The 72,089-nt window shown below is 42.9% G+C and overlaps 3 protein-coding genes across 3 annotated transcripts in view; 1 reads left to right on the top strand and 2 right to left on the bottom strand.

Moving 5' to 3' along the window:
• The window catches only part of LOC131272126 (large ribosomal subunit protein eL37A-like), a 1,100-nt gene extending 874 nt beyond the window's left edge, over window positions 1-226 (top strand). The window contains exon 3 of the mRNA XM_058273765.1: window positions 1-226. This exon is cut by the window's left edge and continues 90 nt beyond it. Within this exon, the coding sequence (XP_058129748.1) occupies window positions 1-11 (11 nt within the window). The 3' untranslated portion in view covers window positions 12-226.
• Window positions 227-15,231: 15,005 nt separating this feature from the next.
• On the bottom strand, window positions 15,232-17,304 carry LOC131263586 (uncharacterized). Its single transcript, XM_058265813.1, has 3 exons — window positions 17,118-17,304; window positions 15,741-16,391; window positions 15,232-15,599 (listed from the first exon to the last, which is right to left on the bottom strand). Exons 1-3 carry the CDS (start codon window positions 17,302-17,304, stop codon window positions 15,232-15,234), a joined length of 1,206 nt encoding a protein of 401 aa, XP_058121796.1.
• A 5,642-nt stretch (window positions 17,305-22,946) lies between these two features.
• LOC131263576 (uncharacterized) lies at window positions 22,947-61,839 on the bottom strand. The gene is made up of 4 exons (XM_058265802.1): window positions 61,328-61,839; window positions 26,958-28,134; window positions 26,715-26,888; window positions 22,947-23,087 (listed from the first exon to the last, which is right to left on the bottom strand). Exons 1-4 carry the CDS (start codon window positions 61,837-61,839, stop codon window positions 22,947-22,949), a joined length of 2,004 nt encoding a protein of 667 aa, XP_058121785.1.
• Between the last annotated feature and the right edge of the window lie 10,250 nt (window positions 61,840-72,089).

The following is a 72,089-nucleotide window of genomic DNA, read 5'->3' as shown; positions in this document are numbered from 1 at the left end:
GACTTCCTTAAGGTCAGGTAGCGAAGCGCAAGGCTGCAGCAAAACAGTGAACATCGATTGCGCACTCGGATAGAAGAAACGAATCATGTCCCACGATAAATATTTTTATCGCTTATTGTGAGATAATGTATTCTGATGGTGGATCCCCCTTGAAAAGGTGGAAGATCATGTTCGGCAATAAAACGTGAAATGTGGAATCCATATCAGCTCAATAGGGTTTAGTTTCAATCACATGAAATTCAATTCGTTCATATTTTTCGTTGCGGCTTCTTTGCCGTCGACATCGGTTCTTTGCATCATTAATGCGAGTTAACATTAGTCTGTATAACGTAAAGTAGATTTGCCACTTCAGTCCTATCTAGGTTCGATCGTTGGTGTTGCAAAATCTATCATCTTCGGATACCTGACATTCTTCTTGCCGAGTTCGTCCTACACCGATAAGATACATTGAAGAATGTTTACTTTGGGCTGGTTAGATACATTTAGGCTTATGGCATGCAACTCGCTCGACATTTTTGCAATGCGTTTGGTTGGGTAGGTCTGCGAAGGGACTGTTTCGAGGTAATTCCAGCAGCGCCAGCATGCGATCCACTTCGTTCAGCAAAATCGCAATTTTTCCCACCCGTATCGGAACTGTGTTTGACCGAAGCATCTTCGATAAAACCAGAGACTTACAGGGTTTGACAGGCCAACATACAACTGGGGCAACGTTCCTTCTAAATCGCACCTTCTTTCAAAACAATAACAAAATTGAAGTTCTAACGTCAACTGGGTTATCGATCAGCACAAGATTACTAAACACTAGACAGGTTGCGACAAGCAGAACATTTTTACCGCTTGACGATAAAAAAATGAAAGAAAAATTTGACAAACAAGTTGGAATGGTTTGTTGCGCTGCTATTTTCAATCAAAGAAGGCTATAACCAGATTATTGAAGTTAGCGGAGGGACATATTCACAGTTCCACGAGAGCAGGCGTTAACAGAACTCGAAATTTATTGAACACAATCTTTGAGTACCGGTGTGCCTGTAGCCGGGCTAAATCCTCGATAAACTTCGTAAACGATTTTGAAGTTCATTTCATTCTTCAAGATCAACTCATTGTACACATTACATCCTTCCTCCGATTCTACGATTTAGAGCAATGTTGTTTCTCACATCTTACGCATATCACAACCTATACGGCCATGGTCCAAGCAAACCAAAAGAATATTAAAAGAGAAGCATTTTTATGCGAGCCACTAAATAATCTCCATCGATCCTGCAAACCGCAACAACACCACCGTTATTTTGACAGACAAATTGTAAACAAGATATTCAAAATGGTTCCGAGCAAAACTGCTCTGTCGCAACCTGTCTAGTGTTTAGTAACCTTGGATCAGCATCACGCTGTAACTTGACAAGGAGGGCGTAACCGATCAGTGTCAAAAAGGAACTTGTCAATGAAATGAGCGTTCTAGACACGGCAGAAAATCATCACGCTTCTGATGTTTCATATTGTTGTACTTTTTTCATTGGAGTTTACCGCTGTAAATATTTTAAAAATCGCGCGCTTTTTTGTACGTTTGGTTTCACATACCTGGTGAATTACAAAGTGTAGCAAAAGTGTCTTTTGAAGATTCAAGTGAGAAATTACTTTGTGTATTGAACAATGGAGGGTGAGAACGAATTCAACGAGTTCCTTGATATATAAAATTCACCAGGTATGTGAAACCAGACGTACAAAAAAGCCCGCGATTTTTAAAATATTTACAGCGGTAAACTCCAATGAAAAAAGTACAACAATATGAAACATCAGAAGCGTGATGATTTTCTGCCGTGTCTAGAACGCTCATTTCATTGACAAGTTCCTTTTTGACACTGATCGGTTACGCCCTCCGTGTCAAGTTACAGCGTGATGCTGATCGATAACCCAGTTGACGTTAGAACTTCAATTTTGTTATTGTTTTGAAAGAAGGTGCGATTTAGAAGGAACGTTGCCCCAGTTGTATGTTGGCCTGTCAAACCCTGTATTGATTTTTAACCCGATCGTTTTGAAGTGAAATCTTTCAGTTTGTTTACTGGTTTACATACAGTCTGCTGCAAGTAAAATCGGACGCTCGAAAAAAGAGACGATCTGCTGTCTTTCCGCAAGCCTACAGCATTCCCGGAACCGAATATTGACCTTCAACGTATACATTTCTTTTCATCAACTCTTCCTCTATGTAAGAAAGTTGAAAGCGGAATCAAAATCTATTGTTTTACTGAGATACGGCCCAAAATGTACGCGAAGACCCGAAAGGCGGACACGCAAGTAAAATCGGACAGGTAGGTTTCTTTGCCGTTTGATCCACTTTAAGTGGCCGCATGTCGTTCTAGCACCACATTTATGAGTTGGCCACTATTGTTCTTTGTAGTTGCAAGGTAGACAACAAAATTATGAAATAAAAATACTCAAATTTTAATCAGAAGCAACGTACTTAACTTCATTAGTATCAGATGGGCTTATGCCCAGATTATGATCAATAAGATGGCCCAAACATGAAGGTAAACTAGCTGCGATGAACGCAGAATAGAATTGGATAATCTTATGAAATGAATGTTTGTTAATTTCATTACTTCAAGCCCTGGGTTTAACCAAATCAATGAAGCATAACCCAATAACCCACTTGGAAACATGAAAAGAAGAGTTAATAAAAGAAGAAAACAACGATTAAATGAACAAAAATCATCAAACATATTTACACTGTGCCAATCGGTAAGTGGGACGGTCAAAAAAAGAACACTTGTCTGACTTTGCGAACAATTTTAGGGTACTTAGAATTGATAACAATCAATTTCGCTTAACACATCTTCTTTGTCTATCTTTCTACGAAGCATGTGCAAAAAAAGAGAGTAAAAATCGATCACCAAGCGGCGCAATGATCGAAAAAGTGCAAAAAGTCATAATTTTGCCAGCCAAACGTAAAGTTGGACACTTGCTTTTCAGGTTTAATACGTGGTTTGTTGAACTATTTCCAGAAGTTTTTGGTATTTAATGTTATTTCTGTTGTAGTCTATGACTGTTTGTTGATGCTTGACAACAGTTTTTTTCTAACTTTATTGGACATTTCTACTTAAATTTCTTCCTATTGCTGTTTTGTTACCAATTTATACTATACAGTGTTTGTAACATAGTATACTGTACAATTTTGCTCAGATCGGCTATTGGATTTCAAGCTGGAGACTCAGAAAGATTCTTCAGAACTTTGAGACAGATTTAGAGAAGCAACTTTTGTGTTATTCGTAGCTTACAGTGAGTATAGTTTACCTTGCGGAACTCTTAATCTTGGAATAGTCAAACTATATCAACAACATCTGTCATAATTTTCTTCATCATATGAACGTTGTGATGTGTACCTATCGTACTTTAATTAAAAACAAGTTTTTCAGTTCATTCTGATCACATAAACACCTACAACATTAACAAATGACCTCCAAGGAATAGAAGTTAAAACAACAATTTTTTTAAAACTCGTCAGCTCCGTTTTACGTTCGAAAACTGCCTGCATTTCTAACCAAAAGTATATATGTTTGCTTCATATGTAAGTCATACTTACTGTGACGACAATTACCACATTAAATTAATGCATTTGTACGAGATAGGAAGAGTACCTTTCAACATAATCTAAAATCATCGTCTATATAAGGTTTTGAAAAGTAAAGGCGTTGTTTGCGGGTTCTGCAGTTTCTGGGTATGTTCTGGAAATAGTTTGGAACCTTCTAAATGCTTTCATTGTTTTATTAAATTCTTAAACATCTATAATAGAGGAAAAGTCTTCAATTCAGTTGGTTTTTTGATGAATCTCACATCGGTTTTTTGATAAAAGTTTATTGTAAGATGACCCATTTCATGTTATATTTTTGTCAATATGGGCTTTTTTATCGATTGTTAGTGTATCGCAAATCAGGAACTTAGGTAAAATTGATGAAACTCGATAACTTTCGGCATTTTTAATCGATTTATATGATAAAAAAGATAATATTTCATTCCTTTCAGTGGTGTAACATATTTCAACCACAAAGTGTAAATAATTTATCAAAATTCATTTTTTGTGTACATATAACAATGGTTAAGTATATCATAAATCATTAGAAAATGATTTGACGTGCCTAAACTAGCTTGCACAACACTTAAGCCGCAGAAATTCTTGGTAATCCCAAGTGTCCAACTTTACGTTTGGCTGGCAAAATTATGACTTTTTGCACTTTTTCGATCATTGCGCCGCTTGGTGACTGATTTTTACTCTCTCTTTTTGCACATGCTTTGTAGAAAGATAGACAAAGAATATGTGATAAGCGAAATTCATTGTTATCAATTCTAAGTACCCTAAATTTGATCGCAAAGTCAGACAAGTGTGCTTTTTTTGACCGTCCCACTTACCGATTGGCACAGTGTACATAGTCAAAGGTATTAACCATTAGCTTTCATATCAGTTAAAAAAATCTTGAAGTTTGGACATGATTGATCAATCATATGGTATCGTAACTCCGTCGAAGTTCCTGGGAAGCTGCATGTCATACACGGCATCATGAACAAGGTGTATCACATCAATATTTTCAAAATTAAGTCAAAACCTAGCACCTAAAACTAACATTTGAGGTAATTTTTTGTATTCTATCAAGATTATAATTCAAAACACACATTTCTGGATGCTAGATTATGGGTATTATTCAACTGGCCAAACTGCTCAATACCGCTATCAAATAACAATACTCTTGTGGGTAACAAAGCAGTTGTAGGAACTTGTGATGGTGGTTGTATGACTACAAACCAATTTAAAACTTCTTGAGAAATTTTAAAGACGTGAACTGCAGAGTTTATGTAAAAAAAATTACAAAAATTAAGTCGGAAGCGAGCCAAAATGGCTACAAATTTTTATCGCTACAAGTGAAAACTTAAGAAAATACTGGATTTTAATCACCTGTTTTGATTATTTGCATTACATAAAGTAAATTGTGTCAGTAAATTATGATAAAATATCATTGTCAGTTAAGTTTTAACAAAAAACATTGCAAATACTCCACAGTCAAATAGTAACATTTTTTATTTGCATACACACCAACTTATTGTTATTTTTTGTGTGGTTTTTTGATGATAATGTTGGTACCTATAAAATAAATACAAAAAACAATAGTGGCCAACTCATGAATGTGGTGCTAGAACGACATGCGGCCACTTAAAGTGGATCAAACGGCAAAGAAACCTACCTGTCCGATTTTACTTGCGTGTCCGCTTTTCGGGTCTTCGCGTACATTTTGGGCTGTATCTCAGAGAAACAATCGATTTTGATTTCGTTTTCAATTTACTAACATAGTGGAAGAGTTAATGAAAAGAAATGTATACGTTGAAGGTCAACATTCGGTTCCGGGAATGCTGTAGGCTTGCGGAAAGACAGCAGACCGTCTCATTTTTCGAGCGTCCGATTTTACTTGCAGCAGACTGTACGAATCTTTTGTACACCTGACTATGTACTTAACCCTTTCACAGTTTTGCCCGAGTCTTTCTGACTCTTATCCATCCAATTGAACCAAGTTTTTGATTATTTGCAAATTATTCTTTGGTTACTACCGCTGTTCAGTGCCATGTTTGTGTATTGTGTGTTGTGGATTTCATAGATGCAAATTGTGTACACATACATAAATAGGCATTTTATATTTTTCAAAAAAAATATGTGCGGTGCAGAAAATCTATTTTATTGAAACTTTAAGGCAAACACCTATCTGTGTATCTACAGCACCCGGCAATTCTAACCTCAAAGTTGGTTCATTTTGGTCATCAGTACCAACAAGGTAAAGAGGCATGAAAAGCTGTGATGGCCCAACCTCTACCCCGGTGGCAAAATCAGCATGCTTTCTCATTCTGTCCAATTGACATTTAATACCACCAGAACGAGAAAGCATGATGATTTTGCCACCAGGGTAGTTCTAGTAATCTTGATCTTGTGTAATCGTTTGCGAAAAGAGTAGGCGGGCAGCTTGATGCTAGGCGGGCAAATAAACAACCAATTGAGCAACAGCTTGCCACCGCGATTCGTTTGTCAAAATAAGGCACGCTTCGAAATTCCGCCATTTTATTTGCGAAAGTCATACAAGATAGCACACTTTGTCAGAAAAGTAAAATTGTGAACTGCCGTGCCAATGAATTGATTTATGAGAAATAGTGTGCAGTGCCATTGCGTTCAAATCGAAGTTATACTCCAGTTGATCTGATCATAGACTAAAATGGATTGAAGGTAGAACGTTAGATAACCTAAACTTGTCAGTGAATAGGACAGTTAAATGTGTGTATGCTTGCACTACCTACGGTAAGAATTTATTTAGAGGAAAAAGCACATCCGCCATTTGGATTGTTTGTTTCTATGTTTTTTCACGTACCAGAATAATGATAGTTTTTGATAACATATTTGTTCAGCTTCTTGTGACTATATTTTCGGGACAAACACATCCAGATGGAATGACTTGTTTCTGGCTTAAAACCTTACTAGCTTTCCTCTTTCCAAACGGACCAAAGCCAAATGTGTGGTCGCCGAGATCTCTAGTTTGGCCCCGATAAATAGTACGCACCCACATCAACTGATAACGGCTCCCGGTGTTGATTTGGCGATGCGTCTTTTAACCAAATATAGCTTTCGCCGGGGTTTAAACATGATCTACAAGCGACTTTGGTGTCATCAGATAGGTTGCTAGGAAAATGTCAAGGGATTTCGGTGGATGAAACGGTGTTGTATGCCGTTTCTACAACAATATTCATCACTCTATTCTAATATGTATTGTGATCCATCATCAATTACCAATGTTTCAGGGAATCCGAATTTCGCGATAGTAGTGTAGTGCTACGCGTCCTTATTACCTCTGGCCATTTTGTGTGCTCATCTTCGATCACCAACAAACATCACCATCGATTTTACTGGCATAATCGATTTTGACGTTCTCGGCATCGTGCTTGTCTGTAGCTGGCCAATAAATGTAACTCCTAGCCACCGCCTTCAACCATTGGGTACCCGGATGTCCTTCGTTTAATTGCCTTCGTGTAACTACCCTCTCCCCGATCAGAAAACGGCCATGAAACGTGAATTAGCGTTCGCCCTTCTGGAAAAAGCCTGCCAGCTCTTTTTCATATGCATATGCTTACTTTGCGGACGCAGCGCATTCTGCATCTTGTTTCATGTGCTGCCTTGATAGCCGCGTTGGGTTGGCACCATTTATTTCCTTACAATACTAGTTTTTTTTATCACAAAAATGGTGCTAATCCCTATGAAGCTCGTGTAATTGCACCACCAAACGGACTCCTTAGCGGCAGAGTTTGGTCGGGCTTGATAGCCATGGTCCAATGGTAGCGACCCGAGCTGAAACTTTTCGATCAAATCGGTCCTGCATAGCAGCTGCATATCCGGTGATACAACGTGAAAAATCATAACCTTCGTTCTAATGGCTAAATTGCCTAGCCTGTGTCATCTTAAAACCTGTGCCTCGTACGCACGTCAGCGTCGGACTCGTCTTTCAATTTGCATGCAAGCATGAGGCATTTGTTCATTGCGGAGAATTCAAAATTCACGCAGAAGCGGTTCTTTAGACAAACAAGTGAAACAACTTTATTGGGATGCAAATGGTGCTGCACGGGCGGCACGATATTAACCAAAGTACATAGCAGGAGATCGAAGCTCGTTCCCTCCCACAGACAAATTGGATGCACCGTTTTGATTAGTGCTTATCCTTCGTCTTTTTGCCCGTGAATGCGGACTTTTTCTCTCCACTACAAACGTCCTCACCAATACTGGTCCCTGGCTTAAAACCGTACTAGCTTTAGAGTGTTGTTATTTTTATTTTATTTTATTATTTATTTATGCACAATGTTTGCCACTAGGGCTTTACCGCCGAAACACAATCACACAGAACGCATATGTTAGGAAATGGAAGGCTAACAATAAGGAGGAGGGAAAAGAGAAACGGTTACAATGAAGGAGACAATAGATGAGAACGAAAACTGGCAATGGACAAGTTGTGGTCATACAGCCATGGGTCGTTCTGAGCAAACACTGAACGGCGGGTAGGAATGAATAAGGGTCGGCACATAAAGGGGAGCCAATATTGGAGAGAAGGATGTTGGCAAAGAGCGAGCGTTGTTTTGACGATCACCCGGCTTATCTAGCCCAAGAAGTTGGCACCGCACAGGATAGGGGGGAATGGCAGCGCTGGGGTCATTCAAAAGACGCCTCACGGCGAGCCGAGTGAATTTCCTCTCCAGTCTTTGCAGCGCCGTGACGCCAGCGGGCGACCAGATGACGCAACCGTAATCCAGGATGGGACGTACCCAGCAGCAATACAGTGCCCGCAGGCACAAGGGATCTCGAATCTCGCAAGCCATAGGGGTAATCAGGCCTAAGATCCTATTTGCGCGCTCGATTACAGAGTCGAGGTGTGGCGTTAAAGACAGTCGGTCATCAAGCCACACCCCCAGCAACAAACGACACGCGCGGAAGCGGCAAGCCATTCAGGGAATAGTTGTGTATCAGTTTATTCGAAGAACGACTAAACGAGGTAACACAACATTTCGGAACACACAGAACAAGGCCATTGGCGGTGCACTAAGTAGCACCGAGGCAAGGAGCAGCCTATGTGACAAGCAGTCGAAGGGCTGCCTTGAAGTCGATGTAGATAACATCTACCTGCTTCCCGGCAGCAATGTGCGGATACAGGTCGTGCATCAGGGACATATAAGGTTCGAAACAGCGCCTAGGCATGAAACCATGCTGGGAAGATAAGATCAGGGAGTGAACAGAGGACATAAGGGAGGAATGAACAATAGATTCGAGGACTTCAGAAACTGCACAAATGAGGGAGATGCTTCGATAGTTAGAGGGAGTGGAACGGCAACCAACGGTAAACAGCAATCGTTTAGTAATTAAGTAACTGAAAAATAATTAACTCGTTCAGCCCTGCGTAGGTCCCATGGGACCAAGAACGTTGTATCCGTTATACAGGTGTCGCTTCGCTTGGACCGTTAGAGACGCGGTTTCATTGGCAGAATCGAAAGCAGTGTGAAATGAGAGTTGCACTTATTTTATGGTTCTATTTTCACCGCATTATTCTTGCATATTTTTCTTTCTTTCGTACAGACACAAACTATCAAGCGGTTCTATGACTCAACGCCACCAAGATTTTGAATGATGTAAGTATTCATATAATTATAGTACTGCTTATAATGTAATATGTCCTTTTTTATTTTTTTATTTTCATTTTTAAAGATGGGTTACGGAGTTATAAAAGCGGGTTGGTTCGAGTTAATCTACTAATTATTTCGAATAATATTGCTATAGTGGTTTCCGTGATTGAGTTTCCGAAATTGAGCGAATTTATTTGAGGTGAGTAATGGAAACAATGTTGGTTTTTTATTGCGGTTAAGAATTGAAAAACTGAGTGTTTCATGTGTATTTTTTGCATCTAGATGTACTTCATACTTCATTCGGAAGCGGTCGGTAAGTGAAATTAATTAGTTCTTTATTAATTTTATATGGTTTTTTATCAAGCAAATGAACAGCAAATTTATTTAAATTTCGTCGTTGAAATCTTTGAAACTCTTGCTAAAAGAAGTAAGTTGGCACATTCATTAGCGATATCCCGTATGTGTCTTGATCCTGGCATTATTAGTTGCAATTTATTTTCATGCATATTGTTAAAGAATACTTCATTGCATTCTATTTTCTATATTTAATTGAACATCCACTCCATTTAAAAACAAAAAACATTTTTGTGAGTTAAGAACATGGTATCATGTTTTGTATTTCGTAAGCTAGCCATTTTTTAAATAAAAATAAAAACATGTTCATAAGTGCTCGCATTTCAAATAATTTCATCTAGTTTTAATGCGTTTACTTGAATCATACAGGATTTCGAATCATATTCGAATCACAGAATACTTCAATCAGTTGATGGAACGTTTCAAACCAGTACTGAAATAGAACCAGCCCACTTTGGAAATTGGCAATCATATAATAGAATGTTGCATACATTTCTTGAAAGTTCTCTGGAGAAAACCAAACAGATGTGAAGTTTTATGTAATTTGTGATGTGTGCAATTTTTGATACTTTTTAACCGATCGAATTTCTTCTGGATTATGAATGACTAATGTACAGACTAATGACTAATGCACGTCCGACTTATATAATATCCAATAACATAGCGTACTACAATATCTATCATGGATTAGTAATTCTTTCAAGTCCACAATTACCAACGCTTATCCTTGTTTGGAATGCATTCAAATTTGTATTGCATAACCTTGATGTAAAAAATGTTTGTTTTCTTATTGTTTAGCTAAACGCTATTTTCCGTATTAGACTGTTGAACAGTGGTACTTGCTATGAAGTAAATAACTTTCAAATGGGACATTGCATTATTTTAAATTTATCCAGGCTTGTTAAAAATTGTCTATGTCATCACGATTTTGTATTTCTATAGTATTTATTTACTTTTTGTCTTTGATTTAATTGCTTCTTTTGTCTCGCCACGGAAAAAGACGATTCAAAGAAACTAGTTGATAAGTGTAGAGTGCGTACCAAATCAGTGCAGTGTATTCAAACTTTTTTTTTATATTTGTTATATTTTTTCCTTTTGTTGAAGTCTGGATAGTCTGTTTTGTCTCCACGGAGTAAGACGGTTCCAGGAAATCGAATGTGAATTCTAAATTAAGTAGTATCGCCACAATGTGCATTATGTTTTATCTAATTCAACTTTCGTGTTTCTGATCAAAAAGTGAATAATGTGATAGAGTGGTTGGATCGATAGTAGGATTTGGATAAAACTGTTCGTTTGTATGTGCAATGATGGTAATTGATTTGGGTCGGAATTGTTTCCGTATGCATAGGCATCATGCTCGAAATGTGAAACAGTGCTCGTTAGATGTTAACATGTATTTCAAAATCCCCGTCATAGGGACATGTAATTTTTATTGACTTTTAATTACATTTCCTAAATCTACGTTCGCTCGTCCTCCGTTGGAAGCTGGTAAGTTTATTTATTTATTTTTTGATTAACATAGTTCTATAAATTGGTAGACATTTTAAAAGTTTCGTGGATATTGGCATAAATATTCGTACTAACCGTTCATTGGATAAGAGGTATGGAGTTTTCAAAGCGAAAACTTAAACATAAAAATAAAAATAAACTGTAGAATTTGTTGAACGCTAGGTCGTTTCAAATCAGGAAGCGCTGTGCATGATCTAATCTTCCCTTACCTTCTCTTCTGAAATTTGAAATTTCTGAGATCATTTACGTAGACTACAGAAGGTGCGATTTCCAGCTAGGATGCGCCTCCGAATTTCCAAGGATGTGTCAGAGTCGCATGTGATTTGGGATCCAAGGTATACGAAGGAACGCACCTCCTGCAGTGTGTCGTGTCGTCATCCATGGTGATACAGGGAAAGGTATCTGGGGTATATTATTATTATTATTATTATTATTATTATCCAACCCGCTGAGCTTCTGACTTCCTTCAAGCTTCCGCATCACATGCACGACTTCGTGCAGAGATGAAACTGGGAGCTTTATTTATTAGCATCAATGCATGAATGATCGATATTTTTTATTAATACGTTGTTTACTGCCACGCTTATTTTGGTCTTGTTTAGTTGCTTATCTCTATGAAGCAGCATACGTATTACAAGCGTAATGCATTTGTTTCACTCACTCACACTCCCACATGATTACTAAATTTATTATACCACAGATTATGCTTTACACATTTTGTAACTAGTAAAGAACTTAGGAAAAACAAAAATAACATACCCCAACCAGCAATTTATACGATTCTCGTAGGAAACATCGTGAGATACCTCGCCAACGAATTATATCGCGAGACGACCAACGAGAGGACGACAATTCTCGTCAGATAGCTTCGGCTATCGAAAAAATAAAAAGATGCCTCTCGGGTAGTACCGAACCCGCATTGATCCCCAGCTTGATGGATCAATTATCCTATCCTGCCATCAGATAGGGCCATCGGCTATTGATAAGAGCGGGGCGCTAAAACAAAAATATAAATAAGGAGAGTCCTCTGGAACGATGCTGGATGAACATCTCTCTCCAGATGAAGTATCTAAAAATAGATTGCGATGCTTTGATTTCTTTCGTGCAAAGTGAATTCCCCACAAGGAAAAACGGAGCTTGCAATCGGTGCGATGAATATTGGCACACAAACAAACGATTCGCGCTTCGGATGCTGGTGGATCATTCGTCGATACTAGAACGATGGACACGGCCAATACATCTGAACAGATGAAGCGTGGCGCGGTCGGATCGTTTGAGTTTCATATACGCTCAGTTCATTTATCTTACGAAAATTCCTGGTTGGGACGTTAGACGTGCTACGGTCGAAGCGACAATATCTTATCCTTAAAATGTGAAGCTGATTGGCTATAGTCTAAATGTTCAGCAAAATTATTTGATGTCGAGGCCATCACTTGCAAAGAAGAGTTGGATATGCTGTTCTACTATAAGGAACTCGTAGTATGGTCGTGTGGCGCAGTGGACGTAGGGGAGTATTGAAGATGGCAAATCTTCCATCTAGCGAATTGTGTGATGAAGGTTATCTGAAGCTAAACATCGAACACAAAAGTCACTCCCGTGCACTATGGAGCGAAAAGAGCAAATTGCCGGGATAAAATTCGGAATCAAATGTTTTGCAATTTTTTCATTGTAATATCGTGTAGTACTATTAAATTACACGAAATTATGATGTTTCTGACAATCCCGCCAGGTGGCGCTGCAAAAACCTCATCTTTTTGGACTTTTCTATGGGTGCATTAACTTTTCAATCTTTTTTTTTACATTGACTTAAAATTTTTTTTTAGTTTGTTATAAAACAAACTAAATTTACAAAAAAATTTCATTCAAAATATTGTTATCTGGAAAATAATTGATATTTAAAGCATCCAACGCGGACATAACTTCTGAACTATTCTGATGATTGCAATGCTATCCCTTCTGTACATTTTATTTCTACATTCTGCTGCTTCCTCTCCTAAGGATCCCAATGGAGCTGGGGCATTTACAATTATTTCATCTACATGCGCAAGAACTTTATGGACAGTAGAAGGCATTTTGTACCAATTGTAATGATGTATGTAAAACATGTATGTGTCTATGCAATATAGAGTAATAGTTTTTGGATTTAAAGGCTGTGAACAGGTGATGGCTATTAAAATATTTCGAAACCTTTCTATAAGTTCTGTTTCTATTTGCAAAATATCGCTCAATTTTTCAATGTTTGAAAAAGCCCTACGACAAACATTTCCCGTCGTACTATTTCCACCCATTTACCTTGGTTCATCTACTTTAACACCAAATTCCTTGTACATCTTTTCCAATACAATTTTTTTTTCGATCATTGTACATGTTTTTATAATTTTTAGTAACCTTCCGTTTTTTAAATTCAATTCTGTACGAAATGTGAGGCAAGCATTCGAAAAATCTCATCCAATAGTGCAGTGGAGATATTCCATAAGATAAATTCTCATGATTTGGAATAAATCCATTTTCTAAGTGCTCTACACTGTTCATTTCTGTTGGTTTTGCACCACATATACAACATGTTTGCATAGACAGAGTTTCGGTTAAATATGCCAAAATTTTTCCATCAATTAAACTCATGTAAAATGAATAGTTTACCGTCACTTAACTTGTTTCATTAAGCTGAATTGTATAAGGAACTAACCTGGTTATTTGGCTTTTGATTTCGTCTACTGTTTGTATAACTTTTTCTTTTGACTCTTTCGCAAACTCGATCACAATTGGCCTGCAAAACCTAACTCTTTGGGGCATCAAGTTTATCCAGATGATATCGTCACTAACGAACGAAAGACGGATAGGCGTTAATGCCGATACTAGTAAATCACTGTCTGATGCAGTTTTTTCTCCGGAACCATGAAACGGTTGATTGTAAATGCTGTGTCCACTAGATCCGTCAATGCCCCACGAGCACAATAATAAGACGCTTAGTGAATCACACAAAGCAGATGAAAGGTGCCGCAAGATTTCTGCTTTTTGTATTTCAATTATTCTACACGCAGTGTGATTAACCAACTCTTGTAGATTAACTTCAGCTTTTGTTTATGCAAATCATTATACTGTGATTTTGAGAAACTATTGTCTATAAAACATGCCAACGCTTCTTAGGCAGATACTAAAACATCACTTTTGGTTGTCATTGGCATAACACTTGAAGGATTTTTCAAAAACATGTCTATCATACTCATCACTCTTAACTGCTTTTCTTTAAAAGTTAACAACCTCACTGAGTATAATTCCTTTTCGAGATTGCCGTTGATATCTGTCTCTTTGGCCACACTTCGACGTTTATTCCGCACGCAGAGACCATTAAACTCTTTTTTTGGCCGTCCACGACTTTTGTTTTCCGTATAGCCACTAATGTCAAATGGTTTGTTCAACCAGATTTTCGAATCATTTTGTAATATTTTCGAGTTTCTAGAACATTTCTTCAATCTAGCCTTGAAACTTTTTTCCAGTATCATTAACTTATTAGTCACTTTCAATTTATCACACGGTTTGATGCTTACTTTACTTTCAATGAACTGTAACGCATACCCAATGGTTTCCTTGCAAGAAGCATTGTTTTTCAAAACGTTTATGATATCGTTGATTTTAAAGGAAACCAGATTATTAAATCAATCTCAAGCAGATTATTAACTTCAAAACTGTAAAAAGTTGTTTGTTCTCCAAGAAGCTCACTGACAATTGCTGTTTATGCAGTTAAAGGTAAAGCTTGAATGATGTTTTTATAAACAAACGATGGTTATATATGTATCTTTTCAAATGCATACCGCTATGGTATACCGTTCGAAGGTCAAAATTTTAACGTCTACCTTAGCTGTTACCGTATTGTTAGGGTATATTGTTTTCAAAAGCAAATATTATCAAATATTTGTGCCCACCCACAATTGACGGTGTTTAAAATTAGGGTAGAAAAAGAGTGACAGGTATATCTACCCAAAATTCATAGCTTTTACAGGTAAGGGTACAAACAGAACAAAGTGGTAGTGTAGGGTACATTATTCCGAGCAATTTTGGGTATAAAAAGATGGGTTTGTGAGCTGTAGAATAAGAAAAAGCATTCATTCAAAGCAAACCAAACCAAATTTCATTCTTTGCCATTGACTTGGCTTGTCTTTCTCCTTTAACGTGATGTTCAACCCTTTAGGTCGAGATCCAGCAGTTCTGTGCCTTTAGGTCGAGATCCAGCAGCCCGTCATACATAATGTTCCAGAGGCTTGGCCCCAGAATGGAGCCCTGTGGAACACCTGCAGTTATGGCCATGGACTCCTGGTCCCGCTCTGTGTCGTAGACTAGGCGACGCTTTCTGAGGTAACTCGCGAGGATCCTGCACAGGTACTCGGGAACGTTGTGCCTGCGCAGAGCTAAGCCGATCGCCTCCCAGCTGTTGAAAGCATTCTTCACGTCGATCGTGATGATTCCGCAGCAACGATCTCCAGCCCTCTTCCTGTCGTATGCTGCTCTCGCCTTCGCCACTACCGCCAGAATTGCCCGTCCACCGTAGATCTCCCCTTGCGGAAGCCAAACTGCCGATCAGAGAGCCCACCTTCGCACTCCGTGAAAGCGCTAAGGCGGCTCAAAATTATCCTTTCCAGCAGCTTACCGGTAGTGTCCAATAGCCCCAGAGGTCTGAATGAGGAAGGCCCTCTCACATCTTTCCCTGGCTTCGGCAGGAGAACCAGCTTCTGCCTCTTCCATATCGCGGAACTCTCCCGTATCAGCCTTCAGTGCCACATTTGGGATCCCGTCTTCTCCCGGAGCTTTCTCCAGCTTCATCAGCCTAACCGCGTCCAGCACCTCTTCGTTGGTCACAGGCACTACTACTTCCCCTGACAGCTCTCGGACTGATGGTGACGATGGGACCCGGGTCGAGGGGTCGTGCTGCGGGAACAGCTCCTCGATGATGCTACGAAGCCTAGTTGGGCATCTTTCCGGCGAGGATTGCTGCGCCTTCAGCTTGTCCATGACGACTCTGTACGCGTTACCCCACACGTTTCTCTCGGCTTCGCGACAGAGGTCAAGGAAGCAACGCCTCTTGCTGTCCTTAATCTCCCTTTTCAGGGCCGATCTGGCAACTTTATAGGCCAGCTTTAGTTCCTCCCGACGAGCTTCGGAGCGGGCTCTCAGCACCTTCCTGCGGGCCGTGGTGCACGCCGTCCATAGCTGCTTGATGGCTTGGTTCCACCAGTATTTCGGCCGATGCTTTGAGTTTGGTGACTTCCTCCTAGGCATTGTGGCATCACACGCGTCTGATAAGACGCTGACCAGTTTAGCGGCACTGGTTGGTGTGTTGCCAAAGCTACCTAGGCTTAGAGCCGCCAGGAAAGTGTCAGAGTGGAAGCACTGCGTCCTTCATCCTCCAGCGACTCCATATCCGTTTTCTGGTGGACCACGTGCATGCCCCACCGAGAAGCGAATGGCTTGGTGGTCACTGAGGGTATCGTCCTCCAGCACTCTCCAATCTGCTCCTGCTGCGAACCGCTGGCTGCAGAAGGTTACGTCTACCACCGATGATCTGCCATTCCGCCGGAAAGTGCTTGTCACGCCGTCGTTGAGCAGCTGAAGGTCCATCATCGCGAAGCATTCAGCAACACTCGTTCCTCGCTGACTTGTGGACTTGCTGCCCCACTCCACCGACCAAGCGTTGATGTCGCCCCCGACTATCACTGCCCTTCTTTCTGCCAACTCCAGCGACAGTGCGTTGAGGAGGTCCTCGAACCTTTCCAGCGACCAACTGGGGGGAGCGTAAACGCTGCAGCACACCACCGAATATATCATAGCAACGACAAACCCTTCTTGGTCACCTCAAATTACCTCCTGTATAGGGTGCCCATGGCGCAGCGGTAGCGCGAGGAAACACCACGCCACAGGCGTGGGATCGAGACTCGAGTCTGGCACCCTCCGGTATTACGAACGGCTGGCCACCGATCTATAATATACCGTCTTTCGGTCACCGAAAACTCTCCTCGGAGAGAGGTCTTGTCCCACTTGGGGATGTCGTGCCACATAAAAGAAAATAGGGTACCTACCCCCGGCCAGAATCGTTGCTCTTCCGGTCTTGTCCACGACCCAAGCTCCGTCCCCAACAGGCACCTGATACGGCTCAGAAAGTAGCGCCACGTCCACCTTCTCATCTACCATCGTCTGCCATAGTACCTGCTGAGCAACCTCGCAGTGGTTGAGGTTAAGCTGGATCATCTCCATGTGCTTAGCCATTACAGGCGCGCCTTACAGTCCGGTCCTCTCATGCGATGGTTGCGCCTATCTGCCGGGCATAGTACACATTTCGGCTCCTTGCTGCAACCCCCTGCTCGATGTCCAACTTCTCCACACCGCATGCAGGTGTTCGACCGGTCAGCCCCCTTGCAGTTCCACTGTTGATGACCAGTGTCTCAGCATTTAAAACACTCTTTTGGCCTTGCGACCAAGCGTAGTGGGCATACCGTCCAACCTACCCTAATCTTGCCAACGGCCAAGATTTTGACCGCAGTGCTAGATGCCACTTTGATGGTTGCCTTTTGCATTCATCCAAATGCCATCCGCATCTTCACTTGTAGCTGAGCCTCCTCGATGCCTACTTGGGTTTTTAGGGCCTCCACAATATCTTCGGCCGAAGTCACCTCATCAATGTTGCGACACTCGATGGTTTCTGATTGGCTTAGCATCTTTACCTGCCCAGCGTCCCCCACCGACTTTTGCAGCGCTTCCTGGCACTTAAGGTCCGACGCATGCACCCCTCTCTTCAGCTCAATGAGAAGCTCATTTTTATGGGTGCGCCTCACCCGGTACACGTTCTCCCCTAAGCTTTTCAGCTCAGGGTCGCACTTCACTCGACGCAAAATGTCCGCACGTCAGCATCATTGATGTTCCCACATGGAACTAGTATTGCCTTTCAGATGGAGCCTGTGACAACAGTCTAATGAACTTTTCTCTAGTTCTGATTCCTCGTTGCAACCGTTCGTTCTCTGTAGGAACATCAACAACGAAGTTCCGCTGTTGACCCAGGACAACCGCCTTGTTTGCTAGTATACGTTGCTCCAGTTGCTCAACGTTGTTGCGGAACTTGTCAACAGCAGAAATGAAATTATGCAAAATAGTACATGCCTTCAGAACGGGCCCCATCTGATCGCTCGTTAAATGAATGTTTTTTTAATGATATGAAATCTATTACTCATTATGCCGTACAACTGGCCGAGCCCGTGAAAGCCTTTGGTTAACTATTCGCATTTCTGGCGTAGTTTCTTTCTCAAACGGAACAAGAAGAGTATCCGACAGTGGGAACGCATTGTCCCCCACAATGACATATTTGGTAATGCCTTCTGATGTTTGCAAGTTGAAATTTGGTAAATGGTCCAACACGCTAGCTAAGTCACTGGTATCAAAAATCCAACTAACCTCCATCCCCCCTGGAGCCCCAGTGTCTGAGTATAAAACCTCACAGTCTGCATTGGCTAATACCAGCCTAGTAACACTGGAAAATTGTTCGTAGTTTGTAAAATGCTCTTCTTCTTTCGTTGGGGGTCGCACATGGCCATGCATCTCGTCTATAGCTCCAATGCAAAACTGAAAACCCCAGTTTTCTTTAAAGCCGTTTGCCAAACCACTCCTCGTGGCTGCTAGGAATATGAAAAAAGTACGTTTATATTATATCGACGAATATGGCCTAAACTAAACGTTCACACATTTAAAATTTATACTTACTCGCATACATGTTGGACCTAGAGCCTCATCAGTAGCTTTGCAAGTATCGTTGATTATGTGTCTTAGATTTGCTTTTGAACGACAAGCAACTGACAACTCAGCGATCGTCTGACCAGTTATGAGGTAGCGCATTGTGGCTACTAGATGTTCGGCCGTTGTAACCGGCTTCCCGTAGGACATTCTCTTTTTGATGAAAGGGCAGCATACTCGACACATTAGGCTGAATACCGCTGGAGATATTTTGATGAAGTCTCTGAATGCTGGAACATTTTTAGCGACTAACTGCAGGTATCGCATGTGCGAATACTGTTCTCTATGCTCGTATACAGCTTTGTATTCCTAGATGGAAAAACAGATAATATAAAACATATAAGATTTACTTATTTAATCGACTTGAAACTAGGATCAGTTATAAGAATATGTCATTATCATTGAAAATCTTATGGTACGAATCTGTAAAACGGAGAGGCAGTCGTGGACGAACCTCAATAAAGAACAGGCGTGCGTACTAAAGAGATTAATGTATTCTATGAGACATACAAGCGTGAAATCAAAAAAGCAATACATTTTACCGTGGAATCTTTAACGTGGAAAATTACAGCATCCAGCTAATATGCAAACAGCATGTTGCGATAGGGCCTCTCTACACATAGCGCAAAGTTCTAACACTCTGGAGCTTTTCGATGAATTATCTATAAGCATCCAATCAAAGCAATCTATTTTTAGATACTCTAAATCACCATGCACATTTTTAAATGAAACGATAAGAGTTTAAGGGCCATATAAATTATCAGAAATCGCGCCACAGGGTTACTCATTTTGGGCTCAACATACAAATCCTGTAGAACAGAGGTGTCCTGTATGACGATTCCGCATTGAGTAACACTGGGAAATTGTTCGTAGTTTATTAGGTGCTCTTTTTCTACCTTTGGGGGTTGCACACGGACATGCTTCCCGTCTATAGCTCCAATGCAAAACTGAAAACCCTAGTTTTCTTTAAAGCCGTTTGCTGCATCACTCCACTCCTCGTGGCTGCTAGGAATCTGAAAAAAGTACGTTTATATTATATCGACGAATATGGCCGACACTAACGTCCACACATTTAAAATTCATACTTACTCGCATACATGTCGGACCAAGAGCCTCATCAGTAGCTTTGCAAGTATCGTTGATTATGTGTCAGTTATGAGGTAGTACATTGTGGCTACTAGATGTTCGGCCGTTGTAACCGGCTTCCCGTAGGACATTCTTTTTTTTTATGAAAGGGCAGCATACTCGACACATTAGGCTGAATACCGCTGGAGACATTTTGATGAAGTCTCTGAATGCTGGAACATTTTTAGCGACTAACTGCAGGTATCGCATGTGCAAATACTGTTCTCTATGCCCGTATACAGCTTTGTATTCCTAGATGGAAAAACAGATAATATAACACATATAAGATTTACTTATTTAATCGACTTGAAATTAGGATCAGTTATAAGAATATGTCATTATCATTGAAAATCTTATGGTACGAATCTGTAAAACGGAGAGGCAGTCGTGGACGAACCTCAATAAAGAACAGGCGTGCGTACTAAAGAGATTAATGTATTCTATGAGACATACAAGCGTGAAATCAAAAGAGCAATACATTTTACCGTGGAATCTTTAACGTGGAAAATTACAGCATCCAGCTAATATGCAAACAGCATGTTGCGATAGGGCCTCTCTACACATAGCGCAAAGTTCTAACACTCTGGAGCTTTTCGATGAATTATCTATAAGCATCCAATCAAAGCAATCTATTTTTAGATACTCTAAATCACCATGCACATTTTTAAATGAAACGATAAGAGTTTAAGGGCCATATAAATTATCAGAAATCGCGCCACACTCATTTTGGGCTCAACATACAAATCCTGTAGAACAGAGGTGTCCTGTATGACGATTCCGCATTGAGTAACACTGGGAAATTGTTCGTAGTTTATTAGGTGCTCTTTTTCTACCTTTGGGGGTTGCACACGGACATGCTTCCCGTCTATAGCTCCAATGCAAAACTGAAAACCCTAGTTTTCTTTAAAGCCGTTTGCTGCATCACTCCACTCCTCGTGGCTGCTAGGAATCTGAAAAAAGTACGTTTATATTATATCGACGAATATGGCCGACACTAACGTCCACACATTTAAAATTCATACTTACTCGCATACATGTCGGACCAAGAGCCTCATCAGTAGCTTTGCAAGTATCGTTGATTATGTGTCAGTTATGAGGTAGTACATTGTGGCTACTAGATGTTCGGCCGTTGTAACCGGCTTCCCGTAGGACATTCTTTTTTTTTTATGAAAGAGCAGCATACTCGACACATTAGGCTGAATACCGCTGGAGACATTTTGATGAAGTCTCTGAATGCTGGAACATTTTTAGCGGCTAACTGCAGGTATCGCATGTGCAAATACTGTTCTCTATGCCCGTATACAGCTTTGTATTCCTAGATGGAAAAACAGATAATATAACACATATAAGATTTACTTATTTAATCGTTATAAGTTATGTCATTATCATTGAAAATCTTATGGTACGAATCTGTAAAACGGAGAGGCAGTCGTGGACGAACCTCAATAAAGAACAGGCGTGCGTACTAAAGAGATTAATGTATTCTATGAGACATACAAGCGTGAAATCAAAAGAGCAATACATTTTACCGTGGAATCTTTAACGTGGAAAATTACAGCATCCAGCTAATATGCAAACAGCATGTTGCGATAGGGCCTCTCTACACATAGCGCAAAGTTCTAACACTCTGGAGCTTTTCGATGAATTATCTATAAGCATCCAAAGCAATCTATTTTTAGATACTCTAAATCACAATGCACATTTTTAAATGAAACGATAAGAGTTTAAGGGCCATATAAATTATCAGAAATCGCGCCACAGGGTTACTTATTTTGGGCTCAACATACAAATCCTGTAGATCACAGGTCTCCTGTGTGACGATTCCGCATTGAGTAACACTGGGAAATTGTTCGTAGTTTATTGTTATTTTATTTTAAAATTGTTTGCCCTGTAGGCTATACAAAGTCCATAACTTAAACCTAACAGAGAGAACATGAGAGCACAGGTGACGAGGATTAGGAAATGGAGGACAAGAGACGAGAACGAAAACTGACAGAGGATATGTTGTGGTCAAACAAGTGACCAACGGCGTTGAAGTCAGACAGTGCACGCAGCCAAGGGTGAGCGAACAGAGACCGGGTAGTCGGGATGTGGAGTGGAGGGCGGACACGCAGCCTGTATGATGGGACGTAGAAAGGGATGGCTGCAAGAAGGGTAGAAGAGTCAATGTTGCCATTGAGGATGTTGGCGATCAACAAAGAGCGTGCATGACTGTGACGGTCCTTCACGCTAACCAGCCCCAGCAGACGGCACCGGACCGGATAGGGAGGCAGGGTGGCAGAGGGGTCATTCAAGAATCGCCGGACGGCAAGACGCGTGAATTTCCTCTGCACCCCCTTCAGTCTATCCATCGCGGTGACGCCGGCAGGTGACCAGATAACGCTCACATAATCAATGATGGGTCGTACCCAGCAACAGTACAGTGCCTTCAGGCATAGGGGGTCACGAATCTTCGACGCCATGCGGCTGATGAGTCCCAGCAGCTTACTAGCGCGTTCGACGACTGAGTCTAGGTGGGCCCTGAAAGTCAGCCGATCGTCCAACCATACTCCAAGGTCCCTGACAACAGTCACGCGCGGGAGCGGCAGGCCGCTAAGACGGTAGTTGTGTAACAGTTTGTCGGGAGAACGACCAAACGAGATTACACAACATTTATCAACGCAAAGGACAAGACCGTTCGCCACACACCAAGCCGAGAAAGCGTCCGCAAAGTTCTGCAAGACGAGAGGATCATTTGACGAGGACACAGGAAGGTAAAACTTGACATCATCGGCGTACATCAGACAGCCCTCCGGGGGGAGGGTGCAGACGCAGTCAGAGATGAAAAGCGAGAAAAGGAGGGGACTCAGGACGCTCCCCTGAGGTACACCGGATTGGCCGATGAGCGGATCGGAGAGGGACCCCTCTACCCTGACCCTATAAGTCCGATCCGTAAGGAAGGACTGGAGCCAGTGCAGAAGCGCACCCCCGAAACCCATCCGCTCGAGTTTGGCCAAAAGTAACTAGTAAGACAAGCAGTCAAATGCTGCCTTAAAGTCGGTGTAGATAACATCGACCTGCCCACCAGCCACCATGTTCGGGTACAGATCGAGTACTAAAGACATCAGGTTGGTAACGGTGGAGCGTTTGGACTTGAATCCATACTGAGAGGATGGGATAATGGTGTGTACAAGAGGAGATATGGCAGAGTGGATGATAGATTCGAGGACTTTTGAGACTGCACAAAGGAGGGAGATGCCTCGATAGTTGGAAGCGGATGAGCAACTTCCTCTCTTATGTACCGGGACCAGCCAAGCTGACGCCCACAAGGCGGGGAAGCTCCCATCCCTGAGCGATCGAGCGAACAACCGAGCAAGGACAGGGGCGAACGCCTCCTTGGCCTGGATCAGCACAGAGGAAGGAATGCCATCGGGACCAGGGGAATAGGAGCATTTCAGCTGGCTGAGTGCGGCGATTACGGTGGGTACGTCAATGGCTACGGAGTCGATGCTGACTACATCGCGCGGGACATTCGCCATCCCCGACGAGAGAGACGCCGTAGAATGAGCTGGGTCGACAAAAAGACCGGCAAAATACTCAGCAAACAAGTTGCTGATCGCCTGTGGAGAGGATGCCGAGCGATTGCCCAGGGACATGGTGGAAGGGATACGGGATTGGCCTCTGCGCTGATTGACAAACCGCCAGAACGACCGAGGGTTGGTGTAAAGTCTCCCTGGGATGCGCCAGATGTGGGTCCTAAGCCGCACGCGGTTATAACTGCGATAGGCGGACGCGGCGTATTTAAATACGCGCAGATGGTACTGGGATCGGGAGATGCGGTACGCGCGGAGCGTTCGCTTAAAGTCGGACTTGAGCGCGCGAAGATGACCGTCGGACCACAACGGGAGGGGAGGGGGGTAAAGGACGGGACAACAGGAGGAGCTTACTTTCACCAAAGCGTGCATCTCATTGGTGAGCGGAGGAATGATGGCTTCCTTCAACGACTCAACTAGTGCACCAAGCGCAGAATGGAAACCTGCCTGCAATCCGATCTCCTTCAGAGCCTTACTGCGGGGGTTGGAGAGGGCTTTCGTGCATCCCGGGCAGCTCCAGTGCAGGTTTGTGAGTTGCTTGACACTAGCCAGGATGGAATCCGAAATCTTGGTGCAGGCGTCGTGAAACCAAGCGTCACAGATGGCGCACTGCGTCTCTTCGGGGCCCGGCGTAAGGTCGCCAGCGCAAGCAAAACACAGACGCCATAGTTAAGCGGGGCGTATGAAGCGGGTCGGGGAAAACTACAGATCGCGGGATGTGATGGAAAACAGCGGCGATCGAAGCGGTAAGCTCAACCAGACGAAACGGCAAAACAGCACCACGGTTTGTATAAACTTAAATACCAAATTTGAACGAAAAGCGCGAAGTTTAACACGAATAATCTGTCTGTTTTAGAGGAGCTGAACGAAAACACGACTGGAGCCGACAAATGACAGCACAATGATTACTGTCCTCTTATAAGGACAAGGAACACGCGAGAACATTAAGGTCAATCACACGATCGTTGTTTCCAATGATGTGGATGACGCAGTTGGCGAAATGATAAAGTACCGTGAGGCGCGTGCTGGGACTCATTCCGGAGAGTACTGGCCATTGAGACACATTGTGAGTCACATTTCGCAGCAGGTCCCAGGCCGCGGTGACTCTTGGACACAGGGACAGTCTTCCATTCGACTCCAGGTGTGGGGGACACCTTTGGCTCCGGTAGGCAATTAACCAGTAACCGACGTAGCGATGGGGCGTCAGAGAAACGTACGCTAGCTGCTGCAGCACGATCCTGAGGCATGGATAGTTGGACGGAGCATTCACCCAATCCGGGGGGTTTCCAGCGCTCAAGATGTGCCGCTCCCCCAGCCGCGGGCAACTTGCTTCGGTGACGTATCTGTTCGTGATGAAAGTCGGGTATGAGTAGCCCCAGTCCTCCGCGCCGAGGGAAAAAGGGGACCCATCGGATGAGACACCTTCGCTATGTCCAGCGCTCGAGCGCCACGTCCCAGTTGTGTGACATTGCCTCGCGTATGTTGTTGGAGAACATAATACCGAGGAGTCGGAGCCTCTCCTCGTTGCGAAGCCACGGGACTCTGATTAGATTAACTGTAGATCCTATATCCAACGCGATACACTTTGCGACATTTAGCCGCCCTCCGGACACGACACCAAGCGCATTGAAGACTCCTCTCACGCTTTCGATATTTTGGGATGAGCTAGTCGCCACCGAGTGAGACGTAGTCCGCGTATGCTACTACCAGGTCGTCCTGGCCGCAGGAAACCCTTTCCAGTCTGGATATGGGGGGTTGCATGTATATGGTGAAAAGGTGCATCGATAGAGGGTCACCCAGTCGTACCGAGCGTTGGATGGGAAAAGGAGGGGAAATGTTACCGTTTATGAGAGTCTTTGAGGATTGATTTGATCTGTTTCCAATCGTCTGCAGCAGTTCAATCAGCCCCGAATGAAAACCCATCGAAGTCATTGTGCTCATCAAGAAGTCTCTCCTCACCCGATCAAAGGTGTGAGAAAGGTCAAAAGAGACTAGTTTACCACGAATATTCCTCCTCAAATCGAGTATTCTCTCCTTCACAGAGAGTACAGCCTGGAATATGTTCTGAGGTTTGTTTCAGCATTTTTGTGCCTTCGAAATCGTCGGCGTCGTCTCGAGGATACCCTCGCAGCTTCAGAATTCTCGACAGAAGCTTGTAGTCTGTGTTCAGGAGAGATATATGGCGAAAAGAGGACAACGCTGAGCTACCTCCTCGCTTCTCCACCGGGACAATAACCCCGTCCAAGAAGGCCCCCGGTATGTTACCGTTCAAGGCTTCGTTCAAGATGGTTGTGAGTTCCCTCTCAATCACCCCAAATGCCTTTTGGTAAAATTCGATTGGTATTCCATCCGGGCCAGGGGATCTTTGTTTTTTTGATTTATTGACAGCATGCTTTATTTCCGTCGTGGAAATCTCTATCATGCGTCGTTGTTTTTGTCGCAATCCACTGGGATGGAGCGTGTATGAGAATAGTATGTATTCCCTGTCCTCGACTACTCTACCCTCTTCTGTCGTTATACGGTCTATTACGGTTCGTCTCTTTCTTCGTTCGGCAGGCTGGAAGGTTGAGACGTTTTCACCACAAACGCGTGTCTCATTTATGCGCGAGTTAACGTTCCTGGATTTCGGGGGTGAAATCAATCACGACCAGGTTCTTTGAGTTCTGCGTCTTTACGACGTTTATTATTCGACTGATGTACTGAGAGTGCCGTCGCTTACAATTTATGTCCTATTTATAAGTTACATTCTATCGGGAACGGAGTAACGAGGGAAAAGGAAGGGTTCATCTTCAGGTACACTGCTATGTGTCTTGGGTGCCGGATGCATCTCAGGTATTCTTGTAGGCAGGATATTCCAATACCCAAGTGTCTGGAGCCGTGTCGCCTGGACGGTGCAGGATGGCGACGGTGACAGGTAACCATCCCGTGCTGGAATAACCCGAGCGTCCGGAACCATGTCGCCTAGCCGGTGTAGGATGGCGACGGTGACGGGTAGCCGTCCTGTAGCCCGTGCTGGAATAACCCGTGCGTCTGGAGCCGTGTTGGGTAGTCGGTGAAGGATGGCGACGGTGGTAGGTAGCCGTCCTATAACTTGCCCCCCTCTAAAATTTGAGGCTCCGTACGAAAAAGTTCCATCATTGTCAGCGGCTGGTGAGATGAACTCTTGGATTCGCTGGACGCTGGCGATGTTGGCTGTACTTGATGAGTGTTGACGATCAATTCGGTTTTCTTGTTGTTCCGAATCCAAATCAGGTAGCATACTGACATGATGATGATGCACAGAAGTGGCGTACCTATTAGGCTTGGAAGCGACCATGTCGTCCATGTGATGCTGTCTGTCTCCAGCCGTATCTGCTTCATCTCGCTGCGTAGCTCGAGATGTAGGGAGTGAAGATGTTCTAGGCTCAGGTTTAACATCTTCTTCTGTGGCTCGATGTGTACGCCGTAGATTGGCAAGTTCAATGGCGATCCCGGGAACTCCGTACGATTAGTTGAAATTCTCTCTCCATTGTAATAAACGTCGCACGACGTGTAAGAGACGAGAAATGATCCAGTTAGGTTCCTCCTTTCAATTCCACATGTGGAGTCCAGTATGAAATCAACGGCCGAGTTGATTAGGATGTGTGTAGCATCTAAGTTGATTAACTCTTTTTCGGCGGTATCGACGAAGAAATTACATGCTGGATTCCCGCCGTAAATGATTTTTGGCACACATGACAAGTTGTCTTCCTCTAGGTCTTCCGTCTTATAAATCGTTTTTTCCAATGTTGTTACCATGAATGCTTTCTTACCGGAGGATAGGTAGAGGGAGTGTGGAACATGTATTTTCTTATCTCTATTCGTAACCGCATAAACTTGAATTTTTTTGTATGATTCTATGCTTAGCTTCGGACTGCTAATTATGAACAGAATTTCGTTATTATCCGTCGCTATCTTCGTGTTTGTAAATGAAAGCGCCTCGGTTGTAGTATGAATAGTTAGATTCTGTTTTCGTACGTCTCTTACAATCATATCCATTTCTTTTCTATTCAAAATACGAGGGTTTGTTACTCCCAACTTCGCTAAGACAATGCTATCTGTAATTAAACTTAATTTTTCGGACAGGATTTTTAAATTTAACAGAATATTTAGAGAGAAAAATTCTACTGAGGTATCTCTAGTGGATCTCAACGTGACTCGAATACGATCTAAGGTGTCCGTTAGCTGCTGTGAGAGGTCCTTATTAATTTTAACTTGTGCATTGTTATTGTCTATGAGTTCATTGATGGAAGAATTTATTAATCTTAAGTCATTCGCATCCGGTGTACCTGCTATAAATTTCCATACCGTACCTAGTGTTTCCCATCTTTTAGTTCTTCGTATAGGGAACGTGTTTTTTAACATTTCGTACGCGTTCGTAAATTCTTCTTCGATAATCGTTGTGAATTGTGTTTCAATTAGGGAACTAAATTCCATAGCTAGTATTTTTATTTCGCGTTGAATGCCTGACACATTAAAGTGATGAATATAAAAGTTGTTACCCACTTCAATTCTTGCTTCACCTCTATCAAACGCTATCAACGGTACATTGTCTAAACTTGCTATACTTATGTTCTGTCCGTTGCCGCTAGGCAGGATCCTGCGAAAAAAAATAATTAAACCTTTTTAATTTTAATATCATTCTTGTGTACTCTTCTTCCTTGCTTTGTTGTAACCGTGGTTCTATTTATCCTATCAATATCAATTTTCTTATACGGTTTCGCATGTTTTAATCTTCTTTTCGTTTTCACATAAGCCATCGCTTGGTCTGGTATAATAGATTCTTTTTTATCCCTATTGTAATATTCCACATCTTTTTCTTGTTTTATCTTAATGTTCTCTAAAACTTTTTCTAATATTTTAGGAGTATTATTTGTTGGTGTTATAATTTCAAATGGTGTAAACTTCGTGCAAGAATGAATTGAACTGTTATATTTGAATAACGCTAGCTCCATGATTTCGATTGTAGTTATGCTTGGATTCTCGGATTTTGTGATCCGATAAATCTCCAAAAGGGTTGAATGGAATCGCTCAACAATGCCATTCATCTCACTTCTGCCTGTTGCTGTTACATAAGATTCTATATTGTAAATGTTTAACAGGTTTGTCATTTCCCCAGAATTAAATGATTTTTCGCCGTCCATTACCAACATCTTGGGTGGTTTTATTTTCAGTATCATGTCTTTCAAAGCGGGAATGATATCCACTGTGGCTCTTGATTCTATTTTCCTTGCCTGAGCATACTTTGAAAATTTATCTATGCACGTGAGGAAGTAGTGATTCTCTAAGAAAAGAATGTCTATGTGCATTATTTCTAAAGGTTCCTTGGGTAAAGGGGTTTTTTGAATTGGTTGTTTTAAAGGGTTTCTGTCATATTTACATTCATTACATAAGCGACAGTTCTTTATAAATTGTTTCACTTTACTAGTAATTTGGGGAAAGTAAAATTTCCTTAAAATTTTTGCTTTGTTTTCCTCCAATCCGCGATGGGCTTTATTATGTTCATCGTTTATAATATCCATCTGTCCGGTACTAGATTCTACATCCTCTAGTATTCTTTGAGTGAAACGTATTTTCAAAATATTTTGTTGGCTGAAGTTTTTCTTGTATACTTCCTGTATTTTACCCATTAAGGATTCTGAAGTGAACAATCCGTTCAACTTCGATGGATCAAAATGTTCTTTTAATAGTTTAAGTATATTTTCTTCATTTGTGTTTTGTATTTTTACTGATATCCGTTTAAAATTTGGGAATGGGTGAGATATTTCTACCTTATCTTGTCCTTCTTTTAAAATGACTTGGTGTCTAAAGGCATTTAAAGGAGCCTCTGTTGAAGGAATATAAAAGGTATCGCTCTCTTCTGCAGAATGTTGCGTAGCAGTCATTGAATATACTGCTCGACTTAAGGCATCTGCAACAACGTTCGTTTTTCCAGGCTTATATATTAATTCGTAATCGTGCTCTTCTAAGAAAGCTTTCCATCTTTTCAATTTCGAATTGCAGTTTTTCTCTGATAACTTATATACAAGTGGTTGATGATCTGTTAGAATTTTGAATTTTGCTCCATACAGATAGTTTTGCAAAGACTTGATTGCCCAAACTATGGCTAGCATTTCTTTTTCTGGGACTGAGTATGACTCTTCTGTCTTAGTAAGGGTGCGAGATGCAAAGTGGATTGGTTTATCCTTCCCAATCTCACCTTGTGATAAAACTGCACCAAGAGCATAATTTGAAGCATCTGTGGTCAGTATGAATGGTTTGGTATAATCTGGGTGAGTCAAAACATCGGACGACGTGAGAATAGCTTTAATTTTCTTAAAACATTCCAGTTGTTCTGAATTCATTGTTATTTTCTTCTTTTTCGAAGATTTGCTTTCACCTCTTAAAATTTTTGTTAACGGTTTTATCCGTTTAGAAAAATCCTTGATAAACCTTCTATAGTAGTTTGCTAACCCTAAAAACTTTCTTAATTCTTCGAGTGTTGATGGCTGAGGATAATCCTTGATTCTTTCTACCTTCTTTGGATTGGGCTTTACGCCTTCTTTTCCAATAATGTGTCCGAGGTATTCGACTTCTTCGTGCAAGAACTCAGACTTGTCTAACTGAATTTTCAAGTTAGCAGCATTTAATGTAGTGAGAATCTTGTCAAGGTTTTGCATATGTTCCTCAAATGTTTTGCTAAAGACGATCACATCATCCATATAAATGTAGCAAATTTTTCCTATATATTCTCGAAGAACATCATCAATTACTCGCTGAAAGATGGCGGGTGAATTTTTGAATCCAAATGGCATTCTCAAAAACTCATATTTGCCATGATTGACGGAAAACGCAGTTTTTTCAATATCTGCCTCTTTCATTTTTATCTGATGAAATCCTGAGGCAAGATCGAGGGTAGAAAAATATTTTTGCCCATTGAGTTGTTCCAGAACATAATTAATAGGAGGTATTGGGTATTTATCACTAATGGTCTTATCGTTTAATTTTTTATAGTCTACGACCATCCTAAACTTTTGTATTCCTGACGCATCTTCTTTTTTATCGACAATTAAAATGGGAGAGGACCATGCCGATCTCGATGGCCTTATAATTCCGTTATCCAAAAGTGCCTTTACTTGTCTATTTATTTCTTCTGTGTATTCTGCCTTTTGTGGGTAAAATTTTTGGTACACAGGTATATTATCAACAGTGTTGATAGAACATTCAACATTCGTGGCACACGTTAACTTTTCATTTGGCTCATAAAATACGTTTTTATTTTTCAGCAGTACTCCATTCAGTATCTGTTTTTTGTTGATGTTTAAATGATCCAAACGAAATTCTATAGGATTGCTATCTTCGTGGGCAGCATATGATTGAAAAGGTATTATAAATGGTTTGCCCTGATCGGTCATAATTGTTAGAGTATTAGCTGAAAAGCAGATACTAGCGTTCAGAGTTTTTAAAACGTTTGTGCCGATTATACCGCAGAAAAATGGATGAAAGTCTTTCACCAAAAATTGAAATTTCGTCATTGATTTTGGCTCAAAAAATGCATAATCAATGGCTGCTGACACATTGAATTTACCATTGGCACTTTTAATATTATCCATAACAATGTCATATGGTTTTATGTTTTTAGCTCGAAATGCAAATTCTGATGATATTAAATTAATATTAGATCCACTATCTATTAAAAATGGAAATTCTCCCGACGCTGTCCGCAAAATGATGTATGGGAGGAATGGCTTTACCACTTTGCGGAATGGTCTAAAAAAATTCGTTTCAGCATATCCCTGGGTATACGCTTCGTCCCTTGGTGGTTGCATATTGGCCCGTTGCGGCTGATATTGCTGATTATAGTCAGCTTCGGGCCTTGCTGGTGGACCCGTATTTGAACCTAAATCTATCGGATAAGCTGATCTTTGCTGTGAAGAAGCAGGCCTAGCTCTTTTCTGATCCGGTTGATTAGTGAAATTTGTCCTTAAGGATGGATCAACCTCCATTGGTTCTGGGTATTGTAAATTTCGAGAAGGATCGTAATTTCTATGATTGGTGTTATTATAAGGCTGCGTATAATAATTTTGAGCCAAGTTATTTGGAGGAAAAACATATCCTTGACTTGAAAAATTTCCCGCCTGTGGATACATATTATACCCATTGTTTCTGTTTTGGGGAAAACGACCTTGTCTAGATTGCCCTTTGTGAAAATTATTTCGTGTGTACTGCTGGGGTGGTACCATGTTGTTTTGGTTACCGTGGCTGTACGAGGCTTGGTTAGGTAAAATGCAGTGAGCTTCATACACGCAGCACCTTTGGAACGCATCTGCCAAGCTCTTTGGCTTATCGTTATTCAAAAGAAAGTTATTAAAAAATGTTGCATCTAGGCCTTTACATAATGCCATTATAGCTTGATCTTCATATAGTGCTAATAAATGCGGTCCAGAAAGGGCATAAGCTGTATCCGTTTGTAATAATATTCGGATTGCTTCGTAAACCTCGTGAATCCTCACGAAGAAGCTATGCATTGATTCGTTCTTGTTACGATATATGGCCTGCAGATCCCGGCATAAAATTTCTAAACTTCTCCTATCCTTATAATGAAGAAGCAGATTAGATTTGATTGTTTCCCAGTCGCTTAGCACAACGCTGGTACCCAAAAGTTTTGCCGCTTCTCCTACAATTTTCCTTGCTATTGATCTTGTTAAAATATTATACTCGATTGAACTCTTTTCCAATCGCGAAAAAATTTTCATAACCTCTTCAACCTGGCATACCCATATGATAACATTACTGGTTCCATTGAAGGTTGGAATGCTCTGAACGAATTCAGGCACCCTTCCGGCTTCCAAAAACTCGCTTCTAGTCATGGGCTTATCGTTATTTTGATTCATTCTATTGGAATTAAAAAGCTCCTGTCTCAAGTACCGACTTGTTTTCATATGCGAGGGATAACTCGTAATAATCAAAGTACGTTCCTTTTCCTTGTATGCTTAAAATAATTTCGGATTGCTTAAATTAATCGACTCACAGTAACCAGAGGAGATAGACCAGCATTTATAATCTGGCCTCGTGGATTCGGTGTGATACTGCCGACGCGTTGGAGTGGTCCCGTTCGATGATTCTACTAATGGTCCTCGGCGTCCTTCTCGATGTAATCGCTGAAGTGCAGGCGGCGGTGACAAAGCGCAGGATAGATTTAACTAAACTTTCACTGTTTTTTACTTTACTGCCACTTCACTGTCCGAATGTCCAACCTATTCGGGCGCCAGTTAACGTTCCTGGATTTCGGGGGTGAAATCAATCACGACCAGGTTCTTTGAGTTCTGCGTCTTTACGACGTTTATTATTCGACTGATGTACTGAGAGTGCCGTCGCTTACAATTTATGTCCTATTTATAAGTTACATTCTATCGGGAACGGAGTAACGAGGGAAAAGGAAGGGTTCATCTTCAGGTACACTGCTATGTGTCTTGGGTGCCGGATGCATCTCAGGTATTCTTGTAGGCAGGATATTCCAATACCCAAGTGTCTGGAGCCGTGTCGCCTGGACGGTGCAGGATGGCGACGGTGACAGGTAACCATCCCGTGCTGGAATAACCCGAGCGTCCGGAACCATGTCGCCTAGCCGGTGTAGGATGGCGACGGTGACGGGTAGCCGTCCTGTAGCCCGTGCTGGAATAACCCGTGCGTCTGGAGCCGTGTTGGGTAGTCGGTGAAGGATGGCGACGGTGGTAGGTAGCCGTCCTATAACTCGCGCAAAATTCTCTGAGAATTGCCTTTGGAGGCTTAGCATTTTCCCTTTGATGCGATTTATGTTGGCTATCTCATTGGGGTCCGCCAGGTAGCGTCCGTGGGCGTTTTTCAGCAATCTGTACAGAATGTCGTGATCGTGAAGATTTTATTTTAGGCTTCACATATTCAATCCACCATTGAATGCATGTGCCATAGTTTCTTTTTTGACTTTGCCAGTAGTTCCATTCGGTCTCGAACTCTTCAAGGTTTTCGGCTGTCAGTACGTGTGTGTTTTTTTTAAATTTGTTACCCGAAGAGGAAATAGTAACACAGGGTAGTGTGGGGCTTTTACCCACTAAAACCTCTCACAAAACTAAAACAGGCTTTACTTCCAGGGGGGTTGCGCTCCCGCACACGGTTAGCGATTAGTTAGTGGCTCCAACCCGTCGTCAATGTCCAACCTGGTCTCCAGCTTCGTTGCAATCGCTCGCATTCCAGTACCAACTGCCTCCCACTTTTCCTCTGAAGCACACATCATTTGCGTGAGGTTTCTCGCCGTCAGCACCACTCCGCAGCTCTGCATCATCTCGACGCGTTCCTCGCGGAAACGCGGACAAACAAACAGGACATGTTCTGCGTCCTCCACCATCTTGCTGCACCAGGAACACCACGGGACGCTGACACGCTTGGACCGATGCAGGTAGGACTTAAAACACCCATGGCCGGAGAGAAATTGCGTGATACAGTAGTCGATCTCTCCTTGTTTCCTTGTCCACGACGCGAGGTCTGGGATAAGGGTATATGTCCATCGTCCCCTGCCAGAACTGTCCCATCTGCTTTGCCACTTCCGCATCGTCTCCTGCTGGATAGCACTCAGCGTCTTCCTCCACCAACAAGCACGTGGGCACCATCCCTGCAATCACCGCGACTGCATCCAAGGATATCGTCCGGTATGCACAGGTTACCCGTATAGCAAGTAGCCTTTGCACTGCAATGTTTTATCACTCGGATAGGAGAAACTCGGATACTTTTATAATTCGAACTTCGAAGCTTGTACCAGCTTCACCGATAACTTTATTGCCAATAAATTTTACATCGTTCGTAGCGCGCTTTTATATTAATTTGAACAAAGGCATGGTAGCACCGCGTAATTGCGCGCAAGGTGACCGCTTGATAATGCTGCACAATTTGATCCTTTCTTTTACCTTTACATTTTAATAATAACCCTATCCTACGTAAATCATATCTCAAACTAACCTAATTCAAATAACCTATCTGGTGAGAGTATTTCCTATTTAATTAATATAATATTTAAATCGAAATTTATGGATAATTTATTTATTATCTACGGTGAAACAACTATCTGTCTCTTTCTAATATGTTATAGTTCTATCTTATCTAGACTGCCTAGTTCAATTTAACTTCTATCCTTAACTTAACGAAACTATTAATCTTACACCATTAATCTATATACCTTATCCTTTGCCATAATTAATTTCTAGCTATAAATAATTTCGAATAGTTTTGATTGTTTTATATTTTCTATAATTCTAAAATAAATTCTATTACGATTTATTATATAATGTATATTACAGCACCCTTCCAATCCTCTCCTGGTACGTGGTGCTCAGGGCATCGGCCCACACTGGTGTCGCGTACCGTAACGCTGACGTAACCACCGTCGCTAGACGGCAGCGTTTACTGCTTCTGGGTCCTGCAGTGTTCGGCATGATGCGCGAGATAGCTGCTGTAGTCCGCGTTGCCCTCTCACACGCATATTCGACATGCGCTTTGAAGGAAAGCCAGTCGTAAAGAATCACTCCCAGATACTTCAGCTGCCAGTGAGCGCTGATCTGGGAATCACCCATCCAGATGGAGGAAGCCTGTCTCTGCTTGTGGCTGCTCACCAGTAGGTTCTCGGTTTTATGGTGAGCAATCCCGAGCCTGTGCTGCCTCATCCACGACTCAATCCTACTGCAGGCCTCGGCCGCAAGGTACAGTCAAGGCGATGTCATCGGCAAAGCCGATGAGTTCTGCACCTTTGGGTAGGTCGAGTTCCAGCAGCCCGTCGTACATAATGTTCCAGAGTGTAGGCCCTAGAGTGGAGCCCTGTGGAACACCTGCAGTTATGGCCGGGCCTCGCTCTGAGTCGTAGACTAGGCGACGCTGGCTGAGGTAACTCGCGAGGATCCTGCACAGGTACTCGGGTATTCCGCAGCAACGATCCCCAGCCCTCTTCCTCTCGTATGCTGCTTTCGCCTTTCCCAGTACTGCGCGGATTGCGTCCACTGCAGATCTCCCCTTGCGGAAGCCGACCTGCCGATCGAAGAGTCCAGCTTGACCCTCCGTGAAGACGTTGAGGTGGTTCAGTATGACCCTCTCCAGCAGCTTACCGGTTGTGTCCAGCAGCCCCAGAGGTCTGAACGAGGGACGATCCCCCGGACCCTTCCTTGGCTTCGGTAGGACTAACTTCTGCGACTTCCATACTGCCGGGAACTCTCCCGCTTCTAGAAGCCGCTGAAATTTCTCCCTGAACTGTGAGTGTGTGTGTGTCTTAGCCTATCTGTGCTATCCTGCTAGCACCAGCTACGCCAAATGTCAAACCAAAGGACACTAGAGTGTCCGTGCAGCGTATCGGCTTACCGCATATCGGTGCCGGTATCACTACAGCATCATTGATGTTCCCACATGGCAACGAGGAAAAAGAACTAGTATTGCCTTTCAGATGGAGGAAAAAGAACTAGTATTGCCTGTGACAACAGTCTATTGAACTTTTCTCTAGTTGTGATTCCTCGTTGCAACCGTTCGTTCTCTGTAAGAACATCAACAACGAAGTTCCGCTGTTGACCCAGGGCAACCGCCTTGTTTGCTAGTATACGTTGCTCCAGCTGCTCAACGTTGTTGCGGAACTCAACAGCAGAAATGAAATTATGCAAAATAGCACATGCCTTCAGAACGGGCCCCATTTGATCGCTCGTTAAATGAATGTTTTTTTTAATGATATGAAATCTATTACTCATTATGCCGTACAACTGGCCGAGCCCGTGAAAGCCTTTGGTTAACCATTCGCATTTCTGGCGTAGTTTCTTTCTCAAACGGAACAAGAAGAGTATCCGACAGTGGGAACGCATTGTCCCCCACAATGACATATTTGGTAATGCCTTCTGATGTTTGCAAGTTGAAATTTGGTAAATGGTCCAACACGCTAGCTAAGTCACTGGTATCAAAAATCCAACTAACCTCCATCCCCCCTGGAGCCCCAGTGTCTGAGTATAAAACCTCGCAGTCTGCATTGGCTAATACCAGCCTAGTAACACTGGGAAATAGTCCGTAGTTTGTAAAATGCTCTTTTTCTTTCGTTGGGGGTCGCACATGGACATGCATCTCGTCTATAGCTCCAATGCAAAACTGAAAACCCCAGTTTTCTTTAAAGCCGTTTGCCAAACCACTCCACTCCTCGTGGCTGCTAGGAATCTGAAAAAAGTACGTTTATATTATATCGACGAATATGGCCTACACTAACGTTCACACATTTAAAATTTATACTTACTTATTTATGAGGGTAGCGCATTGTGGCTACTAGATGTTCGGCCGTTGTAACCGGCTTCCCGTAGGACATCTCTTTTTGAAAAAAGGGCAGCATTCTCGACACATTAGGCTGAATACCGCTGGAGACATTTTGATGAAGTCTCTGAAACATTTTTAGCGTCTAACTGCAGGTATCGCATGCACGAATACTGTTTTCTATGCTCGTGTATAGCTTTTCAGTGTCAAACTTAATGTTTTTTCTGGCAAAATTTTGACTTTTTGCACTTTTTCGATCATTGTGCCGCTTGCTGACCGATTTCTACTCTCTCGTTTTGCTCATGCTTCGTAGAAAGATAGACAAAGAAGATGTGTAAGCGAAATTCATTGCTATCAATTCTAAGTACCCTAAATTTGATCGCAAGTGTTCTTTATTCGACCGTCCCACTTACCGATTGGCACACTGTACATAGCCCGGTTGACAAAAATTTAAATTTTTTGCAGCTGTCATGTTGTACCAGCAAGTTTTTCCATGGCAGATTGCTGGGACTCTAGCTGGAACTACATAGTACCAGCAACAATGTCAATTTTTGTCAACCGGGAGACGTTCAACCGGACTACCCGGGTAGTCCAAACTTTTTGTATGGGACCGGCCTGCTACACGAGCCGCAAACTCCAACCGCAAACTCAAAAACCTTATAAGTTTACGTCAAAATCTTTGCGGTTCGTGTAGCCGCGTTTTGCGGTACCAATTCTGTCGCCAGTCATTGCAAGCGCAAAGTTCTTGACAGTCTATGCACTCGTCATTCTCTGCTGTTTTTGTTATTCATATTTCAGTTAACTCAAAAATCTTCCTTCAAAGCAAACAAGATCTTAATTCAATTCACACAAAAAGTAAAAGATGGATAATCTGTTGATGAGTGAAGTCTGGCTAACTACCCTATCGCGGGTCATCGAATTGAGTACCCAAAACTTGCAACAACGCAACAGGCAACGCAACAGGCTTATTGTGCGTAGGTAGTGGATGCGTCCAATTTTTGCCGGCGGCAAGAAGATGGCAACCGTTTGCTGGACAAAACTGTAGCAAAGCAAGCAAATGAAACTATAATCAACTTTCTTCGCATGAAGAAGGAAGATTTTGATGTTCTCAAGTTATATGAAAAGTGGTAGGATAAAATATTTCAATCTTTATCATTTAACTTTTTGAAACTTTTGGATAAAATCAGTTGGTGGGCCGGACTTAGCCGACCCCTGATGTAATAAAAAATGAATGAATTTATAATTGATATTCTAGCTATAAAATGACAAAATTTTACTGTAGCTGCAAAATGAACACGTAAATTTATCACCATATGTTCGTTAATTTTGTTTTTGAGATTTGTTAAGTTAACATTTGTTTCTTCTTCATCTTCTTCTTTTGACGCATTTGAGTTTGCGGTTAGCTGCAAAGCTGCCAACTTTGCGGGTGCAGTTTTCAGCTCACGGAGCTGAAAAGTTTCTGACGTAAACTTTTCGGCTGTTCCGTGGCTGTAGCGTGGCTCGGAGATTTCGTTTTCCTGTACTTCAGACTATCTTTTTATTGAGATGTCGGATTGATTTGAAGTTTTCAGTGAAGATACTTGAGGATGTTTTCCAAAATATTGTATAACTAGCTTGACGCCCCGGCGTTGCTCGGTGAAGAAAAGGTTGAGAAAAGATTTATGGTTTTACTCTTTATTTGAAAGTTTGAATTTATTAGTTACAATAACGGCATATTTAAATGTATGAAATTTCATGAATTTCCCCGTGATGTATAAACCTTAGGGTAACTATGTTGGATACGCCTTGACATTTGTTTACATGCTTGTTTTGTTTGTGTTAAGGCTGATTCGCACGTCGGCAAGTGGCAAGCGCAAGTGGCAAGTTGCCGGGTACCTACCCCGTGCGAATCAGGACCTAGCAAGTAGCAAGTGGCAAGTAGCTACTTGCCACTGGAATAGAACCGAGTCTATTTTTCAGGCAAGTAGGTGGATGTATTAGTTGACATCTCGTGTAAATACAAGTTGTCAAACAAAAACTGTTTCATTTTCGTCATTTTTAGAGGATAACTTACGACTTATGTTACAGAAATAATATTTTATTGCATCAATGATCGATCTTTTTATTTATTGAAGATCAAATCATGATAAATTAAATTTCATAACTTTCTGTTTACTTGTGTTAGTGGTTTAGTTACCGGCAAGTACTTGCCTGCAGTGCGAACAGCTACTTGCCACTTGCCTGCTTACTTGCCACTTGCACTTGCCGACGTGCGAATCATCCTTTAGTAAAACTGAGTTTAAATCGTAAAATTTAGATAATTTAATCAAAAAATAGTGATCAAACAAACCTTAAACAACATCTGCAGTACTTAAACTATATGTGTGGAAAGTTTCAGAAGCGACGGTTCAGTATTGGTCGAGTTTTTAGTGTACACCAAACTCCATACATAAAAAAAAGCTAAAATATGTAGTAGATGTTAAAAATTTAAAAAAATCATTTAGTGAGGTTCCAAGAAATTTCACCCTTCACATCTACAACAATTTATCGGTGTAGTTCATACATTTTACATACAATTTTGTATTTTCTGTATTTTAGTACTGATATCTTTGGTCGTAGATACTCAAACTACTTGAAATTTTTGCGAAACATACCTAAAATATTGTAAAAACTAATAAATTTTCAATCGCTACGTGCTATCTTCATGCTACATTCGTTAACAGAGTTTTGCCCGTTACTTTATTCTTTTTCCGTCGGAAATGCAATTCCTATTAATTCTTCTATGTGTCTATTCGGTTTTTTTTTCTATTATAAGGATTGAGTTTTTCCATAACTCTCACTTTTACTTAGCTTTTATTGTACCGCGAATATCACACATAGTCGAATAGAAGCGGATTAACCTTTTCACAGTTTTGCCCGAGCCTGGCGGATGGAAATTGTACTGCTTGCCCGAGACTGGCTTGGGCAGTTTTTTTGTCGCACGTTTTGTTTCTACTTTCGTTGCGCGTCGTTTATTTCGAGTGTTCCTGCTTCGAAAACGCGTTCTTATGTGTTAGTAAACTTGTATTCATAAATTTGACACTAATCGATGCAATTGAACCAAAGTTTGCTTATTATCGATAGTTTATTGCTGATCACAATAACAAATAATGCATATGCAAACTGCCCATCATTTAATAAAAAACTTGCCAACATTTTTTGTAAAATATAATTTTTTCTTCGTTTCTAGATCAAAAACTATTCAAAAACGCCAAAAAACAGTGTGACAATTTTTTGAGCCATTTTCTCAACCAGGCTGGACTGTGAAGGGGTTAATAAACGTGTTTGTGGCGCACATTTTCTGAACAAAATGATGTCTTGCATACTTGTAATTAATATTAGATTAACATTTTAAGATCTAAACGTAAGGCATAATTACTTAAATTAAATGATTCGTGTTTCTGAATAAAACAGTCCTATTTGAACAATTAACATTTCTACAACATTTTTGGGAAAATATCTGAATAAATTTCTGAAAATTTCAAGCAATTCAGTTTCAATGATCAAAGATATGCCTACTGAAATACAGAAAATGCAAACTCCTTTCTAAAATGTTGGAGCTACACAGTGGAGGGTGAAACTTTTTTGAAATCTCAAATTTAAAAAAAAAATTATACAATATGTATAACGCTCCCTTGCGGGACACCTGAGCAAGGAACGTAGGTGTGAGATTTACAACCATTTATAAATACAACTAGGTAAAACGGCCCGGTTACACGGCCCAGTTACAGGACCCATTTTACAGGACCCGTTTACATGGACCCGGTAACACGGCACGTTTACGGGGCCCGGTAACACGGTCCGTTTACAGGTCCCAGTTACAGGACCCAGTTATAGGATCCAGTTACAGGGCCCATTTACAGGACCCTTTTACAGGGCCTGGTAAGTTGGCCCGTTAACAGTTCCCGGTTACAAGACCCGGTTGCAGGACCCGTTTACATGGCCTGGTAACACGGCCCATTGACAGGTTCCGGTTACAGAGGCCAGTTTTAGGACCTGGTTACATTATCAGTTTACAGGACCCGTTTACATGGCCCGGTAACACGGCCCGGTAACATTGCCCGTTTACATAGACCGTTTATACGACCCGCTTACAGAGCCCGTTTACAGGACCCGATTACAGGGCCCGTTTACAGGTCCCGGCTACAGGGCCCAACCTTATGGATGTAGCTTTATTTTTATTAATTTAATTTTATTTTACGTTGGTTATTTTCATCACGTTGAAGCACTACCTTTTCCAAGATTAAATGCAATGTTCGAAAAAATTGTTTCCATATTTCCGGCATAGTAACCATCGATAACCAATGTAACCATCGATTACCAAAAACTCGCTCATCAATCGTTCACCCGATCAGAGCGCAACAAAAATTTCCCCTTCATCCTTAGTATCCTTAGCAAAAGCAGAACGCGTGGGAAAACCGGTATGCTGCAGTGCATCTCGCTTTCTCGCTCGCTTCGCTCGTTCGTTGCTATATTGCTATCTAAGCGTAAGAAAAGTGTCAGAACAGTGTATCTCGCTTTCGCATTCGCTGCTACGTATATTGCTATCTAAGCTTAGCGTCAGAAAGCGTCCGAACAGTGCATCTCGCTTAGGTGCTCGCTTCGCTCAATAGTGCTATCTAATGGAACCACCTAGTTGCTGCAATTTGTATACTCGACTAGGTAAAACGGCCCGGTTACACGGTCCAGTTACAGGACAGAGCCCGTTTACAGGGCCCTGTAACATGGCCCGATAACAGGACCCGTTTACAGTGCCTGGTAACACGGCACTTTTACAGGGCCAGTTTACAGGACCCAGTTTCAGGACTCGTTTAGAGGACCCGTTTACAGGACCCGGTAACAGGGCCCGTTGACAGGTCCCGGTTACACGGCCCGTTTACAGGGCCCGGTAACACGGCCAATTTACAGGGCCCGGTTACACGGCCCACTTACAGGACTCAGTTTACAGGGCCAGGAAAGTCGGTCCGTTGACAGATCCCGGTTACAGGGCCCTGCTACAGGGCCTAACCTTACGGATGTAGTTTGATTATTAATTTTATTCTGCGTTGGTTATTTTCATCACGTTGAAGCACCACCTCTGCCAAGATTAAATGCAATGTTCGAAAAAAATGTTTCCATAATCATGAAAACATTTCATTACCCTTCTATTACAAATTTTGAATGAAACTGTGTCTGCAGATTTCCGCTTTGCTTTGTTTTATTTTCCGGCAAAGTAACCATCGATTACCAAAAACTCGCTCATCAAATCGTTCACCGGATCGAAGCGCAACAAAAATTTCCCCTTCATCCTTAGTATCCTTAGCAAAAGCAGAACGCGTGGGAAAACTGGTATGCTGCAGTGCATCTCGCTTTCTCGCTCGCTTCGCTCGTTCGTTGCTATCTAAGCGTAAGAAAAGTGTCAAAACAGTGTATCTCGCTTTCGCATTCGCTGCTACGTATATTGCTATCTAAGCTTAGCGTCAGAAAGCGTCCGAACAGTGCATCTCGCTTAGGTGCTCGCTTCGCTCGATCGTGCTATCTAATGGAACCACCTAGTTGCTGCAATTTGTATAGCGATAGCGATATACTGTCTGTCATTGATGATGCTTTGCATAATGTGAATAAGGAAGTTTGGGAATTTCCACCAAATAAGTTTGTAAACTAGACCATCATACCAGACCGTGTCAAACGCCTTTTCGGAATCTAGCGTAACCAGTCCTGTAGATTTTTTGTTATTGAGTTTGTGGTAATGACAGTTTTTAGTCTGTTTAACTGGTGAGTAGTGGACATTCCGGGCTGGAATCCAAATTGGACTTCTGGTATAATATTGTGTCTCTCCGCATGTTGCCTAAGTTTGAAGGTTGTAATTTTTTCGAAGATTTTTCCCAGAGAGCTTAATAGGCTTATAGGCCTGTAGTTTGAGGCCTGGCTAAGATCTTTCCCATGTTTGGGAATCGCTACTACTTTAGCCAATTTCCATTTCTCTGGGAAATATCCTATTTTAAGCGCACTATTGAAAATTAAGTTTAAGTAGACTATGGCTTTGTTGGTCAGGCCTTTGATTATTTTATTACTCACGTCATCGAACCCGGTTGATTTTTTCATCTCTACCTTTTTAATTACTTTGTGTATATCTGAAAATTTAATAAGCTCGGATGGTAGAATATTTGGATTTTAGTTTGATTGAAAATAACTGCTAAGTGTTGCATTTACATTGTAATCCATTTGGCTTGGCGCATGATATGTAATTTTATGAGCATTTTGAAAATGGGTTTTAATAGCTTCGCATTTTTCTTGTGGGGAGAGTAGTAATTTACCATTCTCTTTCAAGGCTTGTATTGTTGTAGGTTGATTCTTTATTATTTTAACAAATATCCACATTTTATTGGTGCCATTATTTTGAGAATCGTTCATGCTTGTTAGATTTTTAGACCAAGCCGTATTACGTAGGATGTTTTGCTTTTCATCAATAACTACTTTAAGCCAATCATAAATGTACTTGAATTCCGGGTTGCGCCTGTTCCTTTGCCATTTCTTCCTATAGACGTTCTGCACTTTTATCAACGATCCTCCTCAGTAATTATGATGTTATATTTCCTTGGAGTTATTCGGGGAACAGCTCTGTCCTGAGCTTCTATTATTGCTGATGTTAACTTGGATACCATTTCGTTAATTTGTGATGTATGATTTATTTGGCTGAGGTCCAAATCCGATGTGTTTATAGCATTATTTAGACTTGTTTTAAAAATGTTCCAGTTTGTGTTGTTGTAGTCCCATATCTGGTTTGTCGGTTTTTGATTAACCGGAGAGTTTTTAATATTTAAAATAACTGGTAAGTGATCAGAGGTGAGCTCTGTCAGTGTTTCTGGGTTTCCCATATCCAATTGATTATTGGGAGGATAATATCAATCGTTGACGCGTTACGGTTTGCGTCTACAGGAAAATATGTAGGGGAATCCGGATAATATATGGAAAATTGTCCTTTTTGCATTTCTTCAAAGAGGGATTTACCAGCTTGGTTTGATGATATACAGTTCCACAGTCTGTGGCGTGCATTGAAGTCCCCACAGATGAAAAAACTAGTGCGCAGCTTAGTGAGGTTACGTATATCGCTTATGAAATTCCGAACGTCCGTATTTGACCCGGGGTGGTAGGCGGTAATAATGGAAACTGGTTCGTTACTAGCAATTATTTCAATTTCTTCTTCTTTTCTGGCCCGCTCACAGTTGAGCACGTCGTGCTGACATGGCCTGGTCACCAATCGTTTTCCAGGTTGCTCGGTCCATGGCTGCAGCCCTCCAACCCCGGTCGCATCCGATGTCTCGCAGGTTCTGCTCCACTTGGTCCATCCACCGAGCTCGCTGAGCTCCTCGTCGTCTTGTGCCGGGCGGGTCGCTGGTGAGCACCTTCTTGGTGGGGCATGAGTCCGGCATCCTCATGACATGCCCCAACCAACGAATCCTGCCGGCCTTCGCCACCGTCAGGATGTCCGGCTCGCCATACAGCTCAGCTAACTCGTGGTTCATCCTTCTCCTCCACACGCCCTGCTCACACACACCGCCAAAGATAGACCGGAGCACGCGCCTCTCGAAGACTGCGAGGGCGTTGGCGTCCTCCGTGAGCAGAGTCCAGGATTCATGCCCAAAGAGAACGACCGGTCTAATCAGCGTGCGGTATATGACACATTTCGTGCGTGGGAGAAGCCATCTGGACCGTAGGAGTTTGTGGAGTCCATAGTAGGCACGATTCCCCTGAACAATGCGCCTCCGGATTTCGCAGCTCACGTTGTTGTCCGGAGTTACGACAGTGCCGAGGTAGCAAAACTCCTCTACTACCTCAAGTTCGTCGCCGTCCACTAATACACTGCTCCCCAGCCTGACTCTGTCACTGTCAGAGCCTCCGATGAGCAAGTACTTTGTTTTCGTCGCATTGATCATCAATTCAATCCTTGCGGCCTCGCGTTTCAGTCGGGTGTACGCCTCGCACACCGTCCTTGTGTTCCGCCCGATGATGTCGATGGCATCCGCGATGCCGAGGAATTGGAGAGAGCGGGTGAAAATCGTGCCACGGATGTCAAAGCCCGCGCTTCTCATGACACCTTCCAGAGCGATGTTGAATAGAAGGCAGGAGAGTCCATCACCTTGCCTCAGACCCCGATAAGATTCGAACGAATCCGACAGCATGTTCTAAATTCTCACCGTACACAGCACCCCCTCCATTGTGGCCTCTAACGGGCTCGCAGTCATTGCGGGGTCATTCCGGTCAAACGGTGTGACGGCGTGAACGCCTGGAATACTGGCCTCCTCGTGGCGCCACTGGACCCCCTGGAAACAGGGGTGACGAACAGAGATCTGGGTGGGAGGGATATCCGCCCTCTCGTACACTATCAGAGTGAAACTCTCGAAGGATTTGAGCGAGATTCCCGTCCTTTCCCGCCGGGACCTGGATGATCAATCTACCTGGATTGAGTTTGGTAGTGTGCCGCAGACGGAACGGGCCTTGTAAGGTATCTTTAATCCTGGTTTTAGGTATCTAGCCCTCTGGTCTGTTTAGCCTCTCCGGAGGTTTGGATTGACCCTATGTCAGTGGACAGGACTGCGAAGACGTAGGGAGTGTTTCGGAAGGGATGCACTCTCCTGGAAGATTCACGAAGGTCACGAGTGACCCTGGTTACGAAGGAACTGTTGATTTGTTTCCGGGGGCGACCGGTTACAGATGTGTAGAATGTGCTTAGAATTTGAAAATCCCCTTTTGACCGGTAAGCAGGGCGCTGGGGTTGCTCGTGGCAAGGAAGAGGGCGAGCCTGGCCATGGGGCGACCTGTTAATTGTTGGTTAGGGATGCACCGGTGAGCTGCCCACCAAGGTGGTACCCGTCTGACTACGACCAGATCAAACTAGAACCAGATTTGCAAGGGGCCCGGCAGAACAGCAGCCGGGCCAAAAGAGAGCACCATCAGGTGCAGAAGGAGGAAGGCGGTGGGTCTTGTCTATGGGGCGACCTGTTTGATGTTGGCAAGGGTTACACCGGTGAACTGGCGCACCAAGGTGATACCCGTCTAACTACGACCAGGGCAAACCAGAAACAAGACCCGCCAAGGGCCTGGCCTGACCAGCCAGACCAAGGGATAGCACCAGCGGGTGCAGTACGAGGACGGCTCGTAGACCGAGCAGGAGCTCGGTTTTGCGGGCCAGCGATCACAACATCTGATCAGAGGTGTAATGTACCGGAAACCCAGACGTAGACTAGGCAGGAGCCTGGTTTTGCGTTCTGACGATCCGTATGGTACATGAACCTGCGTGCAAATCCCATTTACGGGTTTTTAGGAGGTATTGGTGTCAGGTAAGTCAGCTGTCGGATCGATCTTCTGAGCCGCTTAAGTTGCACTGCACCGAGTCCGTCGCCTTAGGCTTGGGAAATAGCCCCTGGTAGTCAGGGTAGTACCTGTTAGACCTTTGGAGACACGCGCTTTCACCCTTCAGGAGTTAGTTGCGTGCCACAGCGTCCGTTAACTGAGATTTTAACCTAGGGACAGATGCCTCTTCCGTCATTGCTTCTACCGTGTAGGTGCATAGCGTGACGGAAGGTGAAAGGCAAGAGGAGGGAGTAATGTTGGTTGTGGTCTTGGGAGGCCACAGCCAATGTGAACCCTCGTCAAAAAAAAAAAAAAATTGTGGCCTCTAACAGCCGAACCAGCTTCTCGGGAAAGCTGTACTGCCGCATGGTCTTCCATAGCTCCTTCCTGTCTATGGTGTCGTAGGCCGCCTTGAAGTCGATGAAGAGGTGGTGCGTCGGGATCTGGTGCTCTCGGCACTTCTGGAGGATCTGCCGTAGAGTGAAGATCTGGTCGGTGGTGGATTTGTCTCCAACAAACCCAGCTTGGTAGCTTCCGACGAAATCTGTAGCAAGGGGCGCGAGTCTGCAGAAGAGTATCTGGGATAGGATTTTGTAGGCAGCATTGAGAACTGTGATGGCTCGAAAGTTGGCACAGTCCATTCTGTCACCCTTCTTGTACACTGGGTGGATGACACCCAGCTTCCAGTCCTCCGGTATCCTTTCCTGCTCCCAGATTTTCACAATTAGCTGGTGCATACTGACGGCAAGCTCTACCGAACCCATCTTGAATAGTTCTGCCACCAGCCCATCGCTGCCAGCTGCTTTGTTCTGTTTCAGCTGCTTGATGGCACTAGTGACTTCGTCCAAGAATGGTGGGAGCACATCGTCATCTACCTCCTGGCTAATGTGCTGCTCAATTCTGCCTGCGCCGCTGCTAGACTCCCCTAATTCCGCTCCGTTCAGGTGTCCGTTGAAGTAGCACTTCCACCTTTCGATCACCTCTCGCTCGTCCGTAAGAATGTTGCCCTCCTCGTCACGACACATTGCGACGTTTGGCGTGTAGCCGCCTCGTGTCTTCTTCAACATCCTGTAGAACTGGCGAGTTTCCCCCGACTGAGTCAGCTGCTGCATCAGTTGTTCATCCGACTCCTCGAAGCGGCGCTTCTTGCTCTCGAAGAGCCGGGTTTGCTGTGTCCTCAGTCGTTTGTAGTGTTCCACGTTCTGACGGGTTTCGCGCTGCAGCATTCGGGCGCGCGCTGCGTTCTTCTCGAATAGTGCCCGCCTGCCCTCGTCATCGAACCACTCTTTCCTCTGGTTACGTGGCTTATGGCCCAGTGTCTGCTCGGCTGTGCTGCTGATGACTCGCTCCACCATACGCCAGTTGTCATCTAGGGACATTGTGGCGGTCGCGATGTTGTCCGGTAGCGCTTCCCCAAGCGCTGTCGCGTAGCCCTCGGCAACAGCAGGTGTTCGCAGCCGATCCGTGTTTGAGCGTGGGGTAGGCCGGTGACGCAGTGTGTTGACAGCGCAGAGCTTCTGCCGTAGCTTCACCATAACCAGGAAGTGGTCCGAGTCGACGTTTGCGCCCCTGTACGTACGTACGTCGATGATGTCCGAGAAGTGCCTTCCATCTATGAGAACGTGGTCTATTTGGGAATATGTCTACTGTGGTGATCTCCAGGTGTAGCTGAAACGAGGTTTGTGCTGGAAGAAGGTGCTACGGATGTTCATGTGCCTCGAGGATGCGAAATTTATGAGCCGGAGGCCGTTGTCGTTGGTTAGCTGGTGGACACTAAAGCTACCAATCGTAGGTTTATAGGCCTCCTCTCGCCCGACCTGAGCGTTTAGGTCTCCGATGACGATCTTCACATCAGTTTTCTTTTTGATGACTGTTCGTTGCAAATGTACAGGGGGTGGCTTGCAAGGCCTCTCCCCCCGCCTCCTATCTCGTCGGTGGAACAACGCATCCTAGCTGTTTTACGTCCCGTAGGATGCCAGGACAGGGTGTACAGCCGCCCCTAACATGGGGAACAGACGCTGGTTCGAGCCGCTCCTAACATGGAGAACAGACGCTCGGGGATGAACTACTAGCAACCCTACTACCAATTTTGAATGAACTCAGGCCTATCCCCGTGGATCGGAGCGAGATGCAGCGACTGACTTATGCTCCGTCGCATTCGCGCTGCAGCGCCGAAATTTTTCAACCCGCTCTTGAGTGAAACTTTGCATGAAAAATGAAATAAAGCGACGGATGCAAAGCATAAACCGTTACAGTTTGAACAGAAAGTTTATTTACCGGCACCAGCGCTGCCACCAACGGTAGAACATTTTCCAATGTAAACAACATTGACGCTTTCAAATCTATTATCGATGCACAATAAAGAGAAGAAATAAAACAAAATTGCTCCTTAATGGTTATTCCTAGCCAAGTGCATCATTCAGACAAAAGATAGTTCCACTAAATACCTATGCAATAATATTTATATCATCTCAATCGCCTCAGAAATGATTGTGTTTTAGATGATCCAAAATGTATGATTTCAAAAGCATTCGAAGCATTCTCGTGCGGTCTCTTCAAAGCAACACTCGATAGAATAAAGAATCCTTCGACAGAATTTCTATATGTTGGTATGTTTTCATTTACGTTATTACAAAATCGTATAAGTGTTACATACCTATAATGACAACGAGAAAATAGACAAATATTATTCAATTTATTGATGATATTTATCTGTTAGCTCGGAACGATCTGTTTGCGCATGCACATGCACATGCATATCAGCAATTACAGCGTTGGAAAAACAAATTACAAGTTTGCTAGTTGCTGGCTCAAGTTATGTTCAAAGAAGGGTGGATGCGATATTTTTTTCTCCCGCAATCAATTTTTACTCTTCTCCCGCAGTTGCTACCATTGCTACCGGTGTACGTTTTACACCTGTGAATAAACGAATGCATATCAAACTAACATATGATCGGGTATTCACAAAGTGTGTCCATTATATTCAAAACATCCAAAATATATCCCAGCGATACATTGATCATTTGAATCAATAATCTCGAACGCCAATTATTGCGAGGTGTTTGATGTTAAGGATTCATGTTCGCCATTTGATATTTCGAGTTTTATCTTCGGGCGTGAAAGATGTCCAAAAGTGGGGCGTTTAATATTTAAAATAATCGACATAGACTGTCCTTACACCGATCAAATCTTGATTAGTGACGAACGTTTGCATTTCGGGAATATTACAACAACGTTTGCATTTAAAAGATTAGACAAAGTTTAACGACTATTCATGGGAAAACGGAATACGTTAGCAACTTTCTGTTAAATGCAAATTCAAGAGTTGCATTTCGTTTAAATTTAGAATAAGTTTGACATCAACCATCTACGTTGATTGTGTGTTAAACATCCAGCTTAATAGCGGACCACGCGACCAACGATTATTTAAAACCAGATGGCGACAAGTGGTAAAAAAAGCCTAGTATTTTATATTACTTTTGAAGCTTGTTACAGTATATTTAAAGTGTTCTGTGGTCCCTAAACTCCCATAGAACGGCATATCGTGGCCGAAAATCAGCGAGAAGGATTTGCCCAAAGTCGTTGTTCTTCCTGTCAAGACTTCCGGAGCATGGAGAAGTGTATAGTGTGCAGTGTCTTCCGGAATAAATCAAATTTAATCAGAAAATACGATAAAGAGTACGATTCAGTGGTTTGGATATACCTAGCCACAGTAAATCATGCGTAAAGAGGATTGGAGGAGTTGATCGGGTTAAATATAATAGAAATATCCCCCACTGCTAACCTTGCTCATTCGTATCAATTACAACCAATCGAAAAAAACATTTACAACAACTGAAAACATTCCCACATGGTTGGTTTGGTTGGCTATGGCAAACGTTTCGGCCAAGGCCAACTGGCCGTCAGGAGTTATTTTGAAAGTTTTAAAAATATGTAATCTTACAACAAAATTTACTTTATTCAAAATACTTGGTTGACTTTTTTCTTATCGCCGACGAAAATTTGTCTATTTTTTAATGCAAAAGTCGTGGCCGTGTTTCTCAGTTCAAAGGTTAATTACAAAGTAACGGTAATCTTTGTCCGGTAGTGGTTAATTTTCTATCCATGTTAGTGTTAGAATGTTAGTAAAACACACTACATGGTAATGTCGAGGAGGGAGTGGATCGGCCAGCTTTCCATCGCCATCAACACGGAACCAATTGACCGAGTCTCCCAGGTCAAATATCTGGGAGTAATTCTTGACGATGGGCTTACATTCAGTGCACATATTGATGGGGTCATCGCTAAGGTGGCAAAGAAGTGTGGGGTGATAAGTAGACTGGGGAACAACCTAAATTTTTTTGGGAAAGTTCACCTCTACAAATCAATTATCTCACCGCATTTTGATTTTTGTCCATCAATATTGTTCCTCGGCAATCGGACACAGCTCAAAAGATTGCAAAAAGTGCAAAATAGGGTAATGAGGTTAGTGTTGTGTTGTAGTCGGTACACGCCGTCTGCTGTTATGCTGGATGTTCTGCAATGGATGTCGGTAGAGCAGCGGATAGTGTATCAGACTATGATACTAATATTCAAACTCCTGAGGGGCTTGTTACCGGGGTACCTTGGAGAGAGAGTAGTTAGGGGTTCTGACGTTCACCGGTACAACACTCGTAGGGCTCATGATCCCAGGACGTCGAACTTTTCTACAGTATTTGCCAGGAATTCACTATTTTGTAAAGGTATACAATGGTACAACAGCATGCCAAGAGAGATTGCCGAGGCTGCAAACGTTCGCGAGTTCAGGCGCTTGTGTGCCGTGTACGTAAAGCAGGTAGTAAAGTAGAACCCTGTAGAATGTGTAATGTCTCGTAGATGTGTATTGTCAAAATTTAATGTTTGTAAGCATTGCACTTGTCATCACGATCTCACAGATGATGATGATGAGATTTTTGTTTTGCAAATTTAAATGTAAATAAAAAAAAAAAATGGAACAACATATCTTTGAGACACGCGCGCGTAAAAGTGGAAATTTGAAGTTGATCTTTCTGTAGGAACTGTATCGGTCGCTCTTGTGCAATCACGTGGCAGGCGCCTCGAATTCATCCATTGATGAGTTTTTCGACGTGACCTATTGTTACACGGATAAGGTTTGCTTAATTTGCCAATCCTGGAAAGTGGTAACTCCCCTCCATATGTTGGATAAGGGAGATACCGGCTACACGAATAGGAGAGAGCATTTTTTGGCCGTGCACTCCGGAGAGCGGTTCCACGACTCCTGTCTTATGGAAGTTGTGCTAACCGCTGTACGCAAGGAAAAGAGAGCTGACCGGTCTTTTTCGTGAAGGGTCACTTTGATCCCACCACTTCGTGATTTGCTTTAAAGGTTAAACAAATATCTTATGATAACTCCGCCATTCTCAAACCTGTGTTGCGGTAAGAGGTGGGACTCATCATCATCATCCACCTGAGCAGTTGCTACACGAGTTAGTATTTATATTAGGGTTACCAGCAGTAAAATTCGAATGCATTTTGACTAAGGAGTGCCATCAACCTGCTCTCTTTTAAACTGTCAATACATGATTTCACCTTATGCTGGGAAACGATTATGTCTCCGGCAGAAGAAAATGTTGGAGCGCATTTTGCACACAAAAGTAGCTTTTGATAAGAGCTAGATTTTTATCCGTTAATTCCGAATGCTGCCTCCAATTGGTTTATAGATCTGTGTGTAGATCTTTACTAGTTTCCAAAAGACGTAATCTCATGCAACAATCAAATGTTAAGCAATGAAAAATGCGATGCGACATCGAAATCTGAAAAAAAAAAATCATTGCAACTTGCAGTTGGATGTAGTGGATGTGGGTAAGCTGTGCAATTAGTTTTTAACCAGATTTTGGCATGGCCTATCTTTGTAAAAGTAATTTCTTATCTGTAACATATTGCAAGCTAGGTATGAACCAAAGTTCGTGGAGGAAAAAGTACATCTTTGATCATTCGTATTGTTCTTTGCTCCGCATCCACTTTCGTTTTGCATGTTCTTAACGTATAAAGCACATGTTACACAAAAAACATGCAACTTAGTCGCTTGGTCACTGTTAATGACGCCGGCAGTACACTGCGCCTAGCTGTAGTTTGTATTGAAATTTAAATCAAACATTTTGCGGTCATATTTTAGTACCTTTTATTACATGTTAAAAATGTGACGAACAACTGTAATGATAACACAAAGAAATTCCATGCGCATATGTATATTTAATGCTGCGCGAAAATATAACAAAGATAATCATACAGTGCGATCGGTTGTCGCCACACCAGTGTGGCAAAACAAGAATCAGCTGGTTCTTGTTAGCGGTTCTATTTACAAGGTCAACGCGCGTGCGTTATACACATGTGTGTATCAAGCGACGCGTGCGTGTACTGTCACGCAAACACCAAAGCGATTAAAGAAAACCCTAGTTAAACCCGAGGGTGTACAAGAATCTCGGTGGACTACTGGAACAATTCGAGATTAACACCCCACACGCTTCGGACTGGCAGAATCAAATGGTAAGTAAAAACTTTAATAACAAAGACAAACATATACATCTTTCACCCTCAGGCAACATATCAACTCCCAAAGCCGAAGGAACGGCGGAACACCTGCTACCAGGCGAGCAGAACACATCAGGAGGTTACAAGAGGACCGCAGAGGGGAGCGAGGCAGCAGAACGAGAAAGGCAGAACAGAACAGAAGACAAAGAAAAAAACGGAAAAAGAGTTCTGAAATGTTTTTTGAATTTTTTCAAATTTTTTTGCAAAGGTTCAAAACAAAGTTTAAATTTGTTGAATTATTTCATTAATTATTTCATACGCTTCAATTATTTCATGAACTCCGGTGCTGCATCTGAAATGAACGGAGCTGCTTTAATAGGAAAAGTAGCCGATAACTTCACAGAAAAGCAGCGGTCATTTTCCATAGCGAAATGTTGGTGGGGAAGTAGCAGTCCATTCCCCCTCTCAATTCAGCCTTGCCGCCCATCCGCCCAAGGGGGTGGGTTTCCCCGTGTACCCAAGCTTGGATATTTAGGCGACAAGTTACCGTTCTGTACGTCGCGGACGTATTGAGTAGGAGTTGGGGAGGAGAGCCTATAGTAGCCTTCAGGAGGCGTCGGATCCAACCCTTTACAGAACAAAATTTCGGTGTCCTATGTTTTTGATAAATAATATTGTTAATCAAAAGGCCGGTGTTGTTTCATAACAGCATTCTTTTTTGTTGTTTTTTATTAAATTATTTAAATTGTCTAACTAGACATGTAAATCACAATTTTCTTATCTTACAGCTTTTTATTAACCATTTTGTAAACCCAGCAGTGTTCTTATGGCGTCAAACGATGCAAGACTATTGCATGTCATGGGTTTACAAAATGGTTTATAAAAAGCTGTATTACATTCTTATCATTACATTACAATTATTCGTATAAAAAATCGTCGGCCTTAAAAATATGTCACGATATCGATTCCCGTCTTTTCTCGGAATCGTGCAGCTTCCACTTTCGATACTATGTTTAAGACGGCAACCTTCGCTGCCTGCCTTCTTTCCAGCGACCACTCGTCAAGCAAGCCGCCAAGGTAGTTTCCGAATTTAGTTCCATCTGTTTGTGCCGTATTTTTTTTCGAGAGTAATGCGTCCGTCGCCGTAGATACTTTGTCCAGTATCTTTAAAACTTCTTCATTATATTGCAAATTTGCCGTATCCCAGCGTTTTTTTAAGGCACGTGCTTGCTGGCGTGGTGGCGTACCGGGCGGTGGTGGTGATGGCAACCTGGTTTTCGAAAAAAAAACTGTAGAAGATACAGGTGTTCTCATGAATTCGCCTCGTGTTACTAACCTGTGTGGTGATGTGAGGTTATGAGATGGTATTGACCTGGCGGAAGGTTCAGCGGATCCAAGTAGCGGCGTCACTGACCTACTGGTGGAGGGTGGTGGTGTCATTCGTCTTTTCTTGGAGGGTCCGGTGAATGACGGTGTTTTATTGCTCTAGCCGGTGCCAGATGTTTCGTGTGCAGCTAAAATAAGTGGTACAATGTAGTTAGAAACTGGTTTTTAGATTCATGACATTCCACATTTCAATGTTAATCATGCGTCTATACAGGACGTTTATAATAAAAGCTATCATCTCAAATTGTTTTTTTTTCTAACTTCACTTTTGCAGCTTCCATCCTCTAAGCAACAATGGCTTAAAGTATCTCAAGATTTTCAAACGGTATGTAATTTTCCACACGCGATAGGCGCGATAGATGGGAAACATATAAGGATAAAAGCTCCATCCAACAGTGGAAGTGATTATTTCAATTATAAACAATTTCACAGTATCGTTTTGCTGGCTATTGTTGACGCCAATTGCAATTTTATGTTCGCCGACGTAGGAGCAAAAGGACGAATTTCGGACGGCGGTGTTTTACGGCATTCCCGGTTGTGCAACATGTTAGAAAATAAGTTGTTAAACATTCCTGAGCCCCAGGTACTGCCCGGATGTGATCCGTCTGCTTTAAAAGTGCCATATTTTTTACTGGGTGATAAACCATTTGCTTTTACGGATTATTGTATAAGACCTTACGGCGGTGTAACCGAAACAGGTTCTCTAGAACGCAATTTTAACGAACGACATTCCAAAGCTCGCCGTACAGTGGAGATGGCATTCGGTTATCTGTCCAGTAGATTTCGGGTACTTAAAAAAGCTATTGAACTTCAACCAGAAACTACAAGCAAAGTTGTTCTTGCTACTGTTTATTTACACAATTTTATAAGAAGAAACGAATCGCGTGAGGAAGAAAGCAGAGCAAGCAATCTAATTCAGAATTCAGAAGCTTTGCCTAGGCTTCGTGATGTATCAACTCGGACCAATGAGCAGTTACTTCAAATCCGGTCATATTTAGCGAATGAAATGATAAACTTATCATAATTTGACTTATCTTTGTATAAAAGTGTCTAATAAAATTATGTTTCATGTGTCTATACTACTGGATCTTTTCATTTACCGAATATATGTCTTAAAAGATTTAGTCGAAGTAAAAATGCTAATACTATGCTCTACAGTTAGCTCTAACCATAAATTTATATCACTAATAAAATTATATCACTTACCGTATCCAACGTTGAACCGCACTCCACCGCTCCTGCTACGAATTGCATGGCATCGTATGCGAACCATGTGCATTTTTTTCTCTCACTAGCAGCTTAAATAAGAGTTTATAATTTCAAAATGATTAGTTTGAGTGAGGTTGCCGAAAAAGGATTTCATTATTACTTAAATAAAAATCTTACCAGATCCTGTTACCGACACTTCATAGATGCGTCGGTAGTGTCGAAAAGAACTTTGTAGTGATTTCCACTTATCCCTCAACAAGTCATCCGAAACACCGAACTCATCCGCGATGGCCTTCCAAGCATCGACCGCAGCATTTGTGTTTCGGTACAACTTGTTTTGTCGGTTCCACAAACACTCGTACGCCTCTACCCTACTTATGAAGGCAAGTGTTTCCTCATCAGGCATGTACATAGTCTGTAGGGAAAATGTGAAAAACAGTGAATGGTTCTATTTCTAGTCTAGCATATTAAAAAATGCATCAGTACTTTAATTATAGAAGCGTGCAAATCATTTATTAATATAATAAACCATCATGCATGACCTCTTCATGAAATGCTTAAGCATTGTGTAAAAAATTTTCTTTACATAGCAAGGCATATCACATTCACTTTTCACTATGCTGAAACTACGCTACACCGGACCCAACACGATGCGTAACCAAGCTAAACAAAACAATGAATTAAATCAGCATCAAGCAGTAAGTATAAATAATCTATATTACATTATAGATATTTTAACAAACAGATTTGTACCGTCTTGATTCATTTGATGTTTCTTATCGCAGTAATTGGTTATCTATCCGGCTAGCAGCTTGCGTCGTGAACTCAGATCCGCGCGCTTTTTTACATGGTGTTTTTGCATTGTTTGTCATGTATACTTACTCTCCTTTTGGCCGATTTGTTGTACTCCATTTTATGATAATCCGTTTACTAATTTGATCGAACTCTTCTGAAATGAAACTCAGTGGAAGATGTGAAGTGAAATTCAGAAAAACTAAAATGGTTCCTGCGTGTCCTTCCTTTTGGCGCTTTCCAAAACGTAAACAAACTGCTCTTCAACAAGTAGGAGATGACAGGAAAATATATACCTCCTACGGCGGGCCAAAATATCGTCGTTACTTGTTTTAGGTTGTTTTCTCAGTGAATTTCAAATGTAGAAGCGCCAAACTCACTCAGGGTGCATAAAATACGTAGCTAAACAAATATCATGCATTACTACGTCAAAATTCAACAAAAAATTTTAGCTGAGTTTGCGCCCCAATGTGATACATATTTCCTCATACTCCCCTACCTCTGTCGCGCTTGACTTGCGCAATTGTTCTGCCGAAACTGGGCTACTTTTGAAACGGAACGTCGCGATGCAGTGTGGACCCCGAGTTACGCGTTTTGGATCTAACGACCCGTTTCTTCGTGCGCTTTCCGCTTTCAACAGCTCGTACCACCTGTTTGACTACAATCTTTTCACGTCCCACTTCCGCTCACACCTTCGTGCCTCCTCTCCTTTTCTATCCCGTTAGTTATAAGTCTATTCATAATATTAAAGCATTGTGTAACCCTAGCAGCTTAAAATATGTACAAATAAATAAATAAATAAATAAATAAATAAATTATAAGGTAGCCTGAAACACTTTATTGGGACGCTACTCCAACAAACCTCTCTTAAAAAAGAAGCACTTTAGAGAGCTGCTTAATTTTCCAAAAATGCCAAACAGCAGTGTAGAGGCAATACAAACCACCGTGGACGCTTTCCAGCGTCACACCCAACTTCTTCAACAATTGGGAGAAAATGTTCAACAGGATTGCTCCATTTTCCTAGTCGAGCTCCTAGGATCCAAGCTGGATAAAGCTTCGTTAGCCGCATGGGAAGAAGCGCAAGGCGACCGCGAACCTACATTTGCAGACATGCTTGTCTTTCTGCAACGCCGAGCCCGTGTGCTAGAAACGATCGCCATGTCCAAAGGTTTAGATCCAAAGCCAAGTAAAAGACCCACACTACCAAAAATGAGTGCACATCCTGCTGTGTCCGCTACAAAGGAACCACCAAAATGCCCTGTATGTAAAAACCAGCACCATCAGCTAATTCGTTGTCCGCGCTTTGCTCGATCGCCCGGAACGAAATCATTAAGGAAAACAGACTTTGCTTTAACTGTTTCGGAGGTACTCACTATACCCGTGATTGCACATCGAAGTACAGCTGCCGGCAGTGCGGAAAAAGGCGTCACTCCATGCTGCATCCCGACAATGAAGCAAATCCATCTTCCGAAAGTGTATCAACGACAATGATGGCTACCGCTGCGCAAGGAAATATTACCAAAAACATTCTTCTCTCTACACTGGTAATTAAAATACGAGATGCGTATGGCCAACCGCATATGGCAAGAGCATTGTTGGACAATGGCTCCCAACCGAATGCCATCAGTGAACGGTTGTGTCAACTACTGCGGCTTCCTAGGCAAAAAACCAATATGGCCATTACTGGTATCGATAAAACCACTACAACTGCCAAACATCTGGTTATTGCTGAAATAAAATCCCGCACAACTAATTACAAGCGCAGTATAACTTTCCTGGTACTAAGGAAAGTAGCTAGTGAAACACCAACTACCACCATCCCAATTCACCATTGGCACATACCTCCAGGCTATCCTCTCGCGGACCCAGAGTTTAGCTAATCCGGCTAGATCGACATTATAATTGGCGCGGAGCATTTCTACTCCCTGCTAATGGAAGGACGCCATCCTCTTCCGGAAGTAGGAAATGTGTTGGTGGAAAGTGTCTTCAGCTGGATCGTAACAGGATCAATGCCGAATATTAATCCACCGATTACTGTTAGATGCCACACCGCAGCTATCGCTCCTACCGTCGATGAGCTGCTACAACGATTTTGGGACATCGAAGAACTGCAAGACAGCGCACTAATCAATGAAGAAAATTATTACCAGCAGACAGTCTCCTGTGACCCATCAGGCAGATACATCGTCCGTATGCCGAAAAATCCTGAGATTCAGAGTGCAACCCACGCTTCCTGCTGGCATCACGTATCCGGAAAGCAAAACCCTGCTGATTTAATATCCCGTGTAATTCCCGCCGACATATTTGGCCATAGCGAAGTATGGAAATATGGTCCGTCATGGCTTCGAGAAGAAAAATCGTCGTGGCCTATCTCTTCTCCTGCTTGTTCCAATCTAACTGACGAAGAGTTAGAAGTCAAAAAGGACGTCGTATTACTTATGCAGACAACTCACCCAAATGACATCTTCACCAGATACTCCTCATACCAGACTATGCTGAGAGTAATCGGATTTTGCTTCCGCTTTTTCAACAACGCTCACAGTCGAACCAACCGGAATTGCGCTTACCTACACGTGGATGAACTGCAACGAGCAAAAATTGCGCTAGTAAAGCTAGTCCAAACCGAATGCTTTGCCAAGGAGATAACCCAGCTTCACTCCGATTGCTGAATCCATTCCTAGACGATGATGGGTTAATACGAGTTGGTGGTCGACTACTCCGCTCCGACATTCCATATGGAGCAAAACACCAGCTTGTTAATCCGGGATTTCATCCATTCACTCGTCTATTAATTCTGCATCATCACCTGAGGGTGGTTAATGGCGGGTTATCGCTTACTTTGTCCGTTACCCGTGACGAGTTTTGGCCCATTAACGGAAAGAAGGCAGTACGCAGCGCACTGCACAGTTGTGTTGGCTGCATTAAAGCTAATCCTACACCTATGCAGCAACCAATGGGACAACTACCTATTTCCCGAGTAACCGCCAACGAAGTCTTCGCCTGCACTGGTGTTGATTATTGCGGACCCGTATACCTCAAGCCAATACACCGCAAAGCAGCATCCCGCAAATGTTACATTTGTGTTTTCGTTTGCATGAGTACTAAGCCAGTACACCTAGAGCTAGTCTCCGACCTTCGTACCCAAGCGTTTCTAATGGCTTTGGATCGCTTCATTTGAAGAAAAAATAAACCCCAGCATATTTACTCGATTAATGGCACAAATTTCATCAGTGCCAAGAATGAGCTGCACAACATCTACAAAATTTTGAAAGACGACAACGACGAAATCGCAACGCACCTTACCAAAGAAGACATCCAATGGCACCTCATACCACCGCGTGCACCAAACTTCGGAGGATTGTGGGATGCAGCAGTCCAAGATTCGAAGACTCACCTAGTTCAACAACTCGGTTCTTCGTTTCTCTCGTACGAAGAACTATCGACTGTTCTTACCAAAGTGGAGGGTTGTATGAACTCTCGTCCGCTGATGCCTCTATCCGACTCTATCACTCCAGCACATTTCCTGGTGAAAGGATCACTACAGCCTCTACCTGAAGCTGACCTGCAGCATGTACCAAACAACCGGCTAAACCAGTATCAAAGACTGCAAAGATACTCGCAGGATATCTGGCATCGTTGGAGGAACAAGTATCTCAAAACCCTGAACATCCAACATCACGCCAATAGACAAGCTGGCCAAATAGCAGAAGGTGAATTGGTTATAATGAAGGATGACCAGCTTCCTCCTGCTCGATGGCCACTCGCTCGTATGATCTCGCTGCACCCTGGACTGGATGGCATTGTTCGAGTAGCCTCTCTGAACACACCAACGGGGATCACAAAGAAGGTAGTATATAAAATCTGCCCACTTGAATGCGTCTAATTTCGAAAAATTGGATTTTTCAAGGGGGGACGGTACGTTCGTCCAACTACTATCATTTGGACGAAAGGCGTATTAGTGCGTTTTCATTGAATTGCCATCTCCAAGTAGTAGTAATATATATATTTTATAGAGGCTTTGAGCCGGGTGGCTTCTTTCACCTCTTTTCTGTAAAAAGAACTATATTTCCTCCAGTAAATTAGACGTTTTTAGAAATTGGATTAGTTTCAATTCGTTTTGCGATGCAGGGGACAAAATGGTATCTATGTTGTTAGAAAGGTTGCAGGCAATCATCTGTGTAGAGTAGCCGTGGCAGTCTGTAAGTAGATGTATAGTGGTGATTGTAACTCCGCAGAATGGACAGAGAGGAGGAGGAGATTTTTCTATTAAATACGAGTGGGTAAGCCTAGTATGGCCGATCCTCAGCCGAGTGAGAGTCCTTTGCATTTTACTGCATTGGTTGTCTCTCCAAGGTGAGATCTCGGTTTTTATGTATCGCAGGAAGGTGGTTTGCTGTTGGGTCCATGTTCTTTGCCATGAATTTTTAATAATGCTGGTTAGCCGACGGATAGCCTTTCGTGTTTCTTCAATGCTAGGTGGCTGAAGCGTGATTTCATCTACTGGTGGAGCCTCCAGCTGCTCGTTAAACTGATCATTTAGTAATTCATCGAAGTACTGAGCCCACCGCGAGAGGACTTCTGGCTGGTTGCTGACCAGATCTCCATCCTAGCTGCGACAGCAGGTCACCTTCGGAGTAAAGGTGCTTCGGTGGCCTGCTATCGCTTGGTAAAACTGTCTTGTGGGTCCGTAGCGCACTCTGGTTTCCTCGAGTTTTCGCATTTTGGCGTCCTCCCACAATTGCTTCTTTCGCTTGAAAACCCGTTTCTCTTCTCGTCTGAACCGGTGATATTCTTCTGCGCATGCCCGTGTTCTTTGTTTCTGCTGCATTGCTCGGTATGCGCAGTTTTTGCGTTCATTCACAAGTCTACACTCCTCGTCGTACCAGCCAGATCTGGTGTTGCCACGACGTTCTCCTAAAACGTTTTTTGCACAGTTCGTGATCGTTGTTTTTAGAGCATCCCATCTCCCGCTCGTATCTGTTTCTCCTTGTTGCAGTAGTAGAGACTCATCTATGGCTCCCTGGTAGGAGAGTTGGACTCGACTGTCCTTAAGAGAGTCCGTGTTGTATCGTGTCTGCGTGTTGCTTCTACCCACACTGGTTCGTGGGCAGGCGATCCTGCATCTTATCATTAAGCCAACCAGGTAATGATCAGAATCAATGTTGGCCCCCCTATAAGTTCTGACGTTTAACAGACTCGATTGATGGCGGCGGTTTATCAACACGTGGTCGATCTGGTTGGAAGTGGCTCCATCCGGGGACACCCACGTGGTTTTATGGATGTCCCGTCGCGCAAACTTGGTACTTCCGACGACCAGATTGCTCGCTGCTGCGAACTGGACCAATCTACTACCGTTTTCGTTACTGTGCTCGTGTAGACTGTGGCTTCCGATGTACTGGCGGTACTTCGACTCCCTACTGACTTTTGCATTGAAGTCCCCCAGGATGATTTTGAGGTCATACCTGGGGCAACTATCATAGAGTTTCGCGAGGCGGCCGTAGAACAGGTCCTTCTCCTCTTCGTCTTTGTCTTCGGTAGGGGCATGAACGTTAATGAGGCTTATATTATAAAATTTGCCTCGCATGCGCAGGTAGCATAGCCTATCGTTTATAGCCTTGAAATCAATGACTGCGGACTTCGCGCGTTGACCTACGGCGAAGCCCGTGCCGAGCATGTGGTGGCGGTCGTGGCAGCTATAGTAGATGTCGTAGCTACTGCCACGCCTATTCTGCACACCACTACCTAGCCAGCGTATTTCTTGTAGTGCGACGAGGTCCATGTTTAGCTTGGTTAGTTCGTCGTCCAATTGTTTCAAGGCTCCGGTTCTATACATTGTGCGTACGTTCCATGAGCCCATTTTAATCGTTGTCCGGAGGCGTTGCAAAGGTCCGTTACCGTTGAATCCGTTCCGTATATTTCTTCGTCTTTCTGTAGTCTGTGATACTGGGGCGGGTGACTGGCCCTGCGACCCAGTGGCAGCTTTGGTTGCGCCTGGTTGCCCCCCAGGCGTTCAAGCAGCCCGGCAACCCGGACTGCTCACCCCCCTTCTGCCTTAGCCATGCAACCCCATCCTCCCAGGGGGTGGGATTGGACCCGTTTACCCAAGCTCGGATATGCGGGGCTACATGTACACGGTCTGTATGGCTTGGACATACCAGAATAGGAGTTGGGTAAAGAGAGCCTATGTAGCCTTCAGGAGGCGTCGGATCCTACCCCATTCACAGACCACTGCACAGACCAGATTCTGATTCTAACGATACAATTTCGATGCCATATAAAAGTTTGGGCGACAGCCAGTTGTTAATGATTTTAATTAGTGTAGCTCAGGAAGCTCTATGGGTTCCCGAGCCTAGCATTATGAAAAGATTTATTTTAGATTTAGCATTTTTTGCTAAACTTTTAGTGTGAGGTGGTTGTTGTCCTCCGCGCGATCAAGCGATAAGCGCATATTGATGATGTCCTCCGTGCGACCATCAAATATGCAAATCCACTCCACGACCCGGAAGATCGTGTGACGTGCCAGACCGCGTGCTGGAATGTCAGCTTATCACCGCGTGCTGGTACGTCACAGGAGAGAGTGCGTGGAAGAGCTTTCGCTACGGGCAACTCTCCCACGCGTAGGGAAGTAGAGGAGAGCGTTCATACGATAAAACTGTCGATCAACGGATCGACGGGCTCTTTCTGCTTTCGTCTGCTTTCGGTAAGCTTTTCAACGTGATTCTTCGTGAAACCCGGATAACTTCCGTGCGTATCCGGTACGTGCAATAAAGCCATCGATCAGCGGATCAAGCGGAATTTTGACAACAAAATGTGTTTTTCTTTGTTAGACCGGGGACTTTAACAGCCAACCTGTTAAAGGATAGTTTTTTTTTTATCAAAAGTAACTCCTAGGATCTTAGCTTGGGGGACGTCAGGGATGGTATTGGTTCCAAAGTGAATGGGTGATTTGCGATGGGAAAAACTATTGCAGATGTACAGTATTTTGCATTTTTCGTGCGATATCTCAAAGCCTGTCCATCTGGCCCATTGTTTTACTTTGTCAATTCCCCCTTGAAGGTTTTTTCTGGATATGGATTGAGAGGAGTGGTTGGAAATGAGGATAATGTCCCGGTGGCAAAATCAGCATTCTGGCGGTATCAATTGTCAACTGGACAGAACGAGAAAGCATGCTGATTTTGCCACTAGGGTGTCGTCGGCATAGACCAGTGGAGTAATGTTTGTAGGGATGGATAAAAAAAGGGATTCCAAGCTGATGAGGAACAGAGTAGGAGATAAAATGGCTCCCTGTGGGACCCCGTTTTCGAGGGTATGCTTTTCCGAGGAGTTGGACCCAATGACAACCTGGAAGGTTCGTTCTGACAGGAAGGATTGGAGATAGTTTGTTAAGTTACCTCCAAAACTCCATCTTTGTAGTTGCTCCAGGGTAGAGTATCTCCAGGGTCGGTCGAAAGCTTTTGCTAGATCTACGATAGCACGATCAACATGTTGTTCACTTCTAATTTTCGATAGGTGTTCCACTTCGGAACTACTTCGGAAAGCATGCTGGTTGAGGTTTAAAAGCCCACGATCTTCCAACTCCTGGGTCAGCCTACGGTTTACCGTCCTCTCCATGATCTTTCCTATGCAGTTTAGTAGAGAGATGGGCCTATAGCTGTCTATGGAATGGAGCGGTTTATCGGGCTTTGGGATCGGTACAATAAAACTGTTTTTCCAGTGAGGGGGTATAGTTTCAGATGACCAGATGTCATTGTAGATGGAAAGAAGGGATGACTTACCAATAGGAGGTAAATGTTTTAAAAGGGGGTACCCAATGTTATCGGGGCCGGCCGACTTACCTTTGCACTTGTTAAGTGCCCAGTGAAGTTCGGAGAGAGTGAAAGGTTTGTTGTACGGAAGGTTTGGATCACTGTTGAAATGTAGGGGAATAATTTTGGTACAATAAACAATAAACATAAATCAAATGTTTTATGAAGTTGGTTGGGTAATTTTCAGAAGCAGAAATATCGGCAAAATGGGAGGCGAAAGCTTCCGGGGTATCCTCCGCCGGGATGAAAGAATCATTGGATTTAATAAGTATAGTAGGAGGATTTCTATACTTACCCGATAGAATACTTACTCTTCTCCATAGCTCAGCACTAGACATGGCTGGGTTAATCTTCTCAACAAAGTTTGCCCAGCACTTGTCTTTCGCAACTTTTACTAAATCTTTGGCTATTGTATTTAAGGTTTTGTACCTTTCACTTAACTCATCAATATTGTTACTTCTTTGGCTAGCTCTGCGGAGCGTTCTGAGTGCCTTACGACGGTTTTTAATTGCAAGCGCTACCTCCTGGTTCCACCATGGCACATTCCGACGACCCGGGGTTCCCTTCGTGAGCTTTATGGACCGTTTGGCTGCCTCCAGAATAGTCTCACAGAGCTGCTCTTCGTTGATCGGATTATTTCGAGGAAGTAGTTTTATAAATTCGGTCTGGAAAATTTCCCAGTTTGCGGTGTCGTACTTCCATCTCGTCCTAAAACGTGGTGGTGGAGTTACAGAATAAGAGGAGATGAGGAGAGGGTAATGGTCACTGCCATGTGAGTCGGAGTCTATGGTAAGTTGGAAATTATTATATGTGTCGGAGGGGAGAATGAAATGGTCCAGTGTGGAGCCAGAGCCGGTCCGGGAGCAGAACCGTGTGGCAATTGGGTGTTGGAAGGTTGAGTAGCTAGCTGTTGTAATAATTTCATTGATGATTCTCCCACGGGAGTTAGTGTTCCTATTTCCCCAATCCAAGTGGGAAGCATTTAAGTCTCCGGTAAGGAAGGTTGGGGTAGGGAGTTGAGAGAGAAGGTTGGGTAGGTGTTGTTGGACGTCTGCATTAGAAAGGGAAGTTGGAGGAAGGTAGATGGAGACGAAGGCGGCAGGAAAAGGGGTGCTAATGTTGGCTGCGGAGAAGGGTAGTGGGGATTGAAATTGGCAAGGAGAGTACGGTATGTCTTTCGAAATTCCGATAGCTGTGCTTTGGTATGAATTTGAAGTGGAAAAGGAGGTGTACCAATTATAATTGTTCAGCGGAAAAGATTGAGGAATAGATGGAGAAAGCGTTTCCTGGAGGGAGATGTAGGGTTGTGTTTGGTAATCAGGAGTTTAAGGTTATCAATGTTGCTTTTCAGGCTGCGGATATTCCAAGAAAGTAAAAAGGTTGCAGTTGTGTTTGGTGTGGGTGTAGTGGGATCCATTTGGAGAAAAAGGGTTTGGTAAGTTGTGTTATTCCGTTATATCAGTGGGTTTACTTGGAGTGTTTTTTGTTTTTTTTCTTGGGTGCTTTGGATTTCCGGGACGATGTGGCGGTCGGGCTTTTCATGTATATCGAGGGGTTGGCCTTGTTCACAGCGGTATGATCTTCTTCTGAGGAAGGGCTACTGATTGTCCGTTTACGAGTGATGTTTGAGGTTACCGAGATCATGGAGTTGTCCGAATCTTCTACCGTGGAGCTGTTTTCTGGGTTTTTCTTTGTTGGATTTGATTCGAGAATCTGGTTAAATGCAATTTCTTGTTTCTCTTTCTGTTTGTTTGCTTTTTTGAGTAAATTGTTTAATTTTTCGATTGTTTTTTTTGAGCATTATTGAGAGCCGTTTGGAGACATTCAATAATTTTGTCCTTTTCGGAGTCGGAGGAATTCTGCGCTTTGGTGATCCGATTTTGTACCCATTTTGTGTTTTCGTATTGTCCAGATTTGAAAACTACATTTTTTGCTTCAATGTAGGAGCAGTTCAAGTTGGTTTTTGTGTGGATTATTTGGTCTTCCAGTTTATAATGAGGACAATCTTTAGAGAAGGTGGAATGTCCGGCGCAGGCCGGTCCCTTCCGGGAAAATGTGGGTCCGACATGACGTCGCCCCACTTCGGTTGAGCTAACACTTTTTTGGTTTCCAGAGATTGTTTTTTATGCTTCACTTCCGTTACCACTAAAACTACCACTTCCGTCTTCCACTAAAAACACAGGGCACACACTCTCGTGCTCACAATAGACAGTTTACTCCGGTAAATTAGTTTTTTAATTCCTACGAACAGAAACCCGTTATCCTCACTTTTCTTACTTCACACACAGCACAGCACTTCGCAAAAATAACGGTGTATTTTTTGGCGCTCCTCAAATCACGTTTGACTCGATCAGTGGTTCGAACCAGGTGGTTTCGATGGACTACGTTTGCCATCTCCAAGTGACACTCGCTACGTATGAAATCGCCTTTTTATACCCGGATCGACCGCGTTTTTTACAGCATTTCCCGGCTTTTTATTCCAAAGTCCCATCAAAACACTAAAAAGTTTCAGGTTTCATCTGACAAGTTGCGCTCCATAATAGCAACAACGCATCATCGATGGCATGGTAACATTACCGTTCTACAAACCCTCATTCAATATCTAACATGTTTCATCTCGCTGTCGATTTGCGTCCAGTAGGCGACGAAGACCAAAATCAAGGTTTGAGAGCTGTCAAATCGTCAAGCGAAATGAAACATGTAAGATATTGAATGTGGCTTTGTAGAACGGTAATGTTGCCATGCCATCGACTGATGCGTTGTTGCCATTATAGAGTGCAACTTGTCAGATGGAACCTGGCACTTGTTAGGGTTTTGATGGGACTTTGGAATAGAAAGCCGGAAAATGCTGTATAAACCGCGAATCAACCACCGCCCGCGGCTATAAAAGGAGTGGATTTCCGCGAAATCGGCCTCTTGCACCTGAACCACCAACCTAGAAGGAAGGAAGACCACAGCGACCAGCAGACCCGAAGCAATAGTTCTTTTCAGAACTAAACATTCGTTAACCCGAATCACGCCGCCACCTGTGATTCGGCTTTTACAAAAAGAATTGCGACACGTGCAGCATCCTTGTAAGCAGCGAAAGGAGCGGGATCCCCCGTAAGTAGGCGAGTGAGAGAGAGAGACGTAACCAGCGAGGGGAAAGTCCTTCACCGCTCCAAGGAAGAGGTTAGAGGGCGCTTCTTCCCAGCATCCTGTGGAGCCGCAACCGACCGACGCGCTGCTGTACCAGCTGTATTCTACAACAGGCAGGCACGAGTGTGATGAAGAAGAAGAAGAAGAAGAAAAATAAAATCACAAGTAGGGCGCACCAAGAGTCCGTGCCCGACGGAACAGTTGTAGTGAAATAAAATCCTAGCTCTACGACTATACAATGGAGTTATTTGTTCTTCTATGATATGTTCTTTGATCTTCTGCGGAGTGTTCAAAAGATGAACCATCCCATTCCGTAACATAGAAGCTCCAAAATTCCTCCAAATGTTTTCTAAACAGGTTGTACTAACATGCTGCATTCCTTAAGAATCTATAATCTCCGCTACACGAGCCGCAAATTCCAAAAACCGTATAATTTTACTGTTGCGACGATCGTTCGACACCCCAGGAGTGAGTGTTCCTACCCGATTGGGATCCTGCACCGTATAAAAGGGAAAGGCAGGGTCTCAATCGGGTAGTAGCGAAATAGACCACTCTTGTTTCAACCACCGAGCAGTGAAAACGTGTTTACAGCAGCCTACCTACAGCATCCAGTGCAGTGAAAGTGCTTGAGAAAGTGACAGTAATTGCTATCCTTGTCACTCCGACAAGCCGATCCTGCAGATCAGTCGTGTTTTCAGCCTCCTGCCTCGAGCATCCAGCTTCAAGTACCTGTTAAAGTGACTGTGAGAGTCACGGAAGTGAAATCTCTGAGGGTGGAATTTCGGACGGACTTGAACATTGGTGTTGTGAAAAGAAAATTTATTCCTATTTACTGACACCCGCCCAGGATATGGCGGGTCATACACCGCCTTGGGGAGATCCTTCTCCCCAAGAAAATCATCGTGGATGCCTAGCACCGGAATGGATGGACCCGGAAGGAGTAAATGGCGAACTCCTCTACTTGATCCTACAAGCACCAGAAGGACTCCAGCTGCCGAAAAACCCGTTCCTCAACAGCAAAAGTTTGACCAGCATTGTAGGCGATATGGAACCCTGCGCTCCCATCAACAAAGAAACCAGGTATCTATTAAAAACAAGATCTAAGACGCAATTCGAGAAACTGAGAAATATCACGGAACTGACGGACAAGACCCCGGTACAAATAATAGAACATCCTTTTTTAAACCGCGTGCAATGTGTCATCACATGCCCGGAACTGTGCCGACTAGAAGACAAGGAAATCCTAGAAAACCTCAAAGAACAAAAAGTGACAGCAGTACGACGATTCCTACGACGAAACAATACGGAAACGACAAAAACTAACTCATTTTTACTGACGGTAGACTCAGTAGTTGTTCCCACGATCATTCGTATTGGACTCCTACAAGTCAAAACACGGACCTACTATCCAAGACCAATGCAATGCTTCAACTGCGCCAAATTTGGCCACAGCAAAGTGAAATGCCCGTCGCCTGTTCCAGTTTGCAAAAACTGTAACCAGGACGAGCACGGCAATTGTAACGCTGCCCCATAATGTAAAAACTGCGGAGGAGAGCACAACTCTCTGAGTCGCTCCTGTACGCATTATATAAACGAACAAAGCATCATCAACATTAAAATTGACCGTGGAATTACTTATTTCGAAGCAAGGAAAATACACGAAGAACAAAAACAAAAATCTATAAACAACCGACTTGACGCATCAAAGACAATCGACCCACGAGACAAGCAAATCTCCGAACTCACTTCCTTGGTTGCAGCCTTCTAACTGCAAATAAAAACACTTACGGAAAAACTCGAGCAAAACAACACAACCACCGAAACTGAAGACACTGAAGAATCCGACGAAGAGATGTCCACCACGGCATCTGACTGCGAAACTTCAAACTCTACCTCGAACAAAATACAGGAACACGAAACGAAAACAACCCAAAAACCCAGAAACACCCGACCAAACTCATCCGAAGAAGACCTCCGCTTAACCAACAAAAAATCACAGAAACTTGCACCCAAATAAAGCGACACCCAAAACACTCCCAAGAAAGACACCAAAAAGAACAAAAAGCGGAACGGCTAACACACGAGTTAGACTCAAAGAGACGACCCTAGCAAACCCCAAGACACATTCCAACGGACCTACGCTCTTGAACAAACTATCTGATTAAGAAACCAACCCCTTTTTAAAAATGACAAACAAACTAGCACTACAATGGAACATACGTAGCATACACACGAATATTAACAACCTCCTACTTTTAATTGACAAACACTCACCGATAGTTATATCATGACAAGAAGCATACCCCCGAAGACACATAAATAACAACTACAATTGGTATTTCAAAGAATCCAACCCATCCCATCACAATGTCTGCCTAGGCATACACAAAGACTATCCTCACAAAACACTCAACACCAACACAATCCTCCCTGCCGTAGCAGTACAACTAAAATGCCCAATCAAAGCCACCTTCATCAGCATCTATCTCCAAAACCAAAACATTCCTAATCTCAACTCAAAACTACAAGACCTAATAGACAAAGTTCCCAAACCAGTCGTCTTTCTTGGAGATTTCAACAGTCATCCTCCCATTTGGGGTGGTAGCCATATCACGCCACGGGGAAGGGTGATAGTTGATTTTTCCATCAGAAATGACCTCATAATTACCAATCCAAACAAACCCACCAGAATCTCATCACACAACGGACATCAAAGCACACTCGACTTGGCAATACTATCCTCCTAACTAACACAACAACTACAAACAGACGTAGAAACCGACACGCATGGCAGTGATCATTTCCCTGGCATGCTGCAACTCAACGACAATCCTTCCGAATCCCAACTTCGCCCAAAGTACATGCACCGTTTTCGAGCCCAGGTAAGCATCGTTCAACTGCTTCTGTATCACTGTTCAACCGTAAGTAAACATTTGACGTCCAAGTAAAATACTGTTGCCTATCTGTGCATGGTCCAAACGTAAATGAATAAAGTTCAATCGCAACGAAACATGCCCTTTAAGGGCACGGTAAACGAAGCGTAATCGCTGGTCTCTCGTGTATCGTCGATATTCAGGCCAAGCGTCATCTTTGCTTTGTTTATGTTTTGCAATTTGTTAAAAATGGCAACATTTCTTGAAGCTACTGCTATTATTTTGTTGTTTATTGTTAAAAATACAAAAACTACGCTAAATAATCATAGAAATTTGATAAATAATTACGGATGAATGAACTATTGATTCGTTTGTTTACGTACTGACAAGATTACGCATGCGATTATAGGGTAGGTGAGCCAAAATTCTTTTTGACAGATGGACCAGCAGAATAACACGATTACGCTAGCGATTACGCTTCGTTTCCCGTCCCCTTAACAATGATTTCTGTTGTCAAAACACACACGTGAACGTGAGGACGAGTGAGGTAGGGCCAGTGAGCGAAATGAGAAATGAGACAGGACCCAAGCACTTGGTGAGACGCTTATCCGACTCGAGCAATTCTTCTCACTATAGAGAATGTGAATGTGTTTGTGTTTGAACCGTTCACACGCCCGCCGTTGCCCACCCGCGCGTCGTGGATACCCATCGTTGAGCAATCGACGAATCTCGCTGAACTAAACTTTTTACAATGAAATGCAGCAATTTGTTGATCGCAGCAAACTACACAATGGTTATGGGGTGCTAATGATTGAATTCTTGGTATGGACTGGGAAAACATGCACATTTACAAAAAAATATTGTTTGGTTGTTATAAATTAGACTGGTGAAACTAACAATAAAATCATAATTGGCGCAATTACCATGTAAAAAACTTATTACGCGCAGTTGTATAAATATTGAGGCATCTTGGTGTCGAGATGCTTGCATTCATATTTCTGCAATAGACAGGTCAATCAAGGCACCCGCCGTGGCCTATATGGTTGACCGGTCTTCTGCAGCTGTCACGTAAGTACCCCATAACCTCGGTAGTTCGAAACCACGACATAACTTGTTCAATAAATTTTCACATACTCCATGACACAGACAGAGAAACATCACGAAAGCACAACACATCATAAACACGACGCAAATTTGGGACGATAGAGATGGACACCAAAAATACATAAGTCCAAAATCATATGGTTATGAACGAACCAACATTGCAGCCAAAATAAACCCACATGATAGTGGCAAAAACCCGATTGGTCTGGGTTCAGATCCGTTCTGATGCGAGTCCGAACCTAGGTGCGCGTATGTGCCCACCTCCACACGTTTCGACAGCTTGGACGGCCATTTTTTTTCAACCGGTATATCGACTTTAGTCGGCAGACGGTTAGTTGCTGCTTTCCGTTAAACCAACAGACTCACCGCCATAGTGAGAATCTTTCTATCCGACTCCGGCTGTGTCTGTTAGCAAGACGGATAGCTTGACGGACAGCGAAAAAACAGGTGCTTGGGGTGTAGGAAGGAGAGGATCGAAAACGAGAGGTATCAGCTGATCGATGAATAATCGATAAGATCGTAGCTGATAAGCGATCGGGGAACGTTGACCCGTCGGTCGACCGACCCAAGAATTATCGAGACGACAAAAGATGCGTAAGGAAACCTTCCTCGGCGGTGCCGCGGAGACAGTCTTTCTTTTTGGATTGTGCCACCGCCGAGGAAGACGACATAAATTTTAACACTACGCTAAGCTACGAGTGTTCAATATTTGCGTCAGTAAAATAAATTAGTTAAATCTTTAGCATTATAAATAAGACTTAGTTTTTTAATATTCTAAGCTTTATAAGTAAGACTAGGTTTTAACAATTATCTTAAGGTTATAACTCACTACAAAATCATTAAAACCATATGATTTTGCTAGTTACATCTACTACATATTTTAGCTTTTTTTTATGTATGGAGTTTTGTGTACACTAAAAACTCGACCAATACTGAACCGTCGCTAATGAAACTTTCCACACATATAGTTTAAGCACTGCAGATGTTGTTGAAGATTCGTTTGATCACTTTTATGTGATAAAATCATCTAAATTTTACAATTGAAACTCAGTTTTACTAACACAAACAAAACAAACACGTATGTAATCTACACTGCTTCACATAAAAAC

This window comes from Anopheles coustani, chromosome 3 (assembly GCF_943734705.1).
Source record: "Anopheles coustani chromosome 3, idAnoCousDA_361_x.2, whole genome shotgun sequence".
In the NCBI taxonomy this organism is placed as follows: domain Eukaryota; kingdom Metazoa; phylum Arthropoda; class Insecta; order Diptera; family Culicidae; genus Anopheles; species Anopheles coustani.
Note: the sequence above shows the minus strand (reverse complement) of the source record. Positions and strands in the feature narration are given on the sequence as shown.

Excerpts from the sequence above, each read along its gene's own strand:
- LOC131263586 (XM_058265813.1), bottom strand. The coding sequence starts at position 17,304 with ATGGCTAAGCACATGGAGATGATCCAGCTTAACCTCAACCACTGCGAG. Across the intron at positions 16,392-17,117 it reads AGCAACGATTCTGGCCGGGG|GTAGCTTTGGCAACACACCA; the intron begins GTAGGTACCCTA and ends CTCTAAGCCTAG. Across the intron at positions 15,600-15,740 it reads TGCCGAAGCCAGGGAAAGAT|GGGAGATCTACGGTGGACGG; the intron begins GTGAGAGGGCCT and ends GGCTTCCGCAAG.
- LOC131263576 (XM_058265802.1), bottom strand. The coding sequence starts at position 61,839 with ATGGACCTCGTCGCACTACAAGAAATACGCTGGCTAGGTAGTGGTGTG. Across the intron at positions 28,135-61,327 it reads CGGGACATCCATAAAACCAC|GATCCTGCCTAGCGGCAACG; the intron begins GTGGGTGTCCCC and ends TTTTTTTCGCAG. Across the intron at positions 26,889-26,957 it reads TGAACTTGCCAATCTACGGC|CTACGCAGCGAGATGAAGCA; the intron begins GTACACATCGAG and ends CTACATCTCGAG.